This window comes from Triplophysa rosa, linkage group LG9, assembly GCF_024868665.1.
Source record: "Triplophysa rosa linkage group LG9, Trosa_1v2, whole genome shotgun sequence".
Lineage (NCBI taxonomy): Eukaryota > Metazoa > Chordata > Actinopteri > Cypriniformes > Nemacheilidae > Triplophysa > Triplophysa rosa.
The window spans coordinates 25514524-25585074 of record NC_079898.1 but is presented as its reverse complement, the minus strand read 5'-3'; the positions used below and the strand labels follow the sequence as shown (position 1 = coordinate 25585074).

At 39.5% G+C, this 70551-nt stretch overlaps 1 protein-coding gene across 2 annotated transcripts; it reads left to right on the top strand.

The window, feature by feature from the left end:
- The first annotated feature begins 9846 nt into the window (after positions 1-9846).
- fgfr2 (fibroblast growth factor receptor 2) lies at positions 9847-55981 on the top strand. 2 transcript variants are annotated; one of them, XM_057342939.1, is made up of 18 exons: positions 9847-10392; positions 12717-12970; positions 21622-21888; positions 22318-22392; positions 24734-24903; positions 26322-26445; positions 28527-28717; positions 29059-29197; positions 30864-31060; positions 31741-31880; positions 35842-35963; positions 38072-38182; positions 38276-38466; positions 38567-38689; positions 40700-40770; positions 50901-51038; positions 51792-51897; positions 54199-55981. In XM_057342939.1, the coding sequence occupies exons 2-18, from the start codon at positions 12793-12795 to the stop codon at positions 54361-54363; spliced, it is 2508 nt and encodes an 835-aa protein (XP_057198922.1). In that variant the 5' UTR covers positions 9847-10392; positions 12717-12792; the 3' UTR covers positions 54364-55981. The 2 variants fall into 2 exon arrangements, with proteins under 2 accessions (XP_057198922.1, XP_057198921.1); XM_057342938.1 differs by lacking the exon at positions 29059-29197 and adding an exon at positions 29804-29948 and having other exon boundaries at positions 54199-55980.
- Positions 55982-70551: the final 14570 nt, after the last annotated feature.

Genomic DNA, 70551 nt, shown 5'->3' with positions numbered 1-70551 from the left:
TCTCTCTCTCTCTCTCTCTCTCTCTCTCTCTCTCTCTCTCTCTCTCTCTCTCTCTCTCTCTCTCTCTCTCTCTCTCTCTCTCTCTCTCTCTCTCTCTCTGTCTGTCTGTCTCAGAAGAATGAATCTTTGGTGACCCACTGGTGTGAGCAGTTGTATGTTGTCACAGTAAATTACTTTGACAGACTGGAGGAGTGATAGCTCTTGCTGGGTGGGAATATGTGTGTCGTGACAGTCTTGGGTTTGATTCTGTGCCCATCACAGAACAATGATTCCCAGCATTCACTCTTCTCTCTGTAGGGGTTTATTGTTTTCTTTAAATCAAACACAAATATAGATCTGGATTCATCTTAACCCGATTTTGAATATTTCCCCTATTCCCAAAGCTAAAATATAAAGTCTGAAGGCCAGTTTATCAATCATCATTGGATGAAGAAAGATCTGATACACCCGAGCATCCTGGCGGTTATTTACAACAAGGTGCAGTTCTTGAAAGCTTCTTTGTCAGGCTGTTTCGTTTCATAAAGAGCCTTTAACATCTAACCTCTCTGTTGCACAAAAGATATAAAGGTAAGAAAAAATGGTTGTGAAAGATTCTTCGGGGAACAAGTAAGCATTTTAAGACTTCCGGTTCCATCGCCCCACAGTCTATGGGTATTTTGAATGGGTTTTTGGAAAATCGGCAATAAATATTTTCACATTTTATTCTATGACATAAAACACACCAGTTATAACCCGCTTGTGATTTTTTAAACCTTTATTGTGTCTTTAAAATGGTGGATGCTAACAAGTTGCTAGAAGTGACTACTTCCTTTGGCGGGGACGTTAGACGTCATCGCGCATATAAAGCTCACAAATAATGCAACACGGGCACAAATCTCTTTAAACGTAGATGCGGATTCATTCACAGAGTAATTACTCACCAGGAAACACGTTTTTAATAAAGTTTGAGAAAGTTGTCGGAGGCTTGGTGGTGGTGACGTTGATATCGAGTGACCTTAAGTGCAGTCTGTTTATAGCCTCGTGTTAGCTTTTTACTTCTGCCGATTGTATTTAGGTTTTTATTGTATTTTTAGGTACAGTGTTTTTATCTTTTTGTTTCTAAATATACCTCATCTGCTCATTCATGTCTTTTAATGCCAGATCATGTTCCCAGAGGAACTTTAAGAACATCATCATGTTCAAAGCGGATCGTAAATCTTTTCTGCCAAAAAAGTCATTAAATAGAATTTAAAAAAAAAATTTTAATAGAAAAGTGCTTTGAAACACGCTGGCATAAATATTTCATGAGAACCTGAGGGCACCATGGCAAGAATGTCTTGCGTCAACTCACTGAGAGGTTTGAACAGACTCAGAGCAAGTTTGATGTTGCCACATCAGGTAGATTTACTTTTGCTTCACAGTTACGCAACCGAGTGATTCAACAGGAGTAAAGTAAGAGACAACAATGTAAATCTGTCATTCTATCACCTGCAGACTTGCATGCCGTGACCTGACGGTCGGCTCAACCCAAACCTGCTCACAGACGCCTTTTATCAACCTGGATGAGGCCACCTGACAGCTAATGTGAGCTCTCTCGGAAATTCAGCAACTGATTTAAAATAGAACTTGAGATTTGTCTAAGAACATCATCCACAAATAAATATATAAGCAACACAGATAAACGCTCATTTTGTGTGGTTTTGTAAACACGTTTGAAAAATGTGGAGTAGTGAAAACATGGTGAAAAGTTTCAAGAATCAAATATAAAAAGCTTTAAAAATAAAATGTGTTAGAAATGTGCAGTCCAAACCAAAAGTTTCATGTGTTTGTTTGGTGCCTTACTGTTTATACACCAGGATTGCAAAAAAAAATAATTCCAACAAAATCATCAAAATGACATATAGTTTTGTAAAGTTTATGCTTAAAAGTTTATGCCAAACAAGATAAAAGCTGTTTGCCAATTCGACAAGAGAAATAATATCCGCTCCGAAACGTAAAAATAAGATTCCTTTTCTTTACACACCATTTTCACACAAGGCTTTTTCTCATTTTAAGCAAACAAATTTGTGAGTTCTCTGAAATCAAGACATTTTTCTTCTTAAAGGGACAGTTCACCCTACAATAAAAAAGTTTTGACTGACATGAGCGTGGAGAAATGATGACAGATGTTTATTTTGGGGTGAATCCTTCAAGAAAAATATATCTTGTTTTAAAGATGTTTAGATAATTGTTCTGAAAAACCAAAGAATACGATTTTTTCATGGATCGGCAAAACAAATAAATCTTTTAAAGACATCTCACTCCTCTCAGAAGAGTCTCTTATGAATGCTGATGAAATGAGTTGCTGTGGGGGTGTTTTGTTTTATTTAAACCTGCGCACAAACGGCTGACACACTGTGAACTATTTCTGAAGGAAACTGCTGTGTGTAGTGTGAAGTATAAACAAGACGGTTATATTTTTAAATCATGCTATTAAAGCACACGAACAGTCAAACGTTTGGACATGTATTAGAATAATACACAGACGAGAAAACGAAATAATTATGAAGCCACCAAAGCGTTATTTATAACTATTACATTTTGTCTCCTTGACAGTCTGGACGTTCTCTCATCGTGATGCTTTTAAGCATGTTGAAGGAGTTTACAGTAATGTTGGGGAATCTGTTACTCATTTAAAACGACAACAAAAGGTAAGAAATAATCCATTTAAATAAACTTAAACTTAAACTTCTACAAAAAGATTGCTTCTTCTTTTTTACATACACGTTTGGATGGACATGAGAGTGAGAACATGTCTGTGTATCCGGACACTCCAGTGATGGAAAGTGAAAGTATCGTGTGAGATGAAGCCAGGTGCTGTCACAATACAATCCACTTCTTTGTCAACACTTCTGAAGAGGTTCATTACAAGCGTGTTCTTCAGCGCTGGACTACCTCATGTTCTCTGGTGTTACACAGACACTTCTCAAAACCTTTATACGTGTCAGACATGAAAGCATATGAGAGAGAACACTTGAGTGCAGCTTCCTTCACAAAAGACCCAGAGAGGTCTCTTTAAAATCTCAGTTATTTCTCCTAGACATGAATGAGAATAAATGTTTGCTTAAGTCTCATAGGTGTTTTAAAAATGTCTCTCTTAAGAAAAAGAGTCAGAATTCTCACACATGTCTCATTAGAGTTTCAGAAGAGATGTCAACAATGTGTGAGCTCAGATTTGTCTCGTCTGCAATCAAAAATCAATATTATTGAAGATCTCAATATGAACTCAAACATTTCTCATCACATTTACTCAAATCCAGATTATTTGACCTCTACAATCTGCATTCATTTCACACCTCCAGACTCTTTACATGTTTCAACAATTACACTCTCGTTTGATTTTGTTTTCATTTTTGATCTAAAATAAACATAGGAGACTACGTCAATGCTTAAATGAAACACAACTCCATCAAATCTCCACAGTCTGCGCTCAGGTACACTCTTAAAAAAGGTGCTTCAAACGGTTCTTTGATGCCATAGAAGAACCTTTTGGATCCATAAAGAAACTTTAACATCTGATTATCTGAGATTATGAAAAGGTAAGAAAGAGATGCTTCTTTAAAGAACCTTTGGCCGAATGGTTCTTTGTGGAACCAAAAATGGTTCTCCTATGGCATCGCTGTGAAGAACCTTCTAAGCACCTTTATTTTTAAGAATGTAGAGAATGTGAGAGAGATATTAAATCTAAGGCAACAAAGTACTTTTAGTAATAATGGTCTGTTATGGTAAACAATGTTTCAATGTTTTCATTAAAAAATATAAATATGTGACTTTGTGTTGGATTGTCACAATAAAACAGAGAAATGTTACAGAAAGAGTTCATCAAGACGGTCTCCGCTGACTAATAAGTCCAGTTATTTCTAATGACACATGGGAAGGGGTTTGGGTTTGCGGAGAGGCCTGTTTGTGACAGATTTAGTGCTAAAGTTTAACTTGTTTCCTGCTTGTCCACACAGAACAGACTCATGCATGTGTTCACTCAGCACAAATGCTTAACTTGCGGTTATCACACACACAATTATCAGCACTGTGCTTCTTTCTTAATATGATTTGTGTTTATGTTTTCTAGTAAGTAAACTCTGAATAGGTCACATATGCTGCGTCCCACACACACAGGTCTGAGGTCTGTACATTCAGGACGAGCGTGTTCAGTAAAGAGTGATTGTTCGATGGAAGGATGGGAAACTGTTAATGCATGAGGTGACGGGAGAGAGCAGAGGTCAAGATCCTCCATTTGAAGTAAATCACACACGACTGACGTTTATGAGTCATTTACACCAAAGACTTCATTAAGCAGATGCATTATCACCCTTCCGCCAAAACCACTTTACACCTCTGTTTACACTTGTGTCATTGCCTATAGGTCAAACATCTCGGCATCATGATTTTCTATCGTCTTTAGAACGTGTTCACAGGTTTCTCTGATCGGACACTGCATATTCTCATTCTCTCTCACACACATATCCTTTCTCTCTGGATACGAGTCATCTACCTCTGATCTTTAAATTATAACATGACAGAAGTCAAACATATTCCCTCAGGAGTTTTGGGAAGTCTGGGGTCGAGATTCTGCTGAAATTATACAGTCTCGGAAGCGGATGCATTTGTGCTCTGAAGGTGTTGAAATGCACCGTACCAATCTTACCGTTGTCTTCACCGAGGTAAATCATATATGAAGAGTTAATTTCCAAAATGAGATAACTCTGTTGTTAAAATTGTTACAAAAATCATGTTTTTTTATTGTGCATTCAAATTAATATCAATCAAACTGCAGTTGCATGGTTTGTTTGGATTTAAGCCAAAATGACTAAAAAAAAGTACAGCTAACTAACACGATAAATCACAATAAAAACATGATAACAATAAAAAAACATGATTTTTGAAAGGTTTAAAAACCGGAGTTATCTCATTTTGGAAAATAACTCTTCATATATAAATCATGACCATTTGTACAGCTGTCTGCATTTATATGAATTTGATGGTACGTATGGATTGTTTTTCGAAGAATATTAAATACTTCCATATACAAACAAACTCTATGTCTTCAATGGCTTTGATGAAACTTGTCTTGTTTTTTTTTTTATTCAATTCAGTGGCCATGCTAATAGTACTATGCGTATTTGACTGTAACGTTCTAATATACATGTTTAACAACTAAACCTAGAGGAAAATATTGTTACTCAGATGTTGCTGTTTTATAGCTCAGGAGATCTGACGGAGTTCTCAAACAAACAAGACTGTAATTGTTCAGAGACATGAAGATACTCTTGTGTCTTCAGGTGTAAAATGAAAGTAGATTGTGGAGGTAAAATAATCTAGATTTGGGTAAATTTGATGAGAAATGTGCAGACTTGCTGAAAGTAACTCTATTATAACACAAATATAACGTTTTAATTCAATTCAATTCAATTCAGTTTTATTTATATAGCACCTTTCACAATGTGGATTGTTCCAAAGCAGCTTTGAAAATGTAAACACAGAAAATGTAAAACACAGCACAGTGCGTGGTGTTTATAGAACAAGCAAGATCATTCTAGTAAATAACATCTAATAATATGTAATAAATGCAGTCTCCCGGTGAGCAAGCCAGCCAACAATACCCTGTGGCGAGGAACGCAAATGGCATCACTAAAACTGCACCACAATGACTTTCTCTGGTGAAGCTTTCTGTTCAAAAGTGCCACCGTTGTCATTTGCACCTTTAACTAGCTGAAAAAACCACCAATACACACAATCATGTCATTTTTTTATCCTTAGATGTGACTGATGAATCAAGCTATATGTGTTTCTATCTACTTAGATGTATATTTATAGTGCATGTATGTTTGCGCTACTGACACGAATGGCTACTTGACTCTATCTGGAGAAACCAGCTTTTATTTTTCTGAGCAAACTTACAGTTCTTTTCCTGTAGCTGGTGACTTCAGAAAGTTAAAACATGTCTTGTGTTTCATGTAAGATAGATTCAGGAGGACTAACTGTAGAACTTGCTGTACTTGGTTTTTGCGTTTGCCATTACATGCATAAAATAAAGCATGTTAATACATGGCAAAAGATGCAATTACTCGGTCCTCTATAATTTTAGTACGCAAGTATTTGGCACACCTAAAATAAATTGCGCCAAGCAGCGCTTAAAGTGTTTTCTTAATGATTTTAATGAGTATTTATACTCGGGCAGAGTTGCCAAAGAGATTCACATCACATAATGTTTTGCTACAAATTCTTGCCCTCCCAGTGACGTGGGGAGTGAATGTTTTTTCTTTTCGACCCCTCTCGCATGTGAGTCTGAGCTCTGCAGTTTGTGGGGATTGTTTGGAAACCGAAGGCTGACCAAACAATAGTCTGCCGTAAATCATAACTCGCTGTTAATAAACAGGAGGGCAGCAAATAGCCGGCTGGTCACGTGAGTCATGTTGGCAGGCCGGTGGAGATAAAATAACACGCTCGTGTTGATGGTCCCGCTGAAACAACTGAAGATTAGCATAACAGCAGGGCAGAGCTGTAATGAGCATTAAACTTACATTCCCCGAGATGCCTGTTCCCAAGCTCCCGCTCCATCAGTGTCTGTCAAGACATGTCCAGAATTAAACAATAACGTAACCGCTTCACCATCTTCACAGAGTACGTCCCAATTTGCATCTGAAAGTATTTACTTCAGTGATAAACATACACTGTAAAAACTTTCTGTAGAAATCACAGTATGACTGGCAGCAGTTTGCCAGTAACTTACTGTAGATTTACATTTGTGTCATTTACTGGCAACAGTTTGTTCAAAGATAAATGAACATTAAACATTAACAAGTCTTTATCTTTACAGAAAAAAACACTATAAGATAACAGCCTCGTGCAAAGCATTCTGGGAACCAAAATTAGAAAAAAAACAGAAAAACGTTGATGAGGATTTCTGGTTCCCAGAATGCTTTGCATGAGGCTGTTATTTTATAGTTTTTTTCTTGTTAATGTTTATTGTTTATTTGTCTTTGAACAAACTGTTGCCAATAAATTAGATAAATATAAATCTAGAGTTAGTATAGAGATTTTCTTTAAAATGTAAAGTGCTTTATAAATAAAATGTATTATTATTACTATTATTTGTTATGAAGTTACTGGCAACTAGCTGCATAACTACAGCAAAAATGTTTACAGTGTACATACTTTTATACATAATATTGGGCTTTACTCATGCAACGTAAACCAGCTTTCAATTGTTCTTAAAAAATCTCTTTTGTAAATAGCTGACAAGAGGAAAATATTATTGCTCAGATGTTGCTCTTTCATAGCTGGATTTGAGTAAATGTTATGAGAAATGTTTGAGTTGATATCGAGATCTTCAATAATATTGACTTTTTATTGCAGATGAGACAAATCTGAGCTCAGTTTGACACATTGTTGACGTCTCCCAAACACTTATGACAAGACACACTTGTGAGATTCATCCAAGGAGAAATATCTGAGACGCGCAGGAGACTTCAGTAAAATTTACATTTACTCTCCATTTAATATCATTGATGTCTCTGAGAAATAATTGACATATTAAAGAGATCTCATCTGTGATTTTTTTCTCATACAAGGAAATTCAATGATTTGTGCAAGGATGATTTTAAGTACCAAATGTGTTCTGTTTATGTCTGTATTTGGACATACTTTAAAGATTTGTCTCTTATTTCCACATACAGTACATGTGGTTTGCTGATAAATTAGTCCAAGCATTAAAATCCATGTCACTAAATATCTCTAAACTCAAACATTTCTATACTTGTCTGGAACATTCAGTGATGTTATTAGGCAAAATATGTGCATAATGTCAATACGCGATTCACATGGTCTAAAAAACATTGAACTCTGTATGTTTCTACCATATTGAAGGAACGGCGACCATCATCCAGAGGAACATGATGTGTGACCAGCGTCTTCCTCTCTGACTGTATAGCTGGCTGTCCCATTGTGTTTGCCTGTAAGACAGCCATAAAGACAACATAAATCTGGCTCTCTCGGACAGCCGATGAGAACACATGTGAAAGACTCTATAGTCCATCTTTTATTTCACACCCCAAACCTGCGGCCCGAACCCACCCCCCGCTTCCTTCGCGCTCCAATCCAAACTGCCACCTTTATGGAAGGCCGTGATGGCTTCACTGTGTACGAGTGAGTGAGAGAATGGAGAGCAGAAAGGAGAAGAACGCTGCTATCGAAGGCCCCATTCACAGAGGAGCCTCTCGCTTTCTTTAACAGCCTTATTAGCCGGCGCGTTCGCACTGAATGGGAACGTTTCTTTTATGAGGAAGGGGGGAAAACAGGAGGCTCGGGCAGGCTGGATGAGAGGAAAATAAGAGGCAAAGCATATTAGCCACAGTGCCCCCCTTCTTCTAATCCTGCTCTCCTCCGCCACTCTTTTTGGCTTCTTTAGTTTTCCTCTCAGGGCCCTTGAAAGGGGCCTGTCCAATGGAGAAGACAGTTTGGAAGGGGAGTGTGGAGCACGGTTGGGGGCCCCCTGTCTTTGACATTTAGGGGTCATTGATTAGGGAGCTTCCCTTGAGAGAGAGAGAGAGAGAGAGAGAGAGGCAACACATGGGAGTTTATAAAGCAGCACAAGCATCGCTTGGAACTCGACGGGCTCCATATGCGACAACACAGATGATTTACAGCACCGAATACACGCTGTCCCAATAGAGGCTTGAGATTAAAAGAAAACTTCACTCAAAAAATGAAAATTGTGTCATTTTTTACTCCCCATTATGTCGTTCCAAACCTTTTATGAATCTTTACTCGGCTGTTTTTCATATAAGAAAAGCTATAAAAAAGGACCAAAAACATCATAAAAATAGTCCATACGACTCAAATGATATAGTCTTATGAAGACAAAACACAATATACATTTTTTTTCTTTAATTCTACTAAAAATGAAAAATATAAAAAAGCCTTTTTTTGCCACAGAAGAAATAGCAGCATATTGGTTTAGAACATTATAAACAATGGCATATATTTTTTAAACGTTTCTGTTCGACTTTTGTGGATAAATTGTGCAATTACAATTTGGGAAAATTGTGTCCCATCATTCTTCCCGTGGGTCTTCGGAGCAGAGCTCATGAGAAGTGTATCTTAAACCGTTCAATACTTAAATGAGAATATATGGTCTGATCGTGGTTGAGATTAAACATGTATTTTGATTCTACATGGAGTCAGAAAGATATTCTGGTGCATAGTTTCATGTGGTTGTTATACACAAGATTAATACATCCAAAGTGCTCACATAAATCTCAAATATTGTACTGTAAAGGTTCAAAGAATCGTTTAAATTGAGTTATAAAATAACCAAAACCAATCAGAACATTAAAGAACTGATAATGACATTCTTAAACCTTCATGTTCTAGGATGAACTTTATTAGCTTTTCATTTTTCTAAATAGTAACGTAAACAGTATTGTTTCTGTTGTGGCTGCATTTTAACGCATTGTTGAAGGATACCAGCAACCAACTGTAAAGTCTCTGCAATTAAAAAAATTGCAATTATGTCTTACATCCTGTATAAGTAAAAATATAACAAAGTCATTTTATGCTTGAATCATGTTTTCGGTTAGAAGTTTTGTTAATAGACTAAAAAAAACGGGCAAGCGTGTTTTGAATTAGAGTTTATTGTGTCTCACCCGAATCGAGGTTTTACATCACGAGCATCTGCCGCAGGGCGGCGCTGTGGTGTAAACGCGTGACGCGGCACAGTCTCGAACCCGAGTGCGCGGCGCGCGTATCAGAGGAGGAGGGAGAGACTAGACACCCCAGTTCCGGGCAAACTTTACTGGATTGAGTCTGTCCGGAGGGGAGCCTGCTCACTGAGATTTGTGATTGGCGGAGAAAGGCAGGCAACGAAAACTACAAGCCAGGAAACGTCTCGGGTTTCAGGGGGTAGTGACATTTCTTCAGGGGTTTGGTGAGAGGGAGAAAAAATCTCCGTATGCCCGACAAAGCGTCTGAGAAGAGTCAGTGTACGCAGAGACTGCGCTTCACATCACTGGATCTGTATTTTCGCGAGGATGTTTTTATTCCCCTTTGATACAACGTTGCATCTTGTTTAGACGGACGCTGCCCGAGCCGCTGGTGACGCAAAAACAACTTGGTTTCGGAAAAAGAAAAGTTTGTGGGACGCGCATATTTTTCTCCTGAAGGGATTTACGCATACGCGCACGGATACTATCGGTTGCCCACTGTGGGCATGCGAGTTTATCTTCCGTGCACTGTGATTTTTGCCGCTTTGGATTTGCAGATTGGGAATATTTTTGGTTGCAGGGGAGATAAATCGCATTCCTCTCTGGATTCGGCCCATGCACGAGCCCCTGTTTCTATGTGGATCCTGAGCCTCGATTATTCTGCTGCTTTTCTGTAAGTTTTCTTTTCCTTCATTGTATGGGGAGGGTTCACTGTTGAATGTGCTGTGTCCAAAACTAAACATTTCTGTATTAAAATGCACTTAAAAAAAACGAGTTTTAGTTGTCACTTTACACGTTTAAACTATAGAATATGTATTTCTGGCAAATATTTTAATATGCACATTAGACTTTATGACAGAAACTGTCAAAAGTGTTTTTTTTGTAATGTGAACATCAACTGGACCCTTTTTGCTTGTTTATTTAACAGAATATTCAGCAAAATGTCCCACACCCATTTACAGTTTTTGTATATAAAAATGGCTATGAGAACCATGGGGGTTTACCTTTTGTTCAAAATGAGATATTACTTTGTACGACATGAGGGAAATGTCATATTTTTAATGATGATTCTGAAATGTGGTTAAATGTTTATTCTGTTGACGTTTGGTAATTGTAGAATTTTGTTAAAACGTTCACTTTTATTACAGTCATTTTATAATAGGATTACGCACATTTTACACTACCCTACAATGTGTAAAGCTGAACATTCATATTCAAAAATCCAGCCAGTTGAGATTTATTCTGTTTTTAAAGGCGCAGTTCGGCCTGCGTACCTCTTATTGTCTTTTAATCTCCTCACATGGTTATGGCAATTAAAGCTTCATGCTTCGAAACTTGTGAGTTGTTATATAATAATGTCTCCAAACTATGCTATAGACGACATGCATCTAAGTTTGCGTTTAAACGTTTACTTGGTAATGAGAAATGAATGTTAAAGGTTCCCTGCAATAGGCTATTAATGCATGCATGGTTACCTCCTGAAGCTCTGCCATACAAAAACTGTGTTTAAACCCTAAATCATTAAAGTAAGATAATATCATTCAATACCTATCTGTGTAATCTAGATCATGATGAACTCGTCAGAGGTGCATTTTGTACTAGACAAACAAACATTAGAATCGTTCACATTGGGTACAAATAACAGTTCAAATGTGATCAAAGGGCACATCAGATTCCCAGGTGTAGATGTTTTTTTCTCTTTGCATTGGCAGTAAATCCTTTACCGCTTTCAGTGTGATTTCTTTGTAAACTGATTTGAATGTGAATGAGACGGTGATGGACGCCTTTAGGTTGCGTTGCGCGCAAGCCCAAAACATTGAACAAAATGTTCTGTAATGGTGACATCATGCATTGCATGGTGAAATATTTCTAAAAATATTGCTTTTGAAGCAGATAGGGTAAGCAAAGTCGTTTCTAAATGCGTTTACTATGACCAAACCAATGCAAATCTGCGATGAATTTAAACAGAACTCGTCCACCTTAATCCATTATTGCGTTGCACTGCTCTCACCTTAAAACCAAGAGATCGTACGTGCAGAATGGTGCATTGTATGCATTTGTACATATGCACAAGCGCGATCACGGAGAAGCGATCAATACCTCCGCATACCGGGTGCGCGCAGCTTTGCGCGCCAGATCTCCAGGGACCAAAGCGCGTAATCGGGAGCGTCTTGATGTTACCTGAACATCACCGACTGCTACTGTTGCTTCCCGCGCTTTATTTTTTATCTCTGGCTTTCTGTTGGGTGTTTAATATGTTCCTGTAGCTTAATGGGTAGAGTTGCGTTTGCTGCGTAAAGGTCAGGGTTCGAATCCCGGGAACTCGCATGCTGTTATTGTGGAGCTCGAGTCCACAGTTGACATAACCACTACGAAAATTGAACATTGTTTTATTATAGTAACGATATTTTGACTATGGCATTTGTAAATATAAATAAAACATAGATAGTCTGAAAAATGTAAATGCTATTTTGTCAATTAAGTTGCTTATATAAGACGGTTATGAAAATTCATCCAAGGGTTGAATTGAAGAATAAACAGCCTTCATAGATAACGTTAAGCAGACGTGAAGACTGATGAAGGTGTGTTGTCAGGTGAATTTGTGTAGGTGTAATGAATCACAGCTTTGGTATGTCTGTGGTAAGGCTTGTTTAGCAGCATTATGACACTTGGACCTTTAGTTTCTATCCCTCTCTCTGTCTATCTCTCTCTCTCTCTCTCTCTCTCTCTCTCTCTCGCTCTCTCTCTCTCTCTCACACACACACACACACACACACACACACACACACACACACACACACACACACACACACACAGTTTATGAAGCTATATTATCCAATGTATCCATAAAATGTGAGTTTAAAAAAGAGATTATGTCATTTGATTTTGTGGTTACACAATGTTTGATTCACATATTTCCCATCTTCTCTTTTGTTGCTTCGGGGGTCACCTGCCGCCGTCTCCTCGCCGTGGTACCCGCACCTCCTCTCCCCTCAGCCCAGGTAATCGGTGAGAATTCCAGCGAGTGACAGACCGCACGGCCTGAAGTTCATGGTTGGGTGGAGCCCCTCAGATGGGATCTGTGTCCAGGGGGAGGTCAAGGGGGGGCGGATGGAGTGGCACGCCCGCTGCTAACGGGATGTCCGTCCGTGGGTCACTTCTGGGCGCGCTCCTGCTGTTGACCCTGGTGACTTTGTCCGTGGCACGGCCATCCTTGAGGATCGCCAAGGAGTCTACGCATGAACCTGAAGGTAAGAATTTGGTAGGTGCTCCCAAAATGGCACCTAAGCTTTCCTGTAGCTCAGTGGTTAGAGCATGGCGTTAGCAACGCCAAGGTCATGGGTTCGATCCCAGTACTGAAGAAATGTATAGTATAATGCAATGTAAGTCGCTTTGGATAAAAGCGTTTGCCAAATGTGTAAATGTATATGTGTGAAAATATTTTGTTTTCATTGGAGGAAGTTTGGGGATTTGGGTGAAACTTAACTTCACCGAGCGGAATTTCTTGCGGTGTACATACATCATTAGTTAGTACGGATTTATGAGATTTAACTTTTCATAAACGCTTTCGTTCATCCACTCACGACTGCCAGGAAAGTTCTGAGGAGGTGCTGGTTTGCGATGATGTGTGGTTTGGCGTCTTTATGGGTTCTGAGGCTATGGTCCCGCGTGGAAGTGCCTTGTGTCTTTGAAACCGTTGTAATTATGTAGAGAAAGCGCTTTGAGCGTAGATCTGGCGTCTTGAGGTTTTATAATGTATGGAATTATTTTCGTTGTGCTATATTCACTTTAAGAGTTTTTGTGGTTCCAAATCTCTTCCACCCCCCCTCTCATATTTTCCCCCTCTCAGCATCTGTCTGAGTTTAATGTTGTTCAGGACCACACACATACCTGCTAGCTTGGCATGCAGACGCAAACCAACCACTATTAGTTTGTTTGGGAAGAAAATAAACCCGGCTCGCTTTTAAATTCGAAACGAAAGAGGAGATTTTCTTCCGAATTCCTTTGAACGGGATGTGGCTTGTCATCGTCCTCATTCCGAACCCAGTTAAAAACACTCCATTGAGTGGCAATATCCTCGTGATGCGCCTTGGCCCAGTTTGGAGTTTTGTACCCGCGATTGTTGATGTTATTTTTCCCTTTCGCTCATGTGGTCCATTAGGTTTAGACGGGTGGGTAATTAATTAGCACTGTTATGTTGGAAAAGTCTGCTTTTGTTCCTCCGGCTTTAATCACTATGTTAATGAAAGGCTTGTCAAACACAATCACTTTAAAAGACCGCCCCCCCAACACCGTCCAGTTGCCCTTTGACCTGAAGGTTAGAAGAGGTTCATACATGCCCGCAGTAGGATTAAAGGAATAGTTTAGCCATTCAAACACATGTTGTTTCACACAGACACAACTCGAGTAGAACTGTTACTTGTTAGCTACATTTTTAAATAAGTTATTTTTGTTAATTTAGCTCCTCCCATAAGAAAGCAAAAGATGTCTTTAATATCTCAGACGTTTCTTTTAGCCATCAGTGAGATTAAATGCAAATAAAACTCTTGAAAAAAGACTCACAAATCTCTTCGGAAGTGGTCTATGTTGGATAACTTTGTAAGTGGCTTTTCCATCATATGATGGAAGATTACGGGAGGTCATGTGACCGTGGATTAACTGGCTGGTGTGGTGTCATGTGATGTGCTTGTGAAGTTTTGGTGAACCAAACCCCCCCATCCCCCCCCGCCCCCCCCCGCTCATCTGATACAATGGCGTCTCAATGCTCACAGAGTTTGTTCTAAACATGTTTACTCTCATTATGAATGAAAAGTATCCTTTCGGCAAGACAGTCTTCCATTAACACCCACCCCCGGAGGTAAACTACAATAGCCCCCACCTGATGTGTGTAATGCCCACCAGAGGCTAGCTTTTGTTTCTGGGAGGGGTAATTGTTTTGAGATAGCATATCAGTTCCGTCTTCTCGGGGCCGTTCAGAGTTCCTGCGGAGTTTCACGTAAGGGAGTCTTGTTAGGCAACATGTGACTTTTTGAATGCGCAGTTTTGCTTACTTAAAGGGATATTTCACTTAAAAATAAAAAAATCTGTCACGATTCAATCACCTTCACGTCATTTAAAACCTGTGTGAGAAATGTCTCAGTGGTTTTGTGTTCATTGCAGGGTTCACACTGCAAAAAATGACTTTCTTACTTGGTATGTTTGTCTTGTTTTGCAATACCAATGTCTAAAACTATTGATGAGCAAAACGACCCAAGAAAATAAGTCTTGTTTCTAGAATATAAATATGAAATTTCAGTGAATTTGCACTTAAAACAAGCAAAAAATAATCTGCCAATGGAGTGAGAAAAATAATCTTGAATTTAGTGACTAAGAAAAAGGTAAACCTTAATTCAATATTTTGCTTGTTCGAAGCAAATATTCACTGAAATTTCATATTTTTTGTCTTAAAACAAGACTTATTTTCTGAGGTCATCTTGCTCATCAAGAAAATGCATCTTGATTCAAGAAGTTTTAGACATTTGTACTGGAAAGCAAGACAAACATACTAAGTAAGAAAGTCATTTTTTTGCACTGTACAATGGAAGTCAATGGGTCCAATGTTGTTTGGTTATCAACATTCTTCAAAATTTCTTCTTTTGTGTTCTGCAGAAGAACGGAAGTCATACAGGTTTGAAAAGACATGAGGGTGAATAAATGATGAAAGAATTAACTTTTTTCGTGAACTATCCCTTTAAATGGAATTGTTGTTTTATTTAGTAAAATAGTTGTTTCTTTTATAGTTCTCCCCAAAATGAAAACTCCACTATAATTTACCCTTGTGATTTTAATTTGGTTAGCACATAAAGTGAATTTATTGGCATAAAAATTAAACTAAATACCTTATATGTATGTTTTTCTTGTGGGTGTACTATTCCTTTAAGATGTTCTAAAGGCTTGTCGACATCTTCCAAGCGCTTGGAAAACAACACATTGTAAGAGTGTGGGAAAGCAAACTTGGATCAAACGTAATCTGACAGTGCTTAGGCAACAATAGAATTCAAGCTCTTCAGTTTTATTCCCTCATCCCCGTAAGGTTTGTGGATAGAATCGCTGGAGGTATGACCGGCCCGACCCGGCGGTGGAAAATGCGCTCGCTCCGTATCCTCGTTATTTGGATTGCGTGATTTATTTATTGTCATTGGAGCGGTCCTGCTAGCGTGTGTGCCTCGACGGTTTGGACAGGATTAGACACAGTCCAGGCTTTGATGATGTTTGAAACTCTGGCTGGAGATCCAAGCGAATCTCTTGCTGTCTGTCGTGCCATCGCCGTCTCTCCGGAATCAGATGTTCTCTACCTCCAGGGCTTTTCTGCGCTCCACTCCCAGACGACTCTGTTCACATGCAGAATGCTCAAACCTGTAGCACCCGTACTGTGAGAAACCCACGACCCCCGTGAAGACGCTCGATGTGTAGATAAGCCAAATTAAAAGTGACCACCTGCGTACAGTAGGGGTTTTCTGACCCAATGAGAATCTGTTTATACCAAACGCTCTTAAATCTTGATAGCAAGACCCTGCAATAAACATGTCAGCTCGCACCCTTTGATAATCGTGTGTTCCCGGGTGAATGCAGTCAGGCCCCCCCCGCCAACCCCCCCCCGCTTAACACACAGTTTTTGTGGTTCGTGTTGATTTGTGTGCATTGATTTAAAAATCAGAACTGACTTTTCGTTCATGTCTGCAAAACACTGTACGGAAATGTAATACTCGATGTCAGTGATTCAGAGAAAACGTGGTTATACGTGAGGTTTTGGAGGGAAATCTAACCAGTGGGATTTGGCCGGCGGGGGCCGGATGCCTGTGTGTCGGTGGGTTGCTGTGGGCGCCCCTGAGAGGCCTTCGGCCGAGCGTGCTTTTGTCATGACAATAAAGCCAGCAGAAATTACAATCTGAATGGCGATTGTGATTGGGAGAGAAAAGGATCGGCTGCGGAAGAGTGACGGGATTGAACCGGTGTAGAGACAGAAGGACGAAATGGGGAAGGAGGGCATGAGACAGAGAGGCAAGATTGTGCAGCTTGTGTAAAGTTTGGGTGTGTTTGAGTTGAGGCGGGCGGGTGGGTGGATGTAGGACGGGGGTGTTTTACAAACTTTCTTATCTGCTCTTGTCATCTCATGTTTGCTAAGGCTTCACTATCTACTCGTATTTAGTATTATTGATTTGAAGATGACGGAACAATATGAAACAAACACGAATTGATACCTCATCTCCTGTAGTTTATTAATGAGAGGTGTGGTATTCATTTTTTCATTTACGCACATTGCATTCTTTTGACATTGAAAACTTTCAATTATTATGATTAATAATAACAACTTTTTATCATTTCGTGAATCCCCTGTTGTTCCATTTTGAACCACTAGGGGTTTGCGGACGGCCGGTGTGGAAACACTAGGGTGTTTACTTTATCATCATCGTCTCGCTCATCCCTCCCTCCCCGAGTACATAAGACCCGATTCCTTGTCACCAGCCGGGCAGAGACAGACGGATGATAGTGTGACAATTGGTTTCTCTCACAGTTTTTCCAAGACAGATAATAATCCACTGCAGCAAAGGCGAAAATGAGCCGCGGTGCTGCGGAGGGGAAGTGCGAGACGGGTCGAATCCGTCACTCTCGACGGGATATTTGATAATAACCGCCACTCAAAAGGCGATGGCGCTTTCTTCAGAAGCGTGAGGAGATCACAGATTCGGTCGCACCTTGACAGATTGTGTTTCATCTCAGCGCAGAGTATAATCTCATGTTAAAAGTGAAGTATTTCACCCTCCCAAACAAAATCAGATCTGATTTATTCACTGTATTTTGTTTCATATCCAGATGTAATTCAGTTATGTCATTGACATTCTGTTCGTACATTTGCTGTAGTGATTTAGTGTTACTTCGATACATGAAACATTATATTTTTCATACCCATTTACTTTTATTTATTGTAAATAAACAGACAACGTTCAACCTGTTGGTTGAGTAAATGATGACAGGGCTTTCATTTCGAGATCAACTTTTCTTGTAAGGGCGCGAGAATAAGAGAGCCCTCAGAGGGCCGGAGGAGGATGTTTCCCAGGAAATTTTCGCCGCGTGTCAACAGGTTGTGGATTTGTGGAGGTTTGGTGTCTCTGGTGCGGCGGGGGGCCGGGGGGTTTCATGGTGAGAGGTGAAAGGTGAAAGAGCAAATCAGAGGGGAAGGAGGTGTTCTTGATGGCAAAGAACAGATGTAATAGATCCAAAGAATAAAGAGAGAGAACGAAAGCGTGCCAGATGTTTAAGGAGAAGTCGTGTCTTTAAGATCTGAAATGTCCAGAATTGTTCTGGTAATTGGAAAGCGTGACAATAGCAACGCCAGATCGCAGATGAAATGTGGAAAGCGTCTTCGGTCTACCATATGCATACGTGTCCATTTTAAAACAAACGTTCTGAACCTGTTGGAGCGCTCCGTTTTGCTTATTTCTGCATTTTTGCGCATCATCTCGCTGCCTGCTGCATGCACCGCTTCATCTCTGGCACTGCTTCATCTATTGCGACTGTTCACTACCAACTAGCGTCTTATCTCCTGCTTATTTAGATGCTAAAGATGCCGCTACCGCAGAGCTGGTGCATGCCAAATACTGACACACGTGTGTATGAACGGGATCTGACCTGTTTTTTTTTCCGCATTAGGCTTTAATCGTACAATAGCAGGAAACACGCAGTTAAATAACAGTTGGACAAACAGAGGCCTCCGGAAACGCGCGGCGATGAATACCGGTCCCATCAATCAACGGTCGAGTTCGTTGTAGGGCTGCACGCTTGCAATAGACATAAAGGCGAAATGTAATTGTTTCCGGAGTAGCGAGAGAAGGAAACAATACAGGAACCTAAACCTGCGTAGGGCAGCGTGCCTGGGGAGAGAGAGCTTAGACCTTTGAGCACACTCCAAAGCCCTCGAGCGCTGAGCGTAAGTCATATGACTTTCCCTTCCTGTAGTGTGTACTTCATACACAAGAGTGTGTGCGGGGAAAGGTGTGTTAGAATGGGAAGACCTGGGAGTGTCTCGACACCACCAATTATCTTCATCTTTTGACAAGTCTGACCATGATTTTTCAAACCGTGGTTTTAGTAAAGTGCATTATCATAATTTTACTACGTATATACAGTACCATGGTTATGGTGGTGAGATCACAGTAAAGTTGCGGTTCTACAAATAAAACAAAAAATGTTTTCACTATAGTAAAACCATGGTGAATTTTCATAACGCAATAACAGTGTTTGTCTTGGGAAAGCTGAATAGACTTCGTAGTTATTCATACATGACAATGTTAACATTAATAGTTGCTAATACTAGAAAATCATAATAAATTCCTGCATACAGTTTAAGAAGCTTTCCAAATCTCCACTCCTTAGTGACCGAATGTAAAAAGCTAGTTTTAAGTTTTCTTTCTGATGGACGCTGACGAAAGCCAAGCCGTAACATTTTCCTGTACTGAACTTCAATATTTCTTTAGTATTTTGGCTGATACTATGGTTTGCATGCTTCATGTAAGGGTGTTTAAGTGGAAAAAGCTCTACTTGCCAAATTATTAGACAGTGTTTTTTCTGAATGTGTTTGTCAGGCAGAGATTGTGGTTTGGGCGGCGCGTCTGTGGTCTAGGTTTAATCGTTCGGCTATGTTGATTGCTCTGAAATTTAATGTATATGTTGCTCATACTGACAATGTACAAATCCCACCCAACAGTGCTTAGAAAGTGACATTGTGGTGACTTAGTTGTGGTCAGTGTGTTCTACCCAAAGGATGAAAAGAATACGGGCTAAATATAGTGCCTGACTCTTACATCCTTCAGTGTACTCTTTCTGATCACAACGTTTGATTTCAGTTCTTAGCTTCTCAGTGAAGTTTCCTTCAATTACTGATTGTTTTTTATAGGGATGATTATATCGCGATTAATCACATCCAATAAAAGTTTGTGTTTACATTAGGGATGCCACAATTCTAAATATAATATTGAACCGTTCGGTACGACCTCCACGGTTCAATACGCGTAAGTGAATTGCGGTTTTGCGTTTTTGGGAAATATTGGCATGTATATATTCATATTTATGTATGATCTAAATTATATAGAAGCATTTATTCATGTTAATATTTTTCTTAAATATATAGCCTACATATATGTGTATCTGTTTATGACTACAAAATTTATATGCAGGGTGCACAGACATAGGGCCCTATCGTACACCTGGCGCAATGTGGCGCCAGACGCGACGCAAGTGTATTTTGCTAGTTTCAGCCCGACGCAGTTATCATTTTCACGTCCTGCGCCACGTTGTTTAAATATCAAATGCACTTGAGCTCATTTGTGCGTCCATGGGCGTGCTGGTCTGAAAACAAGGTGTGTGCAGGCCGACTGCTTGCGCGTTGCTATTTTGAGGCAACTGAAACCGACTGACAGACTGAAACCTGGTCTAAAGTCAATGGTGCAATAGTTTTTGTTATTTAAATATGTGCCTATAGGCAGGTGCACAACACGCGCACATTCTGCTTATTACACACACCTTTCTAAATATGAACAATTAAAGGATTCAAATGTAAAGGATCATTATTGTGTGCATAAATATAAATATCCGGCTTGTTCGGTATATGGTCTGCTCATGCGCGAGATCTGTTTCCCTCTGGAAAAGCGTTCAGTCTTAGCTCTCCGCCATGTAAATAGCTATTGCGCCATGGCGCAAGCGCATTTGGCTTTTAAAGGGAATGGGAGATGAGACTCTGATTGGTTTACTGCACGTTTCGCCCAAAACACACCCATGACTCATTAAGAGAATAGGGACAACCCTTTTAGACCATTTTTTCCGCCGTTAAACTAGCAAAAGTAGATTCGGAAACGCCCACCTGCGCCATGTGCTTTACACCGTGCGCTTAGATCGTTAAAATAGGGCCCATATAGTCTTATGTAAACGCAGACGTTTATTCTGTATGCGATTAACTGCGATTCATCGTCCTCATTTTTAATTTGTTTGTTAATGACTGATACAAGTATCAGTTACAGTGCTATTATCAGCTTAGTCTACAATACGCATCGATCCATTTTAAGATGAACTTGCAGCTTTACTAATGATTCAATTCTGGTCTTTGCTGTTTTCCACATTGAAAGCATTTCCCATCAGCTCGTCTTGAGGTTTGGCTAGCCGGTGTGGTTATTGTCGAAAGTGATGATCATAATGAAAAATAATAACGGCATAAACTGGCAGTAATGGGGTTTAATGGTAATGCAGGAGGTTGAGGTTAAAATGATGGCAAATGAAAACGGAGGGCTCTGTTTATGAAATGAACAAATATTGAAAGCTTTTTCTCGACTGGCACCTCTTTCATGCTAACAGCACACTTTCCTCTAGCCGTAGAGCCGCATGTTTTCAGAAACGCTCTGTAAACTCAATTCACAGCTGATTGAGCCGACTCAACTGTCTGGATTTGGGATCATTCTGGTTTTCAAACTGTGGTTTATGTAAAAGAGTAGCTCACCGAAAAAGGAAAATTCTGTCACTTTTCACTCACTCATGTCGTTAGTTATGATTTTTCCTAACAATAGAGGTCAAACTTTAAAAGAACAGACTAAGCTATAAATTATTTATTTAGTCATAATCTGGTCTGTCATAGCTCTGAAATGTACATTTAGATTTCTGGCATACGCTCGAGTACAATGCTGGCATGTAAGTGACTGAATTTTCGTTTTTGGTTGAGCTGTTCATACTCTCTTTCGCAGCACAGATCACACTAGTCACTGTAGGTATTATGGTGTAGTGTTATGCATCTTACAGCCTGTGCTTGTTTCTTTACTCTCCCACCTTTCTTTCTCCTTTCTCGATGCATCCTTTCCACCTGCCCTCCGCTGTGCAGAGCCTCCAACCAAAAACCAAAACTCTAAGCCCACCCTGTGCTCAGTGCACCCGGGCGAACTGCTGAAGCTCAGCTGCCCGCTGCCCGAGGCGGCCGCCATCGTCTGGACCAAAGACGGCTCCTCGCTGGGCCCCAACAACCGCACGCTCGTAGATCAGGAGTGGCTACAGATCCGCGACGCCACCGCTATGGACTCTGGAGTGTATGAGTGCAGTGCTGCGGGCTCGCGGGTCAGCGACGTGCTTTGCTTCATCGTAAACGTTACAGGTGAGAAGTCCATCTGGCGTACGAATGAGATGTCGTATTCGGCGACAGGTTTTTGCTGTACTTGGCCCAGATTGACATTGAAGACAAGAAATTTGTTTTAGCCAGGTCGCGATTTTAAAACGTTGAAGTTTTTGTAGCAGCTTTTTAACGTTTTCGTTTTGTTTTATGTTAAAAGTGAAGTGTGTCATTTCCGTGTCGCTAGCATCAATAAAGTAAATATCAAAAACAACGTTTTCAAGCAAGTTTACCAAAACCTACAATCTACCATTGGTTGGTCTAAAACAAATCCATAAATTTTTGCGCTGTGTTGGACTTTTTATAATGCTTCAATTTAAAATAAATAAATAAATAAACAAATTTTTATGGTAGCTTCGTAGTCTATGAAGATGTTAAAGTGGTAGGTTACAGTATTGCCGGTCCTCTCTGCAGATGCCATCTCATCTGGTGACGATGAGGACGACACGGAGCGATCGGACGATGTCGGTGCGGACGGCGAACAGATGCGTAAGTATCGGGCGCGGGGACGGAACGCCAGCTGTCTCACAATATCATCTGAAAATTCATATGAAGGGTCATAACGTACACTAAAGTCTGTCTATAGTGTTTGTCAAGAGTTACATCACCAGAACGGTTCCAGTTTGTCGTGACCTTTGAATTGAAGACTTGCTGTACCTGCTGCATATAAATGGTCTGTTATGATTGGCTGACACTCGTCTGTTTTGTGCCATTGAATGAGGCCTGTTTGTCATGTCTTTTGTCGGTAAAAACACAGTGTGCTGACCGAGATAAACTGCACTGATGCCAATTATGTCACCAGGCAATTTCAGCACACTCACATTCCCAAAATTCCAGGGCACGTCTTTGTGTCTTTGTCTGTATTGGTTTCTCGTCTCAGGTGGCCATAAGCGGCCTGTCAGCCGGGTTATTTACCCGCCGCTAGAAGTGTTTAGATGTGGCCGGAGAATGTGAAACAGAAAAACACTTTTGTGAAATTCAGGGGGCAAAACCAAAAAAGTTGTTAAACATAATTTACAGTGTACATTTTAGAGAACATTTTTGAGCAAGTAGAGAGGATATCTAGATTTCCACTGTTGTACTCATGAAATCTGTTTTGAGTCGTGCAAAACTAAATATTAAAGAGGGATGTTGGAAAGAAGGGAGGAGCGAAACTCTTTCAACTAATGTGCTCTGGTTTGGATCTGGACCAACACTTTTCTGTGTATGCTCTGCATGTCTGGCCTTTGGCCGTGTGCGAGTGGAGTTTAGGCGGGTGTAGGGGGGCAGGGTTTGGGAAAGGGGGGTCTCGGGGCGATCAGCTTTGTGCTCGGGGTGGTTTCAGCCTCGTTGGGTTGGATTTGTGCCCAGCTGAACCACTCAGAACTCTTTGATATTTCTTTGCGAAGGGGGCCTCAACAACAGCATTCTCAAAAACACCAACTTTTCCCCAAGTTTCCTTTTAATTGTGAAACGTTTTAGACAACAGTGGGTTTGTTTAAAGACTTCTGCTTTGGGTTTCTGGTCGGGCTAAAGCGGTCACTTTGTATGGTTAGTTTGATGGAATTCACTTCATGGATGTCTCACTGTTTCTGTTTACAGATTGGCCGGAGATTTCACCATCCCGTCTTTGAAGACGGCAGTAGTTTTTATTGTTAGTCTGAAACCAAAACCGTGCGAAGAAAGCCAGAGAAATATTAACATTTAGTCTCGGTCACCGAACGGTCCAGTCTGTCTTTTTTCTCGACTGAAGGTCACCTGCTTTGGGATTTCGGCACGTCCGGACAGATGGCCGGTGATCTTCGACCTTACTGCCCCGACGTCTGAGGGTCATTCTCATCATCTTCTTTTTCTCAATGAAAGCTCCACCGTAAATAAAAAGTTGAAAGGATCCCGACATACAGACATGTAGTCTGCTGTCCGTCAGGTCTTTGAGGTCAGAGAGAGTGACTGTTGTGAAAGGATTCCCAGGAGATGAGATTAAAAGTTGGGTGGTGAGGAAAGAGCATGGAAAGATAGCTAGCCATTGAAGGAAAGGCTTGGGTTTATGACTCATTACCGTGCCTTGATGTTCAAGGGAAGACGCCTGTTTATACGTTTGATATCGGCTAAATTGAACTTCCGGTTCGTATGTCTTGTTGAGCTGAAGAAATTGAATGTGATGGTCCGGTTCCTTCTTGGCAGGCCGTTGGGCTTTTGGACCGTGCAAACTCAAATATGTTTTTATTTATGCCGTTTGCTGTGAACTGCAGGGTTGCATTAAGCAGATGTGGGCCAGGGCTGCGAGTGTGAATAACTGTTTCGATTTGCATCCCCGATCACGCCTTCCGGTTTCCTCTGCAGTGTTTCAGACGCGCTCCTGCTTCTTCTGTGTTTCTCTTGGGCTTTTAGAGGGAAACCAAATGTTCAGAGAGCTCGGGTTGTTTGTTATTTTACACGTTTTTGCATCATTGAATGCATTGGTGCATGCGGTGGAATGCACGTGATTGTTTGCGTGCACAGTCTTTAAGACGTGTGTAATTTCAGAAAATGATTGAATTGTGTGTTAAATGATTATGAAAATTAGAGTTGCACAAAAAAACAATAGAATAATGGCTTCTTTAGTTTACAGCGTGACTTAAAAGCTACTGTTTTTGGCTTTGATCCTGAGTTTGCAAACCTAGACACAGAAACTCAGTCAGGAGATGTCAGGGGTCCATGTTTGACAGGCGTTTAGGCACAGATGGTAAACTTCTAGTTTGTACCTGATGCATTATCAAAGTTGTTTTACACAATGTTGAACACAGACACCGCCAGCGTGAGATTGCTGTTGGAATTTGGATGATTTCAATAGTTGTTGTTGTTTCTGCAGGAGCGCCATATTGGACCTCGCCGGACAAGATGGAGAAGAAGCTGCATGCCGTTCCCGCCGCCAACACTGTGAAGTTTCGCTGCGCCTCCGCCGGCAACCCCAAGCCAAAGATGCGCTGGCTGAAGAATGGAAAACCCTTCAGACAGGAGGATCGCATGGGGGGATACAAGGTAAGATATGTTTGCTCGGTTGTTGTCAAATCTACAGCGGTTTAGGTTCAATACATCAAGCGCTTTGCACTCTTGAGATCATTTTACAGAAAAACATACTGTGGTGTTTTAAAGAAACTAAGAGGTTTTGTTGGTCATAGTCGCTCGAGTACAAATGCGGTATACGTTTTGTAAGAGCAGACGTGTTCACATGAAAGCAGCGTGTGTAGGTTAAACTATAATAGATTTGGGTCATAAGGCGTTTGTGTGATGTACCCCGATCGCTGTCTGTTTGCCCTGATCCAAACACGCTGCCATGTGCTCATGAGCTCACCGTTGAACCCATGAATTATTCATAATTCTTATTTACATTAATAGTAAATACTAATACTACAGCTAGATTTTCTAGATGTATGTGTTCAGGGTGGTTCTGCATCTTAGAGATGGATTGAAATGTATGTTTACATTTATTTATCTAAACACCTGTTGCACAGCTGCATGAAAAAATCCAATAGACTCATAATAAAAAATGTCCCTAACCAAACCTCAGTATGAGTCGGAGAGCCTCGTGAGCCCCTCTGACCCGATGAACTTGATTTTTGTTGGACTCCACTGGTGCGTTTGTGAGACGCAATAAGTGAATAGTTCACCCAAAAAACTCATTTATTCCCCCTCGTGTCATTCCAAACATAAAAACAGAATTTATATTTTTGGGTGAACTATCCCTTTAAATTTCAGAGATCGTTTTGGTCGTACTCTGATGGAGCTGTTCAGAAATATGTATTTTTACTAAAGAAATACTTTAATTAACGTTAAAGAATACCACCTTTAATTTAAATGAGTTTAGATTATAGATGGATTACAGCGTATACAGTAAAGTACAGTGTGCCATGTGGAGAGTCTCTCAGTTTGGCATCATCGGAGAGTTTTATGGATGGAGTCCACGGACGATACGCAAGATTTTGTGGTCTGCAGAGGTCTGCATTCCTGGGGTGGGGGCGGCAGCGCGCTCATCTGTCGGCACGGCGATATTATTTTTCCCATGGCGATCGAAAACCCATTCTTGCTCCTCTGGTCCTGTTTCTCTCTCTCTCTCTCTCTCTCTCTCTCTCTCTCTCTATGTCTCTCTCTCTATGTCTCTCTCTGTCTCTCTCTCTCTCTCTCTGTCTCTCTCTCTGTCTCTCTCTCTCTCTCTCTCTCTCTCTCTCTCTCTCTCTCTCTCTCTCTCTCTCTCTCTCTCTCTCTCTATGTCTCTCTCTCTCTCTCTCTCTCTCTCTCTCTCTCTCTCTATGTCTCTCTCTCTATGTCTCACGGGTCACATGACCATAAAACGTGGCGGTATGCCATTTCGGACGCAGCGACGGTGTCTGTCATTGTATTGTGCTGTGACGTTCGTTCTTATGTTGAAGTAAAACATCGATTTTTCTCTTTCTATGTAGGTCCGACATCAGCACTGGACTCTGATCATGGAGAGCGTGGTCCCTTCGGATAAAGGAAACTACACCTGCCTTTTGGAGAACTTGTACGGCTCCCTCAATCACACCTACACCCTGGATGTAGTGGGTCAGTACAGTTCAAAGCTAAATTATTTTGATTTAGGGACTTTTGAGATGATCAGAATTTCACTTCATTTCAGGGCGATCTGCACATTTTTGCAGGCTTACGTTCTTGCACGCTATATAAGAGGCACACACACATACTGTATATACGTGCCCTATCTAGGGCCCCAGTTGTGTGTTAAGTAAAAGCAGTCTTTCAGAAGGTCTCTGTGTTTCTGCTCTGTTTTATTGCACGGCTGTAAAGCTCTTTTGTGTCTGGCTCAACGCTCGCATCACTCAAACCAGAGAAAACAAGACTGAGGGGTAGAAAGCGTGCTTATCTCTTTTGCATTCATTTTAAGTCACAATCACATATAGGGAAGAGAAATGAAGGGTCGGGAGTGACAATCGGCATCTCGCTGACCCTTCAGTCGGATCAAGGGTCGCGTTGGTTTGCACTGGCCTGCGTTTCAAAGCTGGACCAAGAACAAAGCGTCGATGCTTAAAAGAGCCAAAAAGAGTCTAATTATTGCCGTTTACTGTGGACGTCAGCCAGATTCCAACTCGTTTCCAGCATACTCGGCTTCCATTATATACAGATTCATTTCAGTTTTCACCACATGTCATCGAAATCCTACGCTGAGATACCAGTTATCGTATGTTACAGTAATGGTACATGTGACAATACAGTTGTTTACGCTGGTAGAAAAGGGCTTATTCTCTCAAATGCCAACAACAGCGACCCCTCCCCGATCCTTTCTGGGCTATTTATGCCAAGCCAGCAGGTTACCCAGAGTTCATCAGTCCTGCTTCAGGATGCCAGATCAGCCTGTAATGTCATTAATAGATGATGGTTTGGCAGTGATGTGGTTGAATGACCGGAGTCCGGGTGACTCAGTGGTTTCGTAAAGAGCTTCAGAGGTGGACCTGACCTTTGACCCCTGCCCGCTTGGGGACAGTGGAGATACGCAGGACGTGCGCTGGGGACGATTTTGTCTGTCTGCAGTAAACTCAGCAGTCCACGTGAGCAGGTTACATCTCATCTGTCTGTCTTTTCTTTTCACTGCCCATCTGTTGGGAATCCTTTCTTCTCAGCGTCCTTTCACTCCAGTGTTTTCTTTTATTTTGTTAAAGGTCTTTGTGTCCCCTCATGTGCCCCTCCATCTTAGATCCTGTTAGATCCTCCGCACAACCTCTGACGTGTTGACGGAGGATCACGCCTCACGGTTGTGTTGGGGTTACCGGACGGCACGATAGAGTAGCGTTGTTTTGTGATGTGTGTTTATGGTTTAGTCTGTGATTCTAAGATTTATTGTCCAAAAGAGTGTGTTGGTTTTTTATAATGACCGTCAGCTTTTAAAATAACGAAGGAGAAAATCTCAGACGCACTGGTTTAGTTGTTTATAAGTGAACTGATACTGTATACAGCAGCGATACTGTATCTTCTCGTCTCTTCTTTCTTCATCTGCGTTTGTGCAGTTCTTATCGGCAGAGATAACACAACTGCCTCTGTTTTCTGAAGTCTTAACAATCATCTGATAGGACAGTAGGTGTGGAACGCTCACATACGCCTACACTTATACGTTGTAAAGTTAATATATAATTATATAAGTGTAGGTTATTTTAAATAGTTGCTAAAGCAATAAGCCCCAAGAAGCAGTGGGTTACAGTGCATTTTATAACAGCTAAGGGCGTTGTGCGTCTAAAACCCCGTAGCTGTTATAAAATGCACTGTAACCCACTGCTTCGCGGGGCTTATTGCTTTTATAAAACGGTTATTCCGTATGCATATGCGGTCAGCCGTTATATATTGGGGTATTTTATAACGGCTTAGAACTCCGCTCAGCCAATCAGAATCAAGGACCAGAACTGACCGTTTTATAATAGTAAACATTATCTCTCCGGGAAGGATTTTAATGATTTGCACAAAAACAGATTTTTGTTTATTTTAAATAAAAGAAATACAGACTTGAACGGTAACTTATGTGCGCTCTTGTTGCAATGCATTCTGGGATTTCCAAAAAAATCAGTCATTTAGTTTAGGATGTGTACTCGGAATCAAAGAAACAAAACCAAAACCATGCATTTCTGTTTCCTTTATATTAGAGCGCTCTCCTCACCGACCCATTCTTCAGGCCGGCCTGCCGGCCAACACAACCGTGCGTGTCGGAGAGGACGCCAAGTTCGTCTGCAAAGTTTACAGCGATGCCCAGCCACACATTCAGTGGCTGCAACACATCGAGAAGAACGGCAGCCGTAACGGTTCTGATGGACTCCCATACGTCCGGGTGTTAAAGGTGAGCTCAGTTAATCCAAATCGACGGTATTCACACTTGAATCAGAATGAATATTTATTAACTTTTTGGATGGAGACGTCTGTTCTGTCTTGGAAAAAGGAAACGTTTTTCTTTTTAGACTTTCCTGAATGCTGCTGTTCTCTTTAAGAAAGATGAGAAGCCGCAAGAGAAACGACTAAACTTTGTTCTCGCAGAAGCAGAATTATTTTTGTTTGTCGTTCTTGTATAATGTCACGGGTGGTGGTCCTTCACATGTCTCCTCACCAAGTGCTTTCCCAATGTACAAAAGTTTGTAACAGACTCCCATATGTCTGTTTTTGTCCCCGTGCCGCGCCCCCCAGCGCTCGGGCATAAACAGCTCGGACGTGGAAGTGCTCGTAGTCGCCAACGTCACGGAAGAGGACGCTGGTGAATATACGTGCCAAGTCTCCAATTATCTTGGGCAGGTCAACCAGTCGGGTTGGCTGACTGTCCTACCAGGTAAAACTTTAGGACGTGACGCCGGTGTCCTCCCACCGCTATTTTGGGTTGCCGTGGTGATCCTGGGATATTTGCTGAGCTGGTGTGGTGTTTTTTGTTTTGTTTGTTTTCATTGGTGGATCTTTTCCTGGTGACCCCAACTCCCTGCCAGTCAGCCATGGAAACAAGCCTTCGGTCTCTTCTCGCCACTGACTTTCTGTTCTTCTGTTTTGGCTCAGTTTTGCTGTTTTCCCCCCTTTTCATTTTCTCTCCTGGCGATAAAACAGTGGCTTGTTTTCCTTGTTTCTTTTCTCGTGTTTGCATGGACCCTTGAGGATCTAGTGGGCTCGCCCGTCTTGGAAACAGGGCACCGCGGTGTGTTTTCATTTTTTAATGGTTTATGTGTTGCTCCTTTTTTGAAGACCTTCATACCGCCACCTCCAAAACAGGACATCTACCATCTCTGTAATGCGTAGATGGGAAATACAACAATGGACGTCTTCCGTTTGGTTTCTCCTTTTGGTGTATTGGGTCTGATTGTTTCTTCTTTTCTCTTCTTCTTCGTCCATCCTTCTCATCCTACTCCTCCTTCCTCTTCTTCTGCGTTTCCTCCTCTCTTTCTCGCAGACGGCAGGTGTGAACACTACGGACAAAGAGATCGAGTTGCTCTACCTGCCTAACGTAACTTTCAAGGATGCGGGCGAGTATACGTGTTTGGCGGGTAACTCTATTGGGATCTCCTATCACACTGCTTGGTTGACGGTGCTTCCAGGTATTCACTCGTCCTCCGCTGCTTCTCTACAGCCAACGTGGCTGTGGCAGATCTCTTTGAGAGGGACTGAAAGACGCTTGGTGGCCATTTTTTCCATAAACCGAACATTTTCGGTATAAAGAACTTCGTTTCACGAAGAACTCCAAATCCAAGTGTCTTTATCTCCCTCTTTTTCCAGTTTTCTCTTCCCAACTTACTAACGTTACTAACTGCATGTTTGGAAAGACTTGTTTTAAAGGACCAGTCCACGCAAAATCAAATTTGTTTAGAGACACTTTCAGAAGCATAGACTCGAGGCTAAGACTGCACAATATATCAAAATTATTAAGATATGATAAATGTGTACTGTATATAGATAATAATACCAGTGTTTGTTAATGTGTGAACTGTTCCTTTAACATCAAGTCTGTTTGCCTGAGACTCACCGTTAATGTTTACGTGTCTCTTTCCATTTAAACTCTAATGACTGTTTCAAAGAAAGTCACAAGATTTGCTTTTCTCATCGAATGTTGGACTTTCTCGGTTATTAGACCTGTGTGTGTGTGTGTGTGTGTGTGTGTGTGTGTGAATCTAAGGTGTTGATGGACTGACTTAATTCAGTTTAATAAAAATTGAATAATGCAGGTTTTCAACAACATGATGACTGAGTCTTTATTTTTGGGTGATCAATCCCTTCAAGTCATAAATGACGATCGAGTAGTTTTGTCAGGTGTGTTTGTGCGTCTCGTGCCATCTCCATCACCTCATTGTTGCGTTTGATATCTCTGGTGAAATATCTCGTCGTGAAGCTTTAGTATCCTCACGTGCAATTGAAATCAATGCAGTGGACGACATTAAAGTCTGTAGCGCAGTATTTCTTTACAGTATCACAGGTTTTTAGAATTCCTTTGTCTGGTTCTTCTCGCTACGCTACAGCCCAGAAAGACACCATCTTGAAGGACGACAACCCTTATTACGTGGAGATCGCCATCTACTGCATAGGCGTCTTTCTCATCGCCTGTATGGCGGTGATAGTGGTGGTGTGCCGAATGAGGACGTCCGGAAAGAAGACCGACTTTGGGAGTCAACCTGCTGTTCACAAACTCACCAAACAGATCCCACTGCGCCGCCAGGTAACAGAAAGTAGATAAAGAGTTCTAGAGCTCTTATACACGCAATCACACACACACATTAACATGAATTTATCCTGATTTATAGATACCTATCAATTTATTTAAATATTTTAAAAAATAAAAATGCAGAAAAATGTCCTTTGCCGATATATACAGGCATATTTTGTAGAGTTTTGAACTTGTATTTATAAGTTAAAATAGTTTTTTTAAGTTTGTAGCTTGAAGTTTTGCACATTTGGTGACATTTTAGATGTTGACGTAAGTTATTAAATAACATGTCAGGTTTCCTTTGTTGAGAAGATGAAGGTGTTCTGTATGGCGGTAAGTCAAATTATTGGACATATATTGACAAAATAGTCACAAAATAGAAGAAATATATTTGTTTCAGCTTGTTTGGCTGTGCTGACTGAAAAACTTAAGTATGATCTGCATGGCTTTCATTTTAAGACAGCTTGACACTGATTTTGTGCTCATTATTTTTAAGTCACAGTGACACACACACACGCACACACACACACGCGCACACACACACACGCACACACACACACACACACACACACACACACACACGCACACACACACACACACACACACACACACACACACACACGTAGCAGTGTATTGTGTTTGGTGCTGTCTCTAATGCTCAGGTAATCAGCCAATCACCTCTCCCCGTACAGGTTTCATCAGACTCCAGCTCATCCATGAACTCCAGCACGCCATTGGTCAGGATCACCACTCGCCGTAGCTCCGCCCACGACGACCCCATCCCAGAATACGACCTGCCTGAGGACCCACGCTGGGAGTTCTCGAGAGACAAGTGAGTTTTCTTGTTTTCCTCCTCAAGCTGTTGATATACTGGACGTAATAAATAAATAGAAATGTACTGCTAATCGTTACGTCGATTAAAATCAAATTAATTCCAAAGCGTCAGGCTGTCGTTTTGGCCGACCTGATGAAATCTTTCATAACTTCGGCGTGAAACTAATCTCACGCGGTCACAATCTCATTATGTCTAATTATTAACCGATGATTAATGTTGCTGCAGTGTACAGTGAATCATTTATGATTCAACCTGTCAGACATGTTCCATTATTCCATTAATACAACATTATTCTTAAAGATCAAACACATATTTCTCTCGTTTTTCTTGAAGATATGAGTTGCTGCGGGTTTGAGTCGTGATATCTTTATATGTTGATATTAACACCACTGATACCGTCGCCTCGATAGCACACCTGGAATGCCCAGACTCACAAATTAATGTTTAATAGTCACATTTAACATTTACGGAAAGCTTTTGGTATCGTTCTAGCTTTACAATGGGTGCACTGTGATTGTGTTTCCAAATCCTGTATGGATTTTTAATGAATGACTATGAAAACTTGTTTAAGAAATCAATGTTACAGGAAAGTTTAAAGTGGTCTGTTTTTGTAGATTATTCAGTGGTATCGAGAGAGGATTGTTCACTCTTTACAGACTACGTAAAGCGTTTGACGTGTACACAACTAATGAGCGACAACACTAATTCTGCATTTGGCAGACGCTCTATTCTATAGATTTTTATAGCCCCACACCCACTAAAGGAATGGTTGCTTTTGGGCAGACACGCTCAGACGTGTATTTCTGTAGGGAAACCAGCACCTATGGAAGGATTTGGATTGAGAGCAGATAGTATTTCCATTTTTAATTGTAAACACATCAGTAAACGCTTTAAAACGATTAGCTTTTTTTAGTGTACATAAGCATGTTTTTAGTAGGTAATTCTGTACTAGACATTTAGTATGCATGTTGAAAAACAAACAAAAAACATTTATTGATTATTTGTATCAGCCAGATGGGATGCAAGATTCATATTTTATAATTGATGGTATTAGAAGCAGATTATATGAACACTTTTCCCCAATTTAGTTTTTTCTTTGACAAGTATCAGTAGTACTCAACTTATGCATGATCTTTACCGCACACAAATGTTTCGTGGACTTCCTTTAACACTGTAGTAAAATTCCTAGATTCTACAGCATTTATTACGGTTTAGCAATTTACTATAGTTAATACTACAGAATACTTTAGTATACATTAAGTGTAGTTATTACTGTAATATAGGCTACTACAGATTACTAAAGTAAATCTTAAAGGGATACTTCACCCAAAAATGAAAATTCTGTCATCATTTCCTCACCTTCAAGTTGTTCCTGTATAAGTTTCTTGGTTCTGATGAACACAGAGAAAGAGACTTGGAAGAATGCTTGTAACCAAACAGATCTCAGCATCATTGACTCCCATAGTAGGAAAAATTACTTTATCATTTTATTTGTTCTGTTGAACACAAAAGAAGACATTTTGAAGAATGTAGGACAGCAAACAGTTCTGGGGCACAGAATTTTCATTTTTGGGTGAAGTATCCCTTTAAAGTACACTAGTGTATTTATTCACGTGGGAAGCATGTCAAATTGTACATTACTTTTCAATTATTCAGTGATTTTTTGAAAGCAGGTAAACAGGTGTATCTCATGAAATTGGCCTTGACAAAATGTCCCTACAGTCATCTAAAGCGCTCTAAAATCACTGTTTGGATGTTGTGTTTGTGTCCCTGGCGTGCCCTGAGGCCGGCTGAGTGCTGTGGAATGCGAGCGTTTGCGGTCGGCGTGGAGGATAAACATAACATTGATTATCTGTGGTGGGCCGGAGCAGACAGAGGCCGTCATTGAGCGTACAGCACAGAGGGGGATTGTGTTGTCACAGCTCCAGATCGGCCCCGGGCTCAGGCCTCGGTGCGGGTGTGAATGTTTACATAGCCCAGCATGCAGGGGGCGGGGAAAAAACCCAGCACCTGCCAATCAAAGATTGACCGAGGGCCACTGGCAGGGCAAGAGGTCGAGATGTCATACTTACCTTGGGGAATTAGGATGAAGATTGGGTGTCTTTATATGTCTGTGTGGAGGGGTTTACTCGGCTGTACTTTGTAGTTTGTCCTTAATTGGACAAATGCATAATTCGGGGGAGTTTTTAAATAGTTTTTAAACCATTAAAAGTTGGGTGTAGAAAAATGATGGCCCGGTTTCACGGACACGGCTTAGCTTAAGCCAGGACTATGCCTTAGTTGAATTAAGATATTTACGTCGCTTATATAACAATTCCTTTGAAGAATACATTACTGGTGTGCATCTTGAGACAAAACAATGGCACTGATATATTTTAAGATATATTTCTGGGCAAGTTATATTCAGTTAAGACAGGTCGCACATTCATTTTAGAGAACGGTCCATAGGGTTTACTGTATGGTTAAACTGTCGCCATTAACTTTGAAAACAGTATAATACTTCAAGTGTGTTATTAGTATACTACTTTTAAACTTAAAGAAAAAAAAGAAAGAATACTTTCGGTCTGCTCAGAAGTATTTAAAATTACACTTAAGTGTACTTGACTTATATTGACAGAAAGGTTCGAAGAAAACTTACAGGTATACTTGCAGTATGAAAAACTATGCTGAGAGTATACTTCAAAGTGTACTTTCATAAACTAAAAATGTGCTACAAGTCTTGAATTAGTAATACCTGTAAGAAATAAAGCAGCCATACTACACTCAGGTAAAAAAATTGACTAAGTACTCTTTATTTAAGTACACTTTCATAATGTACTTGAAATGGAATTTTGAATTACAAAAATAGTAGGCGTGGCTATTGTCTTTCTCTGCGATTGGATGTATAAAAACAGCTGTTGCATTTTGAAATGGAACTGGCAGCAGACTGACAGTTGAAGGGGAGGAGTTAACGGATGCTCCGCCCAAGCCGTCTAACATACGTCATTTAAGATGGATAGTTGTAACAGGACGGAAGTGCATTTTCAGATTTTAACGGAGGATTATGAGGCCACACAAATTTTAAAAAGAGAATGACCCACATTGATAAACTATTTACAATAAACGCTGCAATATTTCATGAAAAAATAGGCATCGTAATTTTTCATTTCACTGGGACTTTAATAGACTTAAAGTATACAGTAGTATTTTGTACTTGTATTCATGGTGTCTCAAAATAGCACAGTTGAGTACACTTAGATCGTATCTTAAGAAGGACGAAAACTTTTTTGGTATGTTAAGTAAAAATGAGTGTGTGACAATAGAGCACTAAGTACGTTAAAGTGTAAAGTACACTTGTTTCACCTGGGCAACCAAACAAACAAGGTTGCATTCAAAGCATACTAAACTAAAGTGGGCCAGTTCCGTCCCAAGTAGTATTGAAATTGTGCACTTACAAGTATATGATATTAGCATACTTGCTACATAAAGTATACTTCAAAACATTCTTGCACTTAACTTGAGTATACTTAATAAAATGAACTAGAAGTACACTTATTTTTTCTAAGGTAGGTCTATGAGCAATGGTTAAACACAGCTTTGATTCTGTGGATATGTGTTGTAATCTTGTTTACACTTGACCGGAGAACACTAGTCAAGCGTTAACTCCAGTATCAGCGCTCTCTCGCACACCCGAGTCTCTGTATATCCCTGAAGGCGTGTTGTTACTCCCGCCAGAGTAACTCTATATCTCACAGTCAGACATTCAGCTGTCACACGCACTAATGTCTAATGTAAGCACTAGAAAGGAGGACACAGAGCGAGTAGTTAACACCTCCGATTAAAGTCAACACTGCACCATCACACACACACACACGGCAACTCTGATGTACAGTTTTAGGTTATTCCCAGTATTCCCAGTATGCATTTGACATTGATACTGACCTGCTGATGTCAGTTTGTAATTTGTGTTTGTGTGCAGGTTAACTCTGGGTAAACCGCTGGGCGAGGGATGCTTCGGTCAGGTGGTGATGGCCGAGGCTCTGGGCATCGATAAGGACAAACCGAAAGAAGCCGTGACGGTAGCTGTCAAGATGCTGAAAGGTAAGAAAACACATCGCACGCATCTGGATGGCTTTAATTCATCGTGTAAGATTAAGGAACATCTGCATATATCATTCATAAAAATCGAACGCGTGTTCCTCAGCGTGTCATTTGCTAAAACATTATATTTTGTCTTTGAATAACACCAGACAGGCATGAAACGAGGCACGATACTGACTTTAAAAACGAACAGATGGGTTCACACCAAACGCGAATTAAGCGGTTTGCGCGAGTAAATTACATACAAAGTCGATGCGGACACGCAAATAGACGCAAACTCGCAGCAGGCGATGCGAAGGACGCGAATCGGGCGGCGCGGTTGCCGCGAACGCGCGTCGCGCAAGTTGAAAATATTTGTCAGCTCGCATCACTCACGTGAAAATAACGCAGTTTTCCCGCTAGTAATAAAGAGCGTGGAACGCGATTGTTGGCGTTTGGTGTGAACCAGCATTAGGTTTGCATAGGCTTAGGAAGAGCGCAGAAGCAGGGGAGGGTGGGAGTAGAGAGGTCTGTACTATAGGGGCCTGCGCGGGGTTATTTGTTGGCGCTGAGTGACGTGGGTAGAGCTCGGGTCAAGAGGCCGCATAGCTGACCCGGTGCTCACCAGCTGCACGGCTCTCGCTCTTCACCTGCACAAAGACCCTCACAGCCAAAGAAAGAGAAGAGAAGAAACTGGGGGAGGGAGCGTGTGTCTTAAAAGAAGTTTTCAGGGCTAGAGAAAGGGCTGTGGGGGCGGGGGTCCTGAGGAGAAAAGATTAAAAACATGAGCGTGCTCACTCTTACACCGGACTTATAAAAAAATAGAAATAGAAATGGTTGTCTGCTATTTACGCCGCCTCGTGACGTTTTCAACCAGCATGTCTGTGGACGCAAAATGATGTTTATAAGAGCATCCCAAACTGTTAGAAAACAGCATTTCTTGAGACGTTCTCATGAAGGGAAACGGGGTGAGATAAGTCAGGAATGCCGCTCGGTGGATTGTGTCGGGTCTGCTCTGCTGATCCGCGGTCAGATAATGAAAGAGCGACTGTCTCGAAGGTAATTACTCGAAATGGAAGAAACGCTTTTTAATTGTGAGGCAATGAAAGAGGAGCTGGTGGCGGCTCTTCAGTGTAAATCTACACCACACGCAAGCAAACCAGACAGACCTCTTATACCGTAAGCCGTCAGAGCGTGATATCCACCGTGTTACTCCTACTAGAACGTATACATCATTGATTGATGTATGGTTTGTTAGGATAGGACATTATTTGGCTGAGATGCAAGTATTTGAAAATTTGGAATCTGAATGTCAAAATATTGAGAAAATGGCCTTTGAAGTGGTTTATCGGAGGCGCTGTAGCAGGTGGTTGCTAAGAAGAAACAGGTTTGATTTAACGCTCTCTGTTGGCCTGCCGCTGTAATGACGTTGTGGAGAGCAGATGAAATTCTAAGCTTTACATTGATACCAAACTTGAGTGGGAAATTCTCGAAGAGCGGACAGCAGCGGGCGATGTTTGTAGACGTGTTTCCGGCCATTTTTGTTCGCGATTTTGCTGAATCCACCCACACAAATAAAGTTTTGATACATTTATATCACTTTATTACTTTATTATAAAGTTTGACAAGAATTTTTTGGTGTGAAATATGAAATAATTATTAAAGCAATAAGCCCCAAGAAGCAGTGGGTTACAGTGCATTTTATAACAGCTAAGGGCGTTGTGGCACGACGCGAAGCGGAGTGTGACCAACACGGGCTTATTGCTTTTATAAAACGGTTATTCCATATGCTTAGCAAGGTTTCATAAAATAAAGTAAATAAAATGATATTTAGGCTATGTGGTGCGGTCAGCCGTTATATATTGAGGTATTTTATAACAGCTTAGAACTCCGCTCAGCCAATCAGAATCAAGGACCAGAACTGACCGTTTTATAAATGATAAATATACCGTATATCAATTTTAATATAGCCCGCTATACACGGTATATATGTAATGTTGGAAATTTGAACAGGTTGTCGGAAAAGAAGCCAAAAATTTGAATAATAATGTACGTTGAATCGAAGTTCCTTTTTCGCACGCTATTGAAATGATGTCAACGATTTTCGAATCATTTTTTAACCTTCCTAGACGACGCCACTGAGAAAGACCTGTCCGACCTGGTGTCCGAAATGGAAATGATGAAGATGATTGGCCGGCACAAAAACATCATCAATCTGTTGGGGGCGTGCACGCAAGATGGTGAGCGATGAATCCATCCATCTCTCTTTTACTTGTAGACGATGAAAGCTCATTGAAGGCCAATGCGATGGCGAACATCTCTTTCTGTCTCAGGGCCTTTATATGTCATCGTGGAGTATGCATCGAAGGGTAACCTCCGAGAGTATCTCAGGGCCCGGCGGCCCCCGGGAATGGATTACTCGTACGATATAGCCAAAGTATCAGATGAAGCTCTCGCGTTCAAAGATCTGGTCTCGTGTACTTATCAAGTAGCTCGTGGGATGGAGTATTTAGCCTCACAGAAGGTAAGAGCTTGAATGCACCGGGTGTCACTTTGTGCACAAGATTCCCAACGCTCCTGAGCGTTCCGTTGTGTCTGACGGTGTTTCTGCGTCTCTTCTGCAGTGTATACACAGAGATCTGGCTGCCAGGAATGTGTTGGTCACAGAGAGCAACGTGATGAAGATCGCAGACTTCGGTCTGGCCAGAGATGTCCACAACATAGATTACTATAAAAAGACCACAAATGTAAGTTTCATTGTTTCTGCCCTTTTAACGGTTTAGCAGGTGGTGTTAGGGGGCGGGGCATTCTCATTCTAGGGTGTGTTTTATTGGACGGAAATGTTCCTGGGAGAGAACGACTGTAAATTCTTTAATTTCTCAACTTCCTTTTAATCTCTTTCCCGCTCCGTCTGGATGTGTGTCTCTCTTTGTCCGTCTGTCTCTTTCTCTCGCTCTCAGTTTTGGCATGTTTTGCAGATTCCCAGGCAGTCTGTGTGTAAAGTGGTTCGGCTCTTGTTCTCTTATTCCAAAGCTTGTTGATAGAGCTCATGAGAAGGAAATGTTTGTGACAAACCTCAACACATTAGCATAACTTGAACTCTCATTCCCACAATTACAGCCGTCTCTGCCCATGTGACGCTGTCGCTCATAATACCATTTATGGGTCTATTAAGCATTATTACATTTATCCTCAATGACTAAAGTCATGTTGAACTACAGGTCTCGCTCTTTTCAATGTTTTTTTCTGATTGTAAATAAACCGAGTTCATGAATTTAACAAACATACAGCTGAGGGACGATTTTTTTGTACACAGGAGCTGTTTGCTTAAGCAGATTTTCTTGCTATAATGTTTCTTAATCTTAAATCTTAAGTCGGTTTAATGTACTTTGATGGATTTAGCAGGTTTAAACAGATTAAGATTTGAAGACCCACTGAAGTGCCTTGAAATGTGCAGCTATGTTGAATGTGTTGATGTAATTTCCACTGAAACAGAAAGTTAGGGCGGAACTTATTGAGTGGCTCCTCCCCCTTGACAAATAACTAATAGCAAAGTCCGTTTACGGAAGTCGTGCCACTCGGCGGCCATGTTTGCAACACCTCTGGGCAGCTATTTACGTCATAGCAAGTCCACAGTCCTATCTACTTGAATGGTGGAAGGCGGATATTTCTAAAATCGCTGGCAAAAATCACAATTAAACAGCATATTTCCGATGAAAAATTAAACATGACATGAACTGACGATTGGCTCGTTTTACTAGAAGGCGGGACTTTCCTCGCGAGAGCGGCCATATTGAGCGTTGCATTCCTCGCCATTCGTTGTAACGGCAGTGACGCGTCTTGTTAATATTAATAAATTTGCTAATAGCGAGGACAGGATGCTTTAGATTCTAGGGAGCATTTGATTGGTCAGAAAATCAGACAAGAAGTACAGAGTGATGTCATTCAATACAGATCAAGGACTTTTAAGTTTTGAATGCTTAGATCTTGTTATGCTAGTTTTGTAAATGTTGTTCCTTAAGGCAAAAGTATAGTCCGGCCGTCTGCGTCCATGTCATCAGGAGGGTCCGCAGTCGTCCGCACACCCGGACGGAACGCGTGCAACAGCGCATGCACGGAAAAAAACTTGAATCAGCCGAGTCCACTCGGTGACGTTCTGCGCATGTGTCGAACTCGTCTATACGCGCTTATCCACGATTGAGTGTGCTCAAGAAGCTGTGCGGATGCATTTGTGCGCAAGACGGACGCGGAAGGTCAAGTATACCCGGCCCTTTAAGGGTGACATATACTGTATATATATACAAAAAAATATATTTAAGATTTTATTTTAGTTCATACCCAAGTCACCAAGATCTGTACATGCGTAGGTCAAAATATTTTGAACATAATTGAAACAACAAGCATCGCTCAGACTGGCGGGTCGTGACGGATTATCGGCTGGTTCAGTTACTCTGGCACGACTTTATCTAAATAAAAACACAAAATGGAGCCCGTTAGATTGGATTAAACCCAATATCAGCCTCCGGAGGCTCTATAGACTCTCGTGAGGTCTTCAGTAGCTTCGGTCTGTGTGTGTTGTGACTCCTGAGGGAAATTTGAGTTGGGCGGCTCGTCTCGAAGGATTTACTTCATAATCATTATTGGCGGGCCGCTTCGGCTCTAGTGAAATTCCAGGTTAATAGGGTCTTGCGCAGATAAAAGGTTTGTCAGTGTGGATGTTGTGATTTGACCATCATCTCTTTTATCCCCGTGCGTAGGGTCGTCTGCCGGTGAAGTGGATGGCTCCAGAGGCGCTGTTCGATCGAGTATATACACACCAGAGTGATGTGTAAGTCGCTTTTGTCTTTTTTCTTTGTTTGTTTGCTTCTTTCACACGCATACTGACAACATAAGTCTATAAATTGCTTTGGATTCAAGCATTTGAAATGTGAATTTACCAAATAGAAGGACTCTCATAATAAGTTCTGATTAAAAATGAACGAAGTATTTTTGAGGGTTAAGAGAGAACAGGAAAGTGTCACTGTGTAGAAGATCAGAAGTGACAGAAACGAAGCCAGATTGTTGGAAGTGTTTTTGTCATGGCAGAGATATAAGAAGGGAGTTCACGGCCAGCGCTGCAGCAAAAGCGAGAGATTTCACGCTCGGCTTGCGACCAGCGCTGTGTCACTAATCCGTACGGCTTCAAAGCTCGGCCAGACGTTCACCTCACAGACACCCGGACGGAAGTGACCTCCAACTTCCCTTTTCTCTATCCCATCCGACGCTCTGAATCTTCCCCGGTTTTCTTCACTTTTTCTTTCGTTTGGGTGAAATAATCCTTTCTTTATGCCGTTTGTGTTGGTGTTTATCCCCCTTCATTCAAGGGGTGCGTGTTTTGGTCCCCTTTAAAGGATGAAACGGACCGGTGGTCACGCCGTGTTTCCTCTTGGGATTTCACGAATCCTCTGCGGGATGTTTTGAAGTTTTGTTTGACGATTAGATGAAATGCAAGCGTGTTTGAATGCGTGCGTGTGGTTTTGTAATGAGCTCGTGTTGTGTTGTGTGGTGTGTGTGCTCTGTCAAATCTGATCGATAGCAAGGGTCTCTTTGGTTAATGATGGTTAATGCCGAAGTGTCTTTATCTCAGACTCATTTTACACCATCAGTCTCTTTCTGATCGACACACACAATCCAATACATGACATCAGATTTAATTACTACATGAATTATAAGCGAACATTGGCATGTTTCGAGCCCCTGGGGAATGAGATGTAAACTGCAGGGGTTGCAAAAATGGAAATATGAATGGATTTTTTTGTGCTTTTCTGGTTAAAGTTTATCCACACGAGGTCAGCAGGTCAACGGTATTATATTTAAAGTAAGATCTCGCCCCTTTTAACCTAGACTAACCAACCCCGTGTATTTTTTGTTAATAAGTAACCCGAGGCCTACAGTACATTGAAAAAAATAGATTTGTGCTTAGTATTGCTTTGTATTGTTTTCTAGGACACAAACTCCTTGAGAAATAATAATACATTTCCTTGAGAAGCAAAATGAACTAAGATATTAAATATTCTTTTCTAAGAAAAAGATCAAAGGTAAGGGAGAAAAAAACAAGAAAAAAAATCTGCCAAAGTGGCAAGAAAAATATACTTTAGTAAATTGATTTTATGAAATTATGATTTAATTGTATAAAATAAATATTAATATAATTAATGAAAAGTTGTTGTTTAATAAAGTGTATTTTTCATGTTTTACTTTTGATCTTTTTTCAAAAAACAACATTTTTATATCTTGTTCCAACCCAAAATCGAAAGAAAGGGAGTTGGTTTTCAAAAAGAGATAACTCCGTTTTAACATTTTTCAAAAATCTTGTTTTTTATTATGTTATCATGTTTTGATTGTGTTTTATTGTGTTACTTAGCTGTATTTTATGAGTTATTATGTCTTTAATCAAAACAAACCAACTACAGCTTGATTGATATGAATTGGAATGCACAATAAAAAACATGATTTAAAGTTGAGTTATCTCGTTTTGGAAATAAACTCTTCGAAATAAAAACATGTATTTTGTCTATCAAGAACAAGAAAATAAATCTCATAGACTGCAGTGTTTCCACACACACACACACACACACACACACACACACACACACACACGCATACTGGTTTAGCTATATTAGTGAGGACATTGACAGACCTTCACATTAGTGAGGGCCAGGTATTCTAAAGGCCATAGCGACAAGCGAATGCCATAGATCACCATTAGGTGGCACCAGCAGCACCTAAATCACTTTAGATACGGAAGACACTCAACGATGAAATTGAAAACACAAATGAAAATATGCAGGCTTGTGAGGTCACGCTGTTGCTAGGTGGATAGCATACGCATTTTAAATGCGTATATCATACTATACAGTAAATATGAATTATCCAAAGGTTTTATCAGTATAAAAATGTAATCAAACATTAATGCTGAATGTAATTGACGCTGTAAATATATTTAATGCTTTTAAAATAAAAGTGATTTGATTGTTTTGGTTAATTTAAACCGACCATTTAAACAAACATTGTTTGTAACTAACCAACCATGCCATGCTGCAGAAGCTTTTTAATGGACGTTTCCATGGATACATTAATTGCACCAAGCCATTGATTGATGCTTTTCTCTCTAAATCACTAACTGTGAATAAAAATTACAGAAAAGTTTTTATACCTAAACTTTTAGACAGGATACGCAAGTATAATTAAATTACGTTTAAATATATTTTATATATGTAAATAATTATTTTTGGTGTTTATTACATTATAAGTAGGCCTAGTAGGACTAACAATTTTTCAATGTTCTTAAAGAAGTATGCCTATCTTCTGCTCACCAAAGCTGCATATAGTAAAAAGAAAAAAAAGTGAAAATACTATTATGGCTTGCACTGTCATGATATGCTTCCTGGAATGAGAAGTTCAGCTCTTGACATCCATCCCCAGTGCAACATAAAACGGAGGTAATTTATGCCTACTGTCACTTATTATTAACACTTTACCCTAGTATGAGAGACTCAACTTTTCTGTACAGCTGTACAATTTCCTACTGGGGATCAATGAAGGACCTCTGTCTGTACGCCTATATCCATCTAATTTATTGTTGTGACGTAAAGATGAATTTTCAGCATCATTACTCTAGTCTTCAGTGTCACATGGTTCTTCAAGAAACAATTATGATAATTATTGTGAATTTTGTGTAGATATATGTAAGCAATACCCAAAAACAATACTTCAGCATGGGAAAACGACCCATTTATTTGATCAACATATCAAATAAGCGATTGACAGAAAACAGAACAACATAACATAACTTAACACAACACAACATAACATATAGGAACAAGGATAAATGAGTAGATGTTATAAAGTGAAATGATGTGCTCGCTTTGAAATGTATGAAAATGTAAATGTAACTGAAATGCCCTATTGGAGAAATTATGAACAAAATCCAAGAAATTTAAAATGCTCACTTCCTCTGAAAAAAAGGATATATAAGTGAAGTGCGTAGTTTGTAGAAAATATAAAAGAAAACAACAAAAGAAAATAGTGCAGTGCTCACTCAAGGGACATGTAAATAAAGTACACTTGAGTACATATTAGACTGATATCCTAAAAGGACATTAGTCAGTATTCCTCAAATAAGTAAGTTTCTTTTTAATAGACTGAAGTGTATTATGGACAAAGTTTTTAATATCGACCCAAGACCTTGAGCTAAGGACTGGATTCACATCAAGACATGATTGGCATTCTGATTTTCCAGGAACTTTTCTCAAGGCAAAACATTTTCGTAGCGTGCTCTTTACAGCATTCTTCTCTTCGCTACTCCATGGCCTCCTAGGAGCTTTCTTTTCTGTAACACAAAACCAAATGTCAAACTAATCAAAACCTTACAAATGAATCAAGAAACCTCCCTCTACAATCACAGGTTTCATCAATAGCCAGGTTTCCATCCTAGGATTGTTTTACAAAAAAGTGGCAGTCCTCAAGTTCTTTTGAGTAAAAATGAGCTAAAACCAATTATTGAGCAAGTACATGAAAGAACGGTGTTTAAAACTGTGTCACTACCCTTGCTGGATTCACCACGGAAAGCTTGTAATAATGGTTTGTAATTTGCCCTGTCGGGTCATCTTTCCTGGAGATCCTTATATGGTCTCTTTCGTCTGTGCGTCATGTCGTCACATTCGTGAACAGAACGAAGAGGATCCGGCTGCTAGCCAGCGCGTGTGGATGCTGCGAGTGACAGGCGGTTTATAGCGTGTACTAGGGATGGGCGATACCACAAATTTTTTATTCGATACGATACCGATACTTTTTCTTGAAATGTTACCGATGCCGATACCGATACTGATGCTTTTTTAAAATAAAAATCTAATTACAATTAAAAAAACAAATTACATACTTGTACTGGCTACTAATAACACATTTATTAAAAAAGCAATTTAAACAAATAAATAAACTGTTTAAACAACCTTCTTACAAAAATATTGATTAAATAACATAAATCTTAATAAAATGAACAAAAAAATGTGCATTTTTCACTGTCTTTTTATTTTTAAACAGGCCATTTTTCTTAGGCTTTAACATTCTTTTTGTACTATTACATACAGTATTTAAAAAAATTATATATTGATTAACTAGCAAAAATCTTAATACAATTAACAAAATTACAAACAACATAAACTGTGCATACTTTCACTTGTGTTTCACTTCAATTGCTGATTAAGAATTCCTTATCTTTAAATTGTAGATTAGAGTTTAAGAAAAGCAACATGTCAACATCTCCTCTATTTGATGCGGAAGTGTGCAATGCATGCGTGTTGTGTATGTGTACGTGCCTGAATATCACGTGACCACGTCGCTCGCGCTGCGCAGCCGGCGACCGATCCGTGCGTGACGTCAAACTGCCGCGAGAGCTACTTTCATAATATAGCATCACTGATCGGCATGCGCAGAGCTAACATTTAGTTATGCTGAAACTATTAATGTAATTAACAAGATAATCGATACTTTTCAGAAAATATCGATACCTAAATAGCAGCTTTTGAATATCGATGTATCGATACTGCAGCATCGATGTGCACATCCCTAGCGTGTACTCACAACTGTTGGGTAGGACTTCATATGTTTAGTATTTTTTATTGCGGCGTTTAGTACTTTTACTTTTAAACACCAAGCAGTGTTGACATCTGGGGATTCATCATTTGTGAAAAACAAGAAGAACGAACTGAAGACGGTTTACAAAGAAACAGGGAATGTGATCGGACTTGTGCGAAAACAAGAATTAATATTGGCAAGGCATTTCAAAGGTGGCGGGAACTCCGTGATCTGAAAGGATTGTAAACGGATGCAGACATCGCTTTATTTCTTCTGAACAGGTAAGACAAACTTTTAATATTTCAATAGATAACACAAAAACCGTAGTGCACTTGTTGTGTTAATATAGACGGGGTACAGTTAATATAGACGGGGTACAGTTTCATCGGTTGTTCTTTCTCTCGTTATGTTCTTTATGATAAATGTAATTTAAGACCTATTCGCACGGGATTAGTATTATCTGGGGACCTTGTGTGATTTAGAAATGACCTCCCCACATCTGTATTTCATGTGGCGCGAATTAACACGGACAAGTGAAGCCTGTGATTTTACTCAAACTTACGGACTTATATCCCGGATATGATGGCAAGGCTTTGCATATAGTATATAAAGTTGTATGGTGTATAATGATTTATGACCGTGCCTGTCAGCATTTGAGACCCGCGTTCAGGGATCTTCTGTCCGGTTCGCGTTACGGGAGTTTAAAGGTGGCATGAATTAAAACCACAATTTGAACCCGAGCTTTTGTTATATAAGAGGGAATGGCATTCACACGAACATCCTGTAAGTGTCAGAACTGACAACGCCCTTGTTACTGAGATGACATCTGTTATTGACACCAGGCCCAGCGAACGCCAGATTCTGGAATGCACCTATCTATAGGTTGAACCCCACCTCCACAGAAGAATATCAATGACTACTTCTCTAGCCCCGCCCACTGGTTCACGCATGACACAAGTGACGCAGAACCAAATAGAGCGAGCAAGCAATAAACAAACATGCTGTTAAAGATAGCTAAATATTGTGCCATCACTGATTGTGGAAGAATACAGTCGCTGCATAACCTTCTTTCGGATTCCCATATTAGGAATGCGGTGTTAAAGTTTATTTTTAAAGAAGTCCCAGCTCATGTGGGAAAAACATGGTGCGTTTGTTCGTTTCATTTCTCCGAGGATTCCTTCGTGAACAAGGCAGAGATCAACACTGAATTTGTGGAGAGTTTAAAATGAAAAAGCAGTGCTGTGCCGTCAATTGGATCCGATAGGAATGGCGCAGCAATCTTATGTGAGTAAAACATGTTTGTACTATGCGTCACTATGCTTTGCTTGATGTGCCCTGAGCACTATTCGGACCTCNATATCTTCATGGAACATGATCTTTACTTAATATCCTAATGATTTTTGGCATAAAAGAAAAATCGATAATTTTGACCCACACAATGTATTTTTGTCTTTTACTAAAAATGTTCCCGTGCTACTTAAGACTGGTTTTGTGATCCAGGGTCACATATAAGCACAAACACAGTTTGTCTGTAAAGAAGCACATAGTTACAAAGACAGAGGCTGTGTATGCGCTGTGTGATAGAATATAGCCAAAATCTCAGCTCTTTAAGGTGTGTGTGCTGATTTTATCAGACGATGGGTCTTGGTTATAAAACAGAACTAACAGCAGAAAAAGAAAATATGTAAATGACAACGGCTTTTTGGGCAATAAGCTGTATGTTATGATCAGAGAGTAGAATCGAAACGAAGTTGCAACTAATATGTTAATTAGTGTGTGATGTCATCCCAGCTCCACAGTTTCACAAAAATCTAGCAGAAACACTGAAATCTGTATCAATCCTCTCATCTACAGAACACAAAAGATGACATGTTGAAGAATCAACTTGCATTGTATGAGCAGAAAAAAATCTCAAAATATTATTTGTGTTCCACAGAAGACAGTCATACAAATTTAAAACTACATGAGTGAGTACAAGACAAAATGGTCATTTTTGGGTGAAATTATATTTAGCTGTTTGTGAATGTATGTATAATAATTTGTAAAAGAAAAGACATACAATTACTTGTTTAAACTGTACATTATAAACAAAAACGTCATTAACTATGACTTACCTCTATAACAACTTCCTGGGCAAAATTAGGGATGTCCGTATCCCTCTTCAGTTCGTTGTCCTCATGCAGTTTCTGTTCGTCTTGGTCGTCCTCATGCAGTTTCTGTTCGTCTTGATATGACATTTTTATCTGTAATCAATCATTTTTTAAGTTAACTCACAGGAAACAGTAAACCAGCTAACACAAAGAAAATTAAACAGAAGATATGTGACTCTGCCTTTAAAAACCCAGCTTAAGTCATTCTCTGGTGATTTACTACATCAAATATTTATTGTTAATACTGAGTAAAGCCATGTTAAAGATCTGGTAAATGGTTGGAATCAAACTTTATTGCTTGTTATCTCAGAATTATATTTTATATTAGACTTTAGCCTGGTTTTCACAGGCAGGGACACATTTGCATTCTTGTCTAATAGATGTCATTTCAAAAACAACAACACCTAGATTAGAGGAAGATAATTATCCCTAATAGCCATTAACAACAACTCCTTAACTACTGATTTAATACTGTAATGTTACATTACGTATATGTTCTACAAGTTATTAAACCATACATTAAACAAAAACTAAGCATAATTAAACAATAATAATATTTTACAGATGGTTCACTATTTGTGTTCAGACTATTCATACATTAACAATATAAATACTGCAATATATATCAACTATCAATAGTTTGCAAATAATTTGTAAGTACTTTTACTTTACTGTAAGCTTACTATACTGGGTTATAAAATAATTCTACAAAGGAACATAGACGGAGCCGCTTGATGCGTCCTGGAGTCTTGAGTAAAAAATGAGCCGCAACCGCACCCCTCCCCCACGAGGCAAAGCGGGGGGAGGGGGACTGTTCTGGCCGTCAGCTTCTACACTATTCCACGTTAAAATCAGTCATATAAAACTAATCTATACAAACATATTTTTGGAAGATGTATTGAATGTTTGTTACAGTGTATCTTCTCAACTTTTTGCCATTAATAAAATGCTCCAAAATAGGAACGCTTATATAAGAGGTTAAAGCTCTCTGACCCTCCCCCCATTTATCGATACATATAAAAACGTGAATACTTATTTTAATCATTAAATAACATGGATGCAAATGTTAAAAAATCGACAGTTAATGTTGTAAAACATAACTTACTTCGTCCTGTACTCCGCGGTGTCTTGCTTCACATGCTCTGTGGTGCTCCCGGAGACGAGCTAGTCTGCGTATTAATCGATCCGACATCTCGCTAACGTTAACTTTACGTTACTTGTCACGTTCCGTGGTAAGTGAGCTAGGTTTCGATACCGTCATAACGAGGTAAATGCTGGTGCCAAAAAGCACACAAAATCCACACTGATTCGCTACGTCGTAGTTTATGTAATCTTTATTTAACTTTGATATTTGTATAGTATAAATAACAAATAAGATCAGTTTCATCAGTTTCTTAACAGGCCTACCAATCACTATCACTGGGCCAATCAAAAACACGGAGCTGTACCAGCCAATAGAAAAATTGACTGCGGTACACGGCATTTTTCCTTAGGGGGAGCTCAGGAGCATAATGAAAACACAGCTTCGTCATGGTTTCATATTGAAATAAGGACATCTGGGAAATTTGCATAGCACAATGCCCATCCCCCCTTTGGGCGATATTGAGCAAAATAAAGTGAGGACCATGATATTGTCCTCACTTTACCAAAAGGTCCTTACTTAAAAGGTGTTTTGTCACATTTTGGTCCTCAGTAATATAGCAAAACAAACACACACACACACACACACACACACACACACACACACACACACACACACACACAGAGCGTCTGAAGTCTGTGGGGTCAAGAGGGCATTCCAGTGACCCCTCTGTGTGTGTGTAATTGATCACGGGCGGAGGGGGAGAGCTGTTGTTACACAGAGAGACTGAATAGAAATGATGAATTTGGCAAACATGTCAGAGGAGATACAGCGCTTGATAAAGACTAGAAGAGGACAAACAGGGTAACTGAGTGTCTAAACAAATGCATGAATGCAAACCACAGCAGTGAATCTGTGATGTGTGTTCCACCGCTGTGGGTCACCAGAACGGCCTTCACCCCGAGATTTCTCTTTAATAGCTCAAGAGACTTCATTGAGATCTGCTTTATCCTACACTTGTTATAAATGTGCATGAAACTTTTGTAGAAAAACAGGGTTGACTGTGGCCGTAAGAAAGAAAATCACAGATGAGATCTTAGATTAAATGGAGAACAAATGGAAACGTGCTTAAAGTCTCATCTGCATCTCAGATATTTCTCATGAGAGTCAGAAGTCTCACAGATTCTGTCATTAGAGTTTGAGAAGAGATGTCAAATGTGTCAAACTGAGCTCAGATTTGTCTCGTCTGCAATCAAAAGTCAATATTATTGAAGATCTCGATATCAATTCAAACATTTCTCATCACATTTACTCAAATCCAGATTATTTGACCTCTACAATCTACATTTAGTCATTTTATCCAAAGCGAAAAATCTACATTCATTTCACACCTCCATACACCTTCTTGTCATGCGTTTTAACAATTACGCTCTCATTCGTTGTTTTATTTCTAATAAAAGAGGCGTTTGAAACTGAGAACTCCATCCGATCTCTTAAGCTATAAAATGGTCTTAGTTAATGCTTTGAAACGGTTAAACCTTGCGCTTCTGACATGGTTTTGTTTGCAGAATAAATAGTTCAAGCAGAAGCGAAAGGTATATTTTGTAAAGCTGGCAACTCGTCTCTGATGAGTCGGAGGTTTTCCCTCCACAGATGAAGTAACAGAATTGGCATGTGTTGAAAAATGGTTCCCCGCTCGCCCCCGTTCACCCGCCGGACGGTCGTGTCCTCTGGGACTCAATTAATGTTTGTTTTGGCTCGGACAAGATGTGTCGTTGTGGCTCTCCACAGAGGACAAAGAGCAGCTTTGAAATGTCCACCACTCACAGATTCCTACAGTCACAGCGCTGTTAGAGCCAACAAATATCACTACTGTACAGAGACCAAAACAACACAAATTGGGATTTTCAGGCGGCTTTATTTTCACAGAGCGTTCTTCGTGTGAATTTTGGGGATGGGGAAGTCATGGTACGGTGAGAGAAGCAGTAATTTACATTTGACAGATGCTTCATCCAAAGAGACGTACAGTATGGATTCCAGACATACATTTGATGATTTTTTGATCTTCAGGAACACGGTGTTGAACGTGTGTGTTTTGTGTGTCTCTTCCAGATGGTCTTTCGGGGTTCTGATGTGGGAGATCTTCACGCTCGGAGGTTCTCCGTATCCAGGAATCCCCGTCGAGGAGCTTTTTAAGCTGTTGAAAGAGGGTCATCGCATGGACAAACCTGCAAACTGCACCAACGAACTGTGAGATATTTTCTCATCTGTCTGTTGTTGATAAGCTGCCCGATAAAACCGATTGACATTCCAATTCTTTCTGTAGTCACCAATTGATTGTTTTCACAATACATTTTCAAAGCACAAGAGATGACGGATGAGCTGGACTCTTTTCTTAATACGGGTCTTATCATACACAATTCATCCATACACACGATGGCAAAGAAAAACGATGGCGTAATAGCTTGACATCGGCAAGTCCTCGTTATTTTTCAACGCTTTCCCAAACGAACGCATCGATTTGCTGCCGATATGATGCTTTACAAACGACAAAAACACATTATATTGAATGGTTGTGAGTTGATAAGGTACATTACATTAATATTTACGCATTTGGCAGACGCTTTTATCCAAAGCGACTTTCATTGCATTATACTTACTATACAATTGTTTTCAAAGTATGTGCAATCCCTGGGACGGAGGAATAGATGTCGTAATTCGATTCTTTATTCGATTTCATTTGATTCTCATTTCTCGATTCGAGTCAATGAATGTAGATTTACGAAAATTTTACTTTTGACCAATAATCGTATTCACATTACTGTAAGCAAATCTTACGTTCAATGTTTTTGGAACTAAATACGGCGAAAAGATTGATTCATGGATCTTGTGAATTAATATCGAATGGATCACAAATCTCTTAATGTTTACGGTGGTTAGCTTCACGACTGTCAAGCGCACAAATGATTCGAGATAAATGATGTCTTTTTGCTTGCGTTTCAGGTACATGATGATGAAGGACTGTTGGCATGCCATGTCCTCACACAGACCCACATTTAAACAGTTGGTGGAGGATTTGGACCGAATTCTAACTCTGGCAACCAATGAGGTGAGGCGTGTTCACCTTCACACAAACATTATCATACAGCGCAAACGGATGTAAAACCTTTAGCGCTTTGCCTGCACTTCTGCGTTTCATCAAACGAACAGCGTCTCGACCCCGACTCCAGCTTGCAACGTTTTGCAAAATTCGTCCGGGAAAGGAAAGCGTCAGATGGCTTTTTACGGTCAGCTCACAGGTCGAGAATCGCACGTGCTTGATTTCATCCAAGCTAACGTTGCTCAAGTATCAGACGGACCCCTCCGTCGAACCGCCGGTCGATTCTTTCCATTCCCCGGCTGTCTTTCGGCATATCCGTGAGGGATGGAAATCTGTCAAAACTTGTCAGAGGAGGGATTGAGCCGTGGATGGGGCCGTTCTCGCTCTTGTTTTTGAACTTGAAATGTAATAAAGTGCCTTTGCTTTCTCCCCCCGTTCTTAAACCGTTCACAGATGTGAATGTCTTTAGTAACGTGATCCGCCTTGTGTTGAGCAGCGAGAGTCGAGCCAACGCTCATTTTCAGCAACCTAAAACCCTCCTCTTCCTCCAGTCAGATATTTCAGTACCAGCCACAAAAAGGGAAAACGGCTTCGGTTTTGTTTGCGGAACGAAGGAGAACAAAGCTCTTCGGTGAATGTTCGGGTCGTACGCTGGATGTGCGTTGCGTGTAGTAGATATGCGTTTTGAAAATATACGTGTGCTTGGGTGGTCCCTTACTTTATTGACATGAATTTGCTTTAGAGTCATTTAAAAATGAAAATATTGATCAGAATTGTTCTTGAAAACGTTGAATTTTTCTTTTGCTGCATATCTGCTTTACCAGAAATAACTTGTGTACTTGTGTTATAAATTGCATGTTGGATGCTTTATTGCTTTATTTATTACTGCCATAGATTCATATACATCGCAGCTGTTTCTATGAGCCGCTATAGGCCCTTTTCACAATGACGTCACTTAACTTCCGCCTTTTCGCAAAGCAGTGTATCATAACATCCGTCTTGCAACAAACAAGAGGAAGAACTCCCGTTTTGCCGTCGTGCTGGAATTTAACAACAGTGGAAAAAAATGGACAAACACGTATTCGAGTACTTATCCTTGCACCTTCGCTAACACAAGAAGAAAACAAAACACTGACCTTCATAATCAAACAGGTACTGTTCAACGAAGAATTTGTATCCTTTCTCTAGCTTTGATCTTGTCGTTAGCGAAAATTTGTCTGCAAGACGTTGTACATCATCTAGACGTATTTGTGGCAGATGTGCAAGCCACTTGGTAAACTCCATTCTGAGGCGCTAGCGGAAGTAACTTCTTCTTCTTGAGTTTTACTGGCGGTTGGCAAACCAGCTTATAGGTGCATTACCGCCACCTTATGAACTGGAGTACTAGTGGAAGTAACGATACACTGCTTCGCGGCAGAACGGAAGATGCGTGACGTCATGTGACAAGGGCGTATTGAGTACCACAGAGATGACGTATTTTTGTATGCAAACCCCGGAAGCGAGTTAACTTTTTTAAGACTTACGGTTCCACCGCCCCAAAGTTTTTTTTATGGGTTTTCGGTAAATCGCCTAAAATGAGGTCTGTAGCTAACAAAACCTCTAATTATTAGTTAATACTAACAAGTTGCTAAAAGAGACTACTTCCTTTGGCGGGGAAGTTAGACGTCATCACGCTTATAAATCTCACAAATAATGCAACATGGGCACAAATCTCTTTAAACGTAGATGCGGATTCATTCACAGAGTAATTACTTACCAGGGAACACGTTTTTAATAAAGTTTGAGAAAGTTGTCAGAGGTTTGGTGCGGGTGACTTTGATATCGAGCGATCATACACTGTAAAAAATGATTTGTTGTTTTTGTTGGTTCAGCTTAAAAATATTAGATAACCCAATGAATTTCTCGTTGAGTTGACTAAACTCGTTGAGTTAACTAATATTATAAAAAGTTGACTTAACTCAAAATTTTAGGTAACCAGGTAACTTATTTTTTTAAGTTGAACCAACAAAAACAACAAATCATTTTTTACAGTGTAGTGTAGTCTGTTTTATTAGCTTTTTACTTCTGCCGAGTGTATTTAGGCTTCAGAAATAGCAAAACATGTAAACATCATAAACCTTTGTTAATCACAGATCTTATTTTTTGCGATCTTCCAAAAGTCTATGGAAAAAATGCATAGGCTTTCGGTCGAGGGAACCAGCGCGGCGCTTACTTCCGGGTTAGCAGCAGTCGAATGGCATCTACTTACTGTACACATATCTATGATTTCTTTTGTCGATAACATCCTAATTTTTTCTTTGTCTGGCTCAGGAATATCTGGACCTGTGTTCTCCGGTAGAGCAGTATTCCCCCAGCTTTCCCGACACACGGAGCTCTTGTTCCTCTGGAGACGACTCCGTCTTCTCCCACGATCCCCTAGCAGACGAGCCCTGCCTCCCCAAGTACCAGCACATGAACGGAGGCATAAAAACATGAGCCGCCCTCCTCAGACTCCTCCAGACGTGCCACACTCAAGCCCACACTCACAGTTCTCAAAGTGAAAGACTTTTACCCACAATTCCCTGTTCCCAACCATAACCGTATGGTGCCTGACTCCTCCCGCTGGACTTTCGGAGCATTCGAGGGAGGCTTAGTGACCAGCGGTGCTGCTTTCAAAAAAACATAAAAACGGATGTGTGCTTTTTTTATGAGAGCACGCGCTTGCACACAAAAACACGTGACCAAGCTCTTAACAAGAGGAGAGGAGTGAAGTTTAGTGACTGAACTGAGCTGAGCGATTCCCACCTCTTGTATTTTTGTTTATTTTTGCGCTTTTTCCCATTTGTTTATATTGGAATTCATCATTCCAATCCATCGTTCTGCATTCCAGGACTCTGTGTTCCCGAGAGAAACGAAATGGAGAACGTGAACTGAACTCTTATGAGACTGAAATGAGACAGAAAGAGAAAATAGGAAACGTGTACGATGCGGAAACTATCGTACGACTAACACAAGAAGAACATAACAACACTGCCTCCGGTTGATTTTTTCATGTTGCTTTATGCTGTTTTTATCTCGATAACACGGTTATCATACAAAATCCCAAGCAGTTATTCTTATTGATACAAAATAAAACATGGTATATAGTGCTGGGTATATTTGTAAATATATTCAAATATGTAAAAAATATATATTATATATTTACAATGAATTATTTTTTGTACGGACTTCCGAACAATTCCTCCCGTTTTCCCCAGAGTCACATGTGGATTTAAACACATGTTCATGTTTGTATTCCCAGACATACACACACTTATACAGCAAGACTCGATATTAAACACTTTTTTTCCTGGAGACTGTCAATTTTAACCGTTAAAAGGTACTTATATTACATTTTAACAGTGCACTAGCATACACGTGTCCTCTAAAAATGTCATAGACATCAACTAAGAGCAACAAAACTCCAATGTTTATTTCATTTTTTATGCAAGTATTTCATACACTTTGAGGTTTAATGTCGAGTCCTGCAAACACACATTTCTCACTGCTAACACACAGTCGCTCATTGGCTTTCAGGGACAGAGATAGCATTTTAATTTATTGACTTATGTTTAAAAAAGAATCAAATGACAAAAAAGATCAAAGTAATAAAGGGGTAATATTAATGATGACAATAGAAACAATGATGATTCATAATGTTTATTTTGTAATTTAAAATGACATTTCAGCGAAGCGACGGTACAATTATTTCTAGCTGTTATCGAAAGATTTTTTTTGTATGTATGTATATCTACAAATGTGAATGGTAAAGTAAAAATGCAAAAGTAACGTACATTTTATAGTCCGCTAATCCCTTTTCTATAGTAGACGATGTTTTTATCCGGCTGTTTTACACGCGTTGAATGTTGCATTTGAGTTTGATGAATACTGGACGACGGTTGCAGTGTTTTCATACCCACATCAACGTTGTTCATTCATTCCGATGAAATCCTTCAAGCAAAAGTATTATGAATCATGTTCATGTTCTTCCAGACAAATGAAATGAGATTGTTCTGAAGCGTTCCTGACAGATTTGTAAAATTAAAGAGAAAAAATGAACCTCTGTGTCTTTCTCAGTTTTTATTTGTAACAGTATTCGTCCGTCTGTGGGGAGGCATTAAAAATGCTATAAATGACCCAAAAAAAGTAATTTGGTCTCATCCCTCAGTTTACAGTGATGATGTTATAGTATGTTGAAAGAGGCAAAGCATTACAGAGAATTTTTATTAAAGCACCTTTGAACTAATTGTATCTATTTCATAAAAACGTGTATTCTTAAATGGTCATTTCAGCAGTGGAATTTCTTTTCTAGGTGGATGAATTTCAGATGTTGTGTTATTATTATGACTTCTATAGGTGGAGATTTTGAAGAACCCTTGCCAGCATAATACAGAAAACTGCTGGATTTACTTGATCACGGCACAAGGTTAGTGTGTGATTCTGTCTCTTTTAAGTCTTGTGAATGTGCTTTTGAAACGTTGTATTTAACATTTCTATATAAGAGATTTCTCTTTTGTTGTCTGGTGATTTAGTTGTGTTCTCAGTTATGTTTCCTTGATGTCTTATCTACAGTATTTTCTACTTTTATTCCTTTCGGGAGAAATGATGAAAATGATGTTGAACAGAATAAGAGTATAGAGACGTTTGGATAATATAGATCAGATATAGGTATACAGTGTGAATAGATATACTGTATGTGAGAAACATCTAGTTTGATCTCAGTTGATTTCATTTGCTGTCCAAGAGAAACAATTGAGATCAAAATAAGAGTTATAATAGTTATGCTTTTAGTTTTATTAATATTTTAAAATGGCCTTTATTTTTAGATTTTTATGTTCATTTTAGTTCGATTTTTAGCTATTTTGTTAATATGCTTTCATAATTTGATTATTTGTTTTTTTATGTTGCTTTATAACATTAATTTATTTTTGTTTTATTGCCTCAAACTTATTTCACTTTTTTTCCGAGGCAACATTTACATTTTTTGTTTAGTCTACGTGTTTCAATACTTTTTAGGCCAGTGTTTTATTTGATTTCAATAAACAGAAAAGTTTTTAGTTTCAAATTTGCTTGTGAAACGGCATTACCAATTTATACGAGTAGATTGCTCATCTCATCTGCCGTCACTCAGACACTTTCTTTTAACGACTTTCTTTCTGTTTCTCTAACTTAAAGTATTAAGATCCAGCGGTGACAGAAGCGTCCCGAGCCCATTACAGATCTCAATCAGCGTGTTGTATTCTCTTCATGAGACACTGCTCTGTAAAGTTATTCTGTGGTGTTGATATGTGTGAGAGGTCCATCAGGACGTCACTGCCGTCATGCTCTCCATCTGTCAGAAGGGTCAGGGTGTTTGCACACAGGGCCCGGTCCTCAGGAATGTCAACATGAGCTGGGCGTGATGGACCCAAACTCACAGATAAGACCCTGACGATGGTTAATCACTAACTTCAGCTTCATCCAGCGTCTGTGCTTCAACTTTAGACGGTGTGTGAATTATATAGGACCATTTTAAAGGGGTCTGTTTTATAAGCAATGTCTATGAGAAATCTGTGGTTTGAACCCACATCAGACAGCCAGAGAAACATCTTTTCGCTCTCAGGAGATTTGATGGAGTTCTCAGTTGCGTTTAGGAGAAGCAAAAAGAGAAACAAAGGAGAGTGCGGAAGTGTAAAGTGAATGGAGAGGTCAAATAATCTGGATTTGTGTAAATTTGATGAGAAATGTTTGAGTTCATATTGAGATCTTCAATAATATTGACTTTTGATTGAACACTTGACAAATCATTGTTGACATCTTTGCTGAAACTCGAGACATTTGTGAGATTTCTGACTCTTTTACTCAGGAGAAATATCTGAGGCACAGATGCGGGCTTAATTATTATTTTAAAAAAAAGCGAGCTCAAAAGGGTGATCACTTTTTCTTTTTTGAGGGCTCTTTTATGCTAACCTGCTTTGAGCAACTGTGATCTCATTACTATGTGTTGTGGATGTGACTTGTGCCATATCATCACCATTAATACCTATGAAATGAATGATTAAATTACTATTGGAGCACAAAATAGTTTAGTAGAGTACAAAATTCATCACAGATCTAGTCACTTTATTTTGCTCTCACAATGCCACCTTCAATCTGACAGACAAAAAATGTGAGTCTTATTTGTTTTCTTTTTAAAAAGTAGGATTTTTATTATGATGAATTCGGTTGAATTTGGTATGTTAAGCTTTGTTTTTATATACCATAATTGCATAAAACTGGTTTGGTTTGTTATAATTATGCCCCCACTTCTTTCGAGTCATTCTGTGATCCACATGGCACAGCATCAAAGTTTAAGAAACGTCTGTCTGAGAAGCTCAAAAACGACATGTTACTAGTTAGCTTCAAGGGAAATAATGTTCAAATAATGTTCTTTTTTTGTTTGACAAATAACCCTGCGTATGTGTCTACTCTCGCAACCTCGCAAAAAAACGTTCAGGCTCAGGATTTGTTTTGCGTTAACCCCTGCAGATGAGATTGAAGCAAATTGATGTCTAGGAGAAGTAATCGAGATGTTAGAGAGATCTCATCTGTGACTTTTTTTCTTACGGATGGTTTTCATCTCATTTCTACATAAGAGAGTACCGAGCATCCCGTTCGTGATTTAGAATCAAAGACACAGAGAGATAACAGTGAGATACCTGTACTAACACCGTCTCCACAGAGCTTAAGTTGTCAGTTTTATCTCGAGGTCTATAAAGTGTAAGAGGGTTAGCAGATGTGCAGCTACTGTCATAAACTTCAGCGTAAGTGACGGCCAATAAAAACAGACATGAAGAGCAGAGCCTCATAAAAGAGGTTTAATTGAAAATGTGCAGACGAGCAGTTCATCGGACCTGTTTTTCTTTCCGTTTCTTCATAATTCTATCGCATTTATTTACGTGCATGCGTTTGGCACACATTTATCCAAAGCATTCATGGGAATCGATGAACACACATATTTGGGAATGGTGACTTTATTCATGTTTGGAGCGCAGATCACACGCAGCTGCTCGATTGAGCGACTCTTAGGGAAATTAGTCGGGCCAAAAAGTCCCAGGGCGAACGCCATGAAGTTCATTCAACACCGTCAGAGAAGCACGACCCGCTTCCCCGCTCCTGTTCCCTTCCATTTTCCCCAGGCTAATGCTGCATATCTAAAGTAATTTACCTGGACACAGTGTCTATTGTGTAGATAATGAGCTCGTCGACTGCAGGTGGAAGGACTGCGGTGCTCAGGAATGTCTGCGCTTGTCTTGGGGTTAGAATGTAATTAAATCGCTTTTCTCCTGGCTGTGACTCAATGCGTACCTGTGAGGACAAGAACCTTTCCCATCCTGTCCTGGCAAGAGCTGATGAACCCACTACTGTAGCATCGTGCCTTAAAGGGATAGTTCACTCAAAAATAAACATTCTCTCATCATTGATTCCCCCTCATGTTGTTTTAAACCTGTGTAGGACTCTTTGTTCTGTGAAACACAAAAGAAGGTATTTTGAGATATGTCTCAGTGGTTTTGGGTTCCATTGTTGTTTGGTTATCAACGTTCTTCAAAATCCCTTTGTGTTCTGCACAAGAAAGAAACTCATACAGGTTTGGAAAATGATTTTTGGTGAATGACGACTCTCTTTGACTATTCTAGTTAAAGTGCCCAAGCCAAAAGAGATTAGCCAAAAAACCTCGGAGAGGTTAACTTCGGTAATTGAGATGATTTTGTCTTGTGGGCTTTGAGAGGATAATCTTTTAAAAAGCGTTACTAATTTGTTTTTTCAAAGACTTACAAGCACAACGCGTTTCTTTATTATTTCATGTTGCATTTTGGTACGGTTCATTTCAGCATGATCTCACGGGAATTTGTATTTTACGAGGTGTCTAATTTGTATGAATTCATACTATGTCACTCGCAGAAAAGCATGTAATTATAAGAAAGAAGCAATAATGAGCCTCACCCCAAACCCAACCGTCACTGGGGTGAATGCAGATCGTCCGTACAAATCCACATGAAATACCCACAATGTAATAGTTAAAACTGCTGTAAGATTGTGTCGGTTTGATTTAGATTTGAGAAAAATTTGTGGTTGTATTTTTAAACTCAGATTTGATCTGTATCCTTCTTTCTTTGACAAACCATCACAACACAATCTCACGGCAAAAACATAGCTATTTTACGTTGTGGCTAATATTGGCTAATTCGTACATTTTTGTATGATGTGCTTTCGCGCCAGTGGCGTTAGGGCTCGTAGACACTGGGACGATAATTGGACGCACTTATCGCCAGCGTTTTTCGGCATTCATACCCAAACGATTTTCACTAGCAATGAGCCGAGTGAACGTGCAAATTCACTCCCTGACATAGATGGCGCTTAATGAAGAACAGAAATGCCCCGGTACACAAGGTGGCGCTGCGCAACTTTATGCTTCTGACACTCACTTGTCACACAGAAGAAGAATTGATCTTGCTTCCTCTGCGTCAATGTGTGCTTGAGCGCCAACAAGTCGTGTTTTACTGTAACTTCGGCAGCTCCAGGCACGTGAACAAAAGCAATCTCATTAGTCGGCCAGTTTTTAACGCGGCACACAAAACGAGCCCGAGGCATTTAAAAAAAAATGACGCTTTTACGCCTGCCGTTTTGCGCATCGGTGTGCACACTCTGTGTTTAACACAAGGCGCTAAAGGTCGGCGATAAACACGCACGATTATCGTCCTGGTGTGGACAAGCCATTACAGTTAGGGGCGGGGTTAGGGGTGAGGCTTCAGTATTGCTTTTTTTCTGGGAATGGTATGTTTTTGTACGATTCACATACGAATTGATACCAAAAAGTCACCTTGTAAAATAGTTACGGACAATAATTAAAATTAAAATATTTATAATTCAAATGTTTTTTATTAGTTATGATACTTTTTGAAAGGTGTACTGTAAGTGTGTAAAATCATTCTGACGATGTCTAATGAAGTACCGAGTTATTATATAGCTCCTTGGACAGCATCTTTATCCATCGGTAAGTACAGAGGATGAAAGTTGTAATGGAAATCATGAATGTTTACTTTTCATTTATGCAGCAAATGTCATCTTCTGTCATCATTTCCAAGCTCCTGGAGGTGACGGGACCCAGGCAGAGAGGAAAAGCGAGTGAGCATTGAAGAGGTTCTTTGTCCAGGGCAGGTTGTGCTTGTGGTTGTAGGCCGTCGTCCAGGTCCACGCTGAACACAGCTGGTCACAGCACCTCGACCCGGCTCCACCCGATCTGGAAGCAACCATGACTGAAAAGAAAAACAAACTACAGTATTTCTCCCCACATCAGAGCTCCATGAGAAGCCATATCAACCTCTGAAGGTAAACAGCATTCACGTTTTGAGTTGAGAGTGGGTTGCACCACTTAGATTAAAACATCTAGGCCCATACACTGATGTGAAGCGGGAAGTGTTTGTGTTGGCCGAATGAACGTCATCAACAGTGATTTATGATGTTAATGAAACGCTCAGCTTGTCTCCATGACATCAAGAACTCGAGCATATTTTATTTTTGAATGAATTCTGCAGGGCTCCTTAAATCAACGTGGCATCAGAGTGATGCTACTTATTTTATCAATGCATTTTCTTGTTTATTTACGAATATTCCAATTTTAAATGCTTTTTAAAACACTATTTTATACTTTCTTTTTCAGCTGATGTCAAAAATCCTTTGAGAACTGTAAAATGGGTTGTGAACTGCATTTCATGTTGATCGAACAAACAGAAGATTTTTTTATTAATATAAATGTATTTCTATAGGCTACTAATTCACAATTTTGCTTCTTTGCAAAGCAGCTTAATAGAAAAAAAAACATTCAATTATTTTTTATAAAATTATAATTTATATATAATACATAATATGTTTAATGTTTTATTAGATAATATAAAAAATAATTAAAATAAAAGAAACGTTTAAAACAAAGAGTATAGATACATAAGAAACAGTACAGAAAATAGAAAAACAAGATATGATCAAATGCATGATGTTATTGGACATTTTTCATCAGATAATAAAAAAGAATATAAAATAAAAAGAATAGTCCGTAGAATTGTAATCAGACTTTTATATTCAACGCTGGTCCAAAAGAACTTCCAGTTTTAGTTACACAAACGTTTGAACAAAAAAACAACCGACAGAATAATGTTAAACAAATATATTTAAGATTTAATGATATATGTGAGATTTGAAAAAAATATGAATAATAACTCAATGAAAACTGTAACTGGAAGTGCTTCTGGACCAGTGCTTACACCTTGCAAAGTGGTCTATATCATAGCATGAACAAAAGTGTAAGACTTCTTTCCGTGTTTTCTTTGATGCTTTTAAAACACGGCAGCCATGAATCCATATGAGAAACATTCAATCTCAACTGTGTGCTTTGAACTTCAATAGAAGTCAAGCAGTCATTGGTTTGGACGATGATCTCCTCTGACTTATTTAATGGTTAGCAAATGGAAGTCTGCCGCATGGATTTATGAGCAAGAGAAATGAGAGTTTTCCACACGGCGCTTTCGACATTCATTTCAGTGTCTGTGTCGGTCGAAGTTTGTAAATGTGATAGAATGGAAGCCCCCGGGGAAACACAGATGCAAGTGTGAGCGTCAGATGACGTGTTTGTACAGATCAATACGATTATGATGAAAGATGATTCATGCCGCATTTAGTGAGAAATGAGAAATGTGAACCATATTTTGAGGAGCTTTCGAGCGAGGGCTCATCCCCCTCATCACGCCGAAAACCCCCTTACTGCTGGACAAAACCCAAACCAAGCAAATTATGGGACGAACTCTTATAGTCACGAACGTGACTAAACCTCCTGGTTTGCCCTGGAAGGGATTTTTTTTTGCTGAGTGATTACCCACAATCCATTTTACCCAGCAGAAGAGAGTCATGGAAGGGGTATATCGCATGTTAATATCATGTCTGTACCGCAGTCAATCTGTTTATTAGGTCTTTTGTCTCTATTATTATGGCAATGAGAGAACTTTTAGTCAATGTTCTGCGCGTTTCCTGTTAACTCTGCATGTTTGTGCTTCAAATAATGCAGTTTTTTAACATGAAGCATGAATCATTTGTATAATCATCCTGGCCATGTTCTCACTTCAACATTAGACAATTGTAACTTTTGAACAATAACAGACGGCTGCAGTTTTAATGGTGAAAGAGTGATATTGTAATGTCAGGCTCCTCGCTGCCGAGGGTACAGCGGCTCTCAGTCTTTCTTTGCCTGCTAACTGTTTACCACAATGTGAAGTGCTTCCTCATCTCGAGCTGTTAGTGACATAATCTCCACTCAAGAGCAACACACTGCACATCATAAACACAAGAACTCAACTAACAGAGGACATGTGGCAGCTGTCTCTCTCTCTCTCTCTCTCTCTCTCTCTCTCGTGCTCTCTCTCCTCACTCTCACTCTCTCTCTCTCTCTCTCTCTCTCTCTCTNCTCTCTCTCTCTCTCTCTCTCTCTCTCTCTCTCTCACTCTCGCTCTCTCTCTCTCTCTCTCGCTTTCTTAATTGCAGCTTCTCACTCTTTCAAAGTTCTAGGTCAAAAAGCTCTATTTAACGTTATGGGTAATTTATTCTTTACTCCAGGAGCTTTACATATGGAATTATGTTGTAACTAAAATAATCTAAAATACCATTCAAAATGATTTTATAGCCTATTACAAGTAGTCAACTTTCTCCCTCTCTCTCTAAATAAATATCTTGAATCAAGATGCATTTTCTTTTTTTAGACATTTGTACTGGAAAACATGACAAACATACTAAGGACGAAAGTCGAAAAAGTTACTCAAGGCATTTTATCACAGTCTCAAAAGTCATACATTTTAATAACAAATTTACTAAATAAAACTTGTTAAAACAAATCTAATATGTAGGTACAATGATGCCTATGCCACGATCTGCCTTGAGACTGGGTCGGAAAATACACAAATCAATGATGTCTACATGTACAGTACATGTACTCATTACTCTCATTAAGAAATGATTTATTTACATTAAATCCACATTGCATGCAATTGAAGGAGGCAGTTTCACATCTGAGAGCCCGGTGCTTTAACTCATTTTCTGTTGTTTAACTCCACCACAAACCCGTTCCCCTGAGAACAAATCTCATTTAGCACAACATCAGTTCTATCAGTTCACTTACAATGCAGTTAGATCGGTCTGATAAGTGATTGACCTTTCTCTATCTACATATATCAAACGAGTCCCCATGAGACTTTAATAGACGGCGGGACTGGAGACTGAGGTCACATGTGTTTTGGCTGGACGGCAAAACGTGAAGTCGATATTACAAATCAGCCAGAAGCATTTATAAAGGCAAATACTGAGGATAATATGACGGTACAATCTGAGCTTTGATAAACTCAACGAGGTCTTGGCCTTCTCAGAATATTCAGATATACAAAAAAGATATACCATCAAATATGGAAACATCATGGAAACGAGACAAATAGTGAGCGTTTTAGTAATGATTGTGTGCAGCAGTTATGTCTGAGCAGTGCGAGAACTGGGTTAAATATGTTTATTTTATTCTGCACAAGATTTGATTCGATTTACAACCGTATGTTCTTAAGGGCTCAGAGGAATTCTTCTTCATGATTTAATATCAGTTGAGTATGAGTTAGGGCACAGTAAATCCTTACCCCGCTGAGCCGGAGAAATACTCCAGACGAGGTTCTGCGTAGTGAATTTCTCTGTGTGTGTTTGTGTAGGCATACGTGTGTGTTGGGATTTGTGTTTATATGTGCAATCCCACCTCCAGCTCTCCCTGACTGATGTCAGTCCTGACTGTTTCCCGTCTGTAGATAAGCACACTATAGATAATGTCATTTCTCTATCTTTTGGCCTCATTTCACTTCTAGTTTGTTCCACGTGGCTCTTATTAGAGCTGACCTTTCATTGACAAAGATAAGCAAGGATATTTAAAGGAATAGTTCACCTTAAATCATTCAAACCGCACATGTCAAGGCAACAAGACAAGGTTTATGACCTCTTACAGCGCCCCCTGTGGATGTAGTGTAATTTTGAATATATATTCATGTATATTTGTTTTATTTATTTGTCATATATGAATATATATGAAGAGTTTGGTTCTAAAATGAGACAACTCTCAAGTTTTTAAAAATATTCAAAAATCATGTTTTTTATTATGTTATCATGTTTTTGTTGTTTTATTGTGTATTTTTTGGCTTAAACCAAAACAAACCAACTGCAGTTTGATTGATATTAATTGGAATGCACAATATAAAAACAAGATTTTTGAACATTTTAATCTCATTTTGGACTCTTCAATTATGTATGTATGTATGTATGTATGTATGTGTATTCATATATTTACATATATACTGTATATTGCAAACAATATTTTCTGCTGCTTGAAACCATTCAAATTTGTAAGAAGTGCTATAGAAATACATTTGGATTTAATTCAAATGTGGCATTTTAATTATATAAGCACAAATATAAAATATGTTAAACTGGATGGAAGGTGAGCTGTGGATTTGAGGATTTGTGTGAACTCTCATTCATGGTCCTCCGCTGTGGGCTGGACGGTGGGATTCGGGGTCTGCTTTGTGCTTACGTAGGGCATGTCATAAATTTAAGCAGTGTGTTGGGGAGAGAGCAGGTCAGTTCTCAGGTCAGAGGAAAAGGATTTTTATCACTGTGGCAGGGCTGTGGACTTCCTGTGGATCTACAGACGCCAGAGACCAAACACACTGAACGTTCACAACAACCCACTACAGTTCACAACCTCACAACAGCCAGACTTCACGTTACATCATGAGGACTGCTAAAATGAGATGATACTGTATCGTTAAAAAGAAAAGTTGAAGTAGGGTATAAGACATTCAATTCATGTTTATTTCTATTGCGCTTTTCACAATACATATGAGTTTAAAGAGGCAACATGCTTCCCATCGCATTACATTTATATAATGCCATTTCTGCTTCAAGGAGTAGTCCCCCATCTTCCATCGCTTAAAGCAAGAATAAGCAGGTACACTCATAAAAATAAATAGCGATAACATAGAAGAACCATTTTTGGTTCTACAAAGAACCATCTCTTACCTTTTCATAATAAGAACCTTTTTTCGCCACAAAGAACCTTTCGTGAAACAGAAAGATGGACCTTTTCAAGATCGTGAAAAGGTTCTTCTATGGCATCAAAGAACTTTTTGAAGCACCTTTATTTTTAAGAGTGTAGTCCCACCCAGAACTCATGCCATTGGTTAAGAATGATGTCATTCAAAGTGTTCATTCTTCAGGAAGTCCACATACAAATGGCTTGCTTATAGTTGTCTAAACATTAAACTGGAATATGTCAAAATAAGATTTCTAAGGTCAGAAAAAAGACAGGCCTTACCTTTAGTATGGATGTGTGTCATTTAGTTTATTCTTAAAGTTCTTGTTCTTTTCAGGCTGTTTAGGTAGATGCATAACATCCACACCTGTCTGTTGTACAAATGTTTTTGCTTTTTTGTGGAAAAAAAAGAATCTTCAGACTATAAACAAGTTTTTCTAAGAAACTGCAAATGTTTAAGTTTTTTCATCTTTTCCAGTTTAATGTGGCAAGTCGATTATGATTCAACTGTGGTGCTATTAAAACACTGATCAAAAATTGTGTTTATAAAACACAATAGAGTAATTCTAGGCTGTGAAATGTTAGAAATGATCTAAACTAAAGAGTTTGCGTGATTTTAAACAAAAGACGAGTGTCTTGTTTTGAGGTCTGTGGAGATTCATGTGAATGAAGGGCTGGCATGAGACGCTTGCCCTCGAGACACGCCTGCTGGGTTGCTGTAAAAGTGCGGTCTTCACTCACTACATGTGCCAAACCGTCATCCAGAGACCACACAGAGCCCAGACTCAACTTTTTGTTGTAATTGAACCGTTTCGGGCGGCCGCGTTTGGACCGCCTCTCAAAAACTCATCACCTCATCCAAACATACACAGAGCGCTCAGCCAAAGAGTAAAACACTGCAACCTTTGAGAAGCATGAGGCATGTAACACATATTTAATCTCAAATAATGGCCCGCGTAAATCATTCAGGTAAATAGAAATATGTGAGGGGGGAATAGATGTGATAAAACTCATCTTTACGTGACGTTATTTCTTTCGTTGAATGCAAAATGTTCATCACATCTGTTTAAAAAAAAGAATAGATTCAATAAAATGTAGTAAAAGTAGAGGTAACTCGGCCCGTGTGCATGATTTATGACAGAGGATGTTTGGTGGCTGTGGCAGGACGTGTGAAATATGTGTTTGCTTTAAAAGAGCTGTTATTTTTCTCTGCTTCCAAATAGCTAACACAAACAGAGAAAAGTGCCCCAAATTTTCACACGGAGGAAGCACACACAGAAGAAATACACATCTGGTCTCCATACAATCACTTTACACAAAAGCTCAATCACATTTTTGCACGCGACAAAAGCATTCGTGCATAACATCAAGAGTTATGTGTTAAGTGTTGTCTCCTCACTTTTGTATGGCACTTTGGATGGAAGTGTCTTCTGAATGCTTCAATGTAAACCCGATGTCAATACTAGTACTTTTGGCCTTATGTGACATTCTTGAAGAATACAGCTTATAAATGAAACCATGCAAAAGGTTTTTAATGAGGATGAGGGTATGGAATATATAGTTTGTACAGTTTAAAAGTCATTGTGTGTCTACAGAAAGTCCCCATAAAACACAGTACGTGTGTGTCTGTTTGCACAGTGGTCATTTTGGCAATGCACACTAGCGGCTGTTGAATAATTTCCATGCACAAGTTCAGAAAGTTTAAAGTCATTAACAGTTCAGTTCGTTTGACCACAGACTGAACTCATTTCACTGTGTCCTTGTTTCTTTAATAACACTGGCCTGTTAAAATCACTTCTCTGTCTGTAAGTGTCAAAATAATTTTGTGTTATATCTTTTATAATAGATAGTGTGTATATTAAATTAGGGCTGTCAAACGATTAATCGCAATATAAAATAAAAGTTTGCATAATATAAGTGTTTACATAATATATGTCTGTGTGCTGTGCTTAATAATTGATCAAAATTTGAATCCTTTATAAACACATACGCATGCATGAATATATAAAAAATATATAAAAATGAATAAACATTTATATATAATTAAAATTATTGGTCAATAAAAACACATGTAAATATTTCCTAAACTTATATACATATATATATATATATATGTGTGTATGTGTTTATAAATACAAAATTAATATGCACAGTATGCAGACATACAGTATATTATGTAAACACAAACTTTTACTCTGTATGCGATTAATTGCAATTAATCGTTTGAAAGCCCTAGATTAAATACATGATGTATCCACTAAACTTCATTATAATTACTCATTATAAGTAGAAATTAATTTTTACTGAAGGAAATGTAAGTGGTCTTTGTCTGTCCCACCACAATGGTAATGTCAGAAGACTAATGTGTGTCCATATTACTTTTATCTTGTAAGATTTTAATACACAGGAAGTTTGTGATTTTTTTTCCTGTTTTGGTTGAAAACGTGCATGTGCAACCAAACATGACTAACTACATCTCACGGCCCATTACTGCATCACTCTCTCTCTCTTTCTTTACAGTAGGTGGAATATCTCTCGGTGTCGTTCCAGGCTCCTGTGCGCTGGAATTCTGGGGCGATTATCCGGAGGGAGGTTGTGTTTCATTTCTCCTGCTGTGATTGTATCTTCATGGCCTCTTGAGCTCATTCTTTACAGACAGGATGGTGCCACAGCTCCGGAACTAGTAATAGGTCCGATTGTTACCAATACATCCCCTCGTATCTTAAACTAGCGGCAGTTGCGGGCTGCCGAATGTTTTCTTAACATCCAGCTTCTTTCTCAGACATTTATGAATAATTCTGTGCTGTTTGCTATTAGGCAATAGTGTCACTGTTACTTTAGCACATTCTTGGGATTTGAAAATTGCTGGTAACTAGTACCACCGTGTTAACAACACCATAGCAACACCCTGGCAACCAGCCACTGTAGCATTGTATGCAGAGTTTTGCACTGCGGAAAAAGATATTCGGTTGAGTTTATTTCAGTCAAGCCAAATGAGGACAATAACTTGGCTATCAACATTTTTGGTGACGTTAACCAAAAATTAAACAACATTTCATCCAAAAGAAAAAAATGATTTCAACTCCATCTAAGACAAGGGTTTGAATTATGCATGGGTGTTTCTTCACATTTTGGCATGTTTATGCCTTTGGGGTTGATTTTTATTACATCTTGAAATAAAATTTTATTAAAAGTTTATTTAATCTTATTATCTTTATTACATCTTATTTAATCATTCACCATTGTCAACATTTTAACTTCTAAAACAAACACTTCATTTTTTGTTTGTTGATTTTAAAACAATACAATGTATTTTTGTATAACCCTTGTGCGTCACATCCATCCTTTCAATCGTACAATATAAAAATCCATAATTAAAATGAGAATTACTGCATTTAATGATAATAATCTAAACAACAAGTCAAATAATTAGGCATGCTTAAATATGATTCTTCCCTCTCCTATCTTTAAGGTTGCGCTTGCATGCGTGCCGTGTTTTTATGTGAATTTGGGAATAAACTAAACGGCTGTCGCCCACAGACGAATCCCTGACGCCTGAATTTCGTCCGAGAGCGTTGACCATATGGTGCCGTTTGGTTGAACCCTTTGTTAGATGGCTTTTGTTTAATTTCTCATGTCTGTTAAGAGAATGCATAGATATGTCTGTTTATCTCACTAATGGAATTTGGACTTGTTTAATAGCTCTGAATAAATGTTTATGGCCACAGAGACGGAAAATAAATCAAACTGGTGACCATTTCAAGAATGAGCAACACCAACAGCCGCTCTGCCAACAGTAAACAACACTGATTTCGCAAACCAGATCTCGCAGAACAAATCCCAAATGGTTAGTCTCATTGCAGTTATCTCTGCGATGATACCATCGTGTGTATTTATCACTTTGTGAGTTTGGTGCTTTCGTCTCTGAAGTGACATTTGCTCTTTGGTTTCACAAAGCACCTTCCACATCTGCAAGACGTCATATTTACTTAATAAAGCTCGCACAATCGCCTTATTCTCTATGTAAGGGATAATGTCCAGGCAGCCTGTTGTTATGGCAGAAATAATCCCCGACAGTGTGATCTGGTATCTTGTGTCTCACTGAAGGGGCTTATTTCGCGATAACAGCCGGCTGCTTGTACATTATCCCGCTTATTACACGGCCACTTGCCACATGAGAAAAAAACTGGACGTAAAATGTGAATTTGAAATATTTGATTAGCTCATTTTTACCGAATGCAGACCTTCCGCGAGGAAAAGCCGTTTAGTTTCTGTTTTAAAGTAAGAAACGATGTTCAAACGTCACGAACAGGCAAATTGGTTTATTCATTTGTATATATAATGTCATGTTATTAAAAGACTTATTTATAATTCATTTTTGTGTAATATTAAACTGCCCCTCTCAAAATGATTGGCAGCATCCGGGTTACATGGTGTTATTAGTTTTGAGTGGTTGTTATTTGAAAATAACAACCCTTGGAATGTCGCGACTGGCCAATCAGAATCAAGCTTTCAAATGAGCCGTGTAA

Bases quoted from the DNA above. Each gene is read 5' to 3' on its own strand.
- fgfr2 (XM_057342938.1), top strand. From the start codon at position 12,793: ATGGGATCTGTGTCCAGGGGGAGGTCAAGGGGGGGCGGATGGAGTGGC. The intron at 35,964-38,071 runs GTAAGAAAACAC...TAACCTTCCTAG, and splicing joins AGCTGTCAAGATGCTGAAAG to ACGACGCCACTGAGAAAGAC. The intron at 38,690-40,699 runs GTAAGTTTCATT...CCCCGTGCGTAG, and splicing joins ACTATAAAAAGACCACAAAT to GGTCGTCTGCCGGTGAAGTG.